The following is a 72,089-nucleotide window of genomic DNA, read 5'->3' on the forward strand; positions in this document are numbered from 1 at the left end:
GGGAGTTTTGTTTTCCTTGTGACTGAATTACTTAGGGCAGCCAGTGCAAGCGGGAGTCCCTTAACCCACCCTATCACAGGCCTGGAGAGAAGCAGCAGAGCTCCGCCACGCTGCACCAGAGGCAGAGCACACGAATGAGTTGGTATGAAATGGGTAGCCTCGTCACATGGGATTACAATTAGCATTGGAAGGAGATGCAAGAAGTTGTAAAAGTTTAAAGGGATGCCTGTCATGTAATATTCTCTTCAACTTAAATTATATCAAAAATCTGGAGCATATGCTTAATAAGTGAGAGCAGAATTAATCCCCTAGCTGTCAGCACAACCACTCTGAAATGGTGACTTACATCTAATTGCATTTCCTTTTAAAGCCCTGTTGCAATCAGTTAGTCTCTGCCCTGGCTCACACTGATAGGAACCAAGGCTGTGATGTCAGATTATTTATCCGGCACTATGGGGTATTTGCAACAACTGAATTAGCTACCCAAAGTGGGAGACTTGCCTCTTTATATCATCCGTGGAAAGACGTAAGCCTCCCCAGAGGGTAACTCGGGGTTTAATTTCAGCATGCTGGATAGCCGACTGAAGGAGTCTATCCTCAGCAGGGAGAAGGAGCTCCTCGTTGAGCCTCTTGTGTTAGGATTTTACAGCTGGATGGAGCCAGTACCTCCATCTGCTCCCACAGCAGTACCGAAGGACAACAACCAGCAGGCCCCAGCCCTTTGTGTCTGAGAAAGAGCATACAGAAATTCCTGCCTTTAACAAAATCCTATTCCCCACAGCACCATTCAGATACGTTTCCTGTTAATCCTCACTCATCATCTCAGTGATTTAAAGCAGTTCACACCACAAACCAGCCAGGCCATAGCACAGCAATAGAGCAGGGTATGAGACTTCACAGGCTTGATTTGGGGGGTTTCAGGGAACCCCTAATACTTCCTTATAGGTTATGCTAGGAGGAGCTACAAGAGAGTGTAAGCATACATTTTTGTAGGGTATTTTTAACAATATTGTGTTTTCTGAGACATTACATGACTGAGGCAATCTTACCATCAAAGACGAGGTTCTCTGATTCTTCTTACCTTTTTCTTCTGGATGAAAGGAATTTATTTCTCTGGCTTCTTGTGTATGTCTGTACTGAGGCCTGTGGGATATAAGTGCAGGAGCCTTATTAGCTGTTTCCTCAAATGCAGGTTAACAGCAAAAGACCATATTCCTTCACACGATTTGTTCAAGTTAATATTGCAGTAAAGTAAGAGAATTTTAACCCAGGAAGTACTTCCCACAACAAGACAGTATGACATTTCAGGGCTACAATTTGAGACTCGTTAGTACCAATCCTCAAACTGGAATTTGTGAAAAAAAAAAAAAAAAAAAAAAGTATTGTGTCAGGCCAAAAAGTGATAATTAGTCACAACCAATCTTTGCATTAATGCATATCCATGATATCCCGACCAACTCAGCTTTGCATTCATTCTACTCCTCAGGGCTTACTTGGCCAACTCTATTCTTGTGCACACTCAGAGTATCCCACTGAAATGCATTTATTTTTTTTCAGCGAGGTCTGCTAAGGCCCATGGTAACTTTTCCTCACGTATGATGTCTGAAGGCAGCCTCTCTCACACCAGACCACATCACGTACGATGCTTACATGGTGGAGCCACTCCAGTGATTGATATCGACAAATCTATCTCATGATTTTTGACAAATACCATTTTTATTACCCACTCCCCCACCCCTCTGACACAGCTGATTGGTGCTTTTAATAACATATTCAGGTTTTCTCCAATCAATCATCAACTAAATTACTCTTTTTATTACTATTATTAAAAGATAGCTCCACCGTGCAGCACTAATTAGGGAGGAGGATTGATTGAAAAGGCAGCATTTCATTGAACAATCAGGGTTCCTAGCTTTTGCCAGGTTAAGGCAGGCAGGCTTCTGCCATTATTTTTACATAACCTAGCCCTTAGAGATAGAAGCAACATCCTGCAGAGAACAGAAACGACTTGCTTAGGAATACATCTATAAACCTGACAGGAATCAGCACCCAGAGACTGCTCCAAATCCTGTCTGCAGTCTTTAAAGTTTTCAGCTGAACTATAGTGAAAATGAGTTTCTGCAGTGCTGGATCCTAACCAGAGAAAAGGAGGTACTGCAGGTTTTCAATCAAGAACCCTCAAAAAAAACAACAACAAAGAACTCCTTCACCTTTATTTGATAAAAGAACTTGTTTAAAGCCATCTGTGTGATAGGGGTAGGGACTGATTTCCTGTTGTTCCTGGTCCATGCGGGGATTGACAGCTGGGGAAGAGCTGTTCACTGCAGCTGACCCCACACCTAACCCAAATGAGTGCAAAAAGGATGAGCCAAGGGGTCTGGATTATATGTGGATACCCAGCACCTTCCCAATCCCTCAGAAAGTGAGACAGCTGAAGCTGAAATCTGGACATCCAGACAGAAATTGCACAGCAGCTGTAACAGGTTGAAGTAACCCTGGAAAAGAATGCTAAGTACCATTCTGTTTTTACAGACTTTTACAGAAAGGGGTTAAAAACAGGCCCAAGATACAAGATTTTGATCTGTTTGTCCTGTCCAGTGGGTCAGGACCTAGATGCACCATTAGAATGAGAAAACAAAATAAATCCTGCAGCTGATGGGAAGAATTGAGGCATGAAGGAGTGACTTCCCTATGAAATGGCTCCTGCTAAACACAAAGGTGGGCAGAGGAGCTGCACCAGCTACAGGAGCAACCAACAGACTCTTCTGAACAGGAGGTAAACTGAAGGAGTAAGAAAAAAAATATAGACCTTTTGGGGCAAATAAGGTGAGTTTATATGAACTTCTTGCATTACTCCATATGGACCAGGGAGCTGAAGGGGTAGACAGGTTAGACCCATAGCATCCATCAGCTGTACTCAGTCCTACAGCACTCTGAAAAAACATTCAAAGGTCTTCTCCCTTGAGTCGGGGGGTCTTCTCAAAGCAAGGGAAAACCCTGCATATTTCTAGTAGCTTTACTCCAGGGTTTAGCTCAGGCATGAACACTTGCTGTTTATACAACAGTACAGCAGGAAATTCTCTCTCTCAGACAGAAAGTGGGTAACTGGGATTGTGGAGAGAACCAGAGACATTCTAAATGCATGGAAAAAGGGTAAATATAAGGACCAAAAAGTTTTGGCTGAAACTTACAGAAGGTTGTTTAGAATCAAAAGGAGAAAGTACACTGTTCTGTGTGTGTCCACTGCTAAAAACAACAGAAGCTCCATTTCCAACAGGCCTTGCATAACAACACCACAAAACTTAACTATTAATAGAAGCAATTTGTATCTGGATTGATGGAAAAATACCCCACCACAGAGGATTTCACTGATCTTGTTAAATGGTGTGAAAATTAATTTCATCGGGGTCAAGGAAGAACATCTTTTTGAGCCTCTCCTCATTTCTTCACTTCCATTGGCCCTACCTCCTGTAGGAGCCTTCCTCCCACCTGAAAACAAACCACACCACACATGGCTGTCCCTGGTACAGGTCACCCAACCTCAACATCTCTCCCCAAGGCAGGTAGGGCTCCCCAGGGCTGCTCCGGTCTCCTTCCCAAGGAATCCCAGCACATCAGCTCCACCTCTCTTCAAGGCTCTTGAAGAAAGTTTTTTTCTGTGAAACGTTGGTCCTGATAACTGCAAATGAAAGACAAATTCACCAGATAAATGAGCTGGATATTATTTTATTGTAATTTAAACAATCATTTTTGAAGTGTGTAAGATTATATAGAACCTGTAATCAGAGCCAAGAGATGTCACTGAATAATACATGACACGCTATAAATTAAGGAAAGAATGATTATACGTAATAAAAAGAATAAGAAATTTCTTCTTGCAGGAAGGATAGGAACCACATTATTACTGAGCAGAGAGCGATAAAAATCACCACCTTATGAATAAAGCAATGGAAAAAGGAAACACCAGACAGAGTGGATACAAGCAGGGGAGGCTTGGCCAGGGCTTGGTAAGTAAAGCCTGGGGTTTATAACACTTCTTCAGGGAGCAGTGCAGTGGTGCTCCCAAATAATTTACTCACCAGCAATGTATAAACTATTGATGAACAAATTTTGTTTTTCAAAGGGTTTTGCTCCCTACACCTTCTTGGCTGATGAAAACGGGCATAATGCTGAGCTGAGTACTGCAAAGCTACCTCTATCAGCAGACTCAGAATGAGACAAAAGGGCATTTATGGAAATTCAGGCCTTCACTGTCTCCTAGATCAGGTGATCATACAATAAAATAAACTATGTTCAACCACTCAAGATACAGCAATCGATCGCTGAGCTATGACAATGCCAGATGCTGTAAGAAGGTGAGCACAACAGCTCGGTAGCAGGAAGCCTCAGAAGTTGCTAACTTTTAAGGAGAGTCACAACTCTTTATCAGCGCCTGTCTACAGAGCTTGCACCCCCCGAAGAAAGCAGGAGGGACTCTAACTCATACCCCCTAAGCCAGGTGTGCTGATGGTTGCCATGCTGAGTGAGGATGGAGCAGCAGCCCAGCTGTGACTCCTGTGTCTGAGCGTCCTTTCCCCTGCAGAATGAAAAACAAGGTGGTGCCAAACTCCAGCCAGAAATGCTGCTGCTAATGTGAATAGCAGGGTCTGATCTGGCAGCTGTCATGTCACTTCATCTGCTGGGCTTGAGAGCATTCACTTGAAACCAGGCAGAATTTAACTCACACCAAAGACAATCCATGGAGCTTCCAATAGATGTAAAAATAAAGGTGTGCTTTCAGCTTCAGAACAAGCAAACTGCAGAAATCACTCTCACATCGATTTAATTATCCTCTTATATCTCTGCACTCTTATGGCCCTCCCATCCCATAATATGTCAACTGTTCCCAAGTATTTCAGCATAGATACGACACTCTTTCAATTGCTTTCTTTCTTCACAGCCAGCAGGAGAAAAAGCCTGATTAGTTTGCAGCTTGGGATGGGAGTAGGAGGCAAAAGGGCTGCAGTGCTCACTGAAGAAAAGCTAAGTCAGCAGCCTGAGCCTGGCACCGAGCTGGGCTCCTGGCTATTCTCCCTGGGCAGAGAAATGAGTTCTCCAAATCCTAGAAAACACATTCAGCAATAAGCAGAATAAGGGAGGTTTTTATTTTTTTTTTTTTTCCAGTGCTGTGTCTTCAGAAGAGGGAAAAATGCCCTGTTAATCAGGAAAGAAATGATGTTACCACAGCTATTTAGCATGCAGGATTGATTTCTAAATGAAATGATACACAGGCTTAACATCGTATCTCAAGTCATTTTGTACAATGCATACATCTCCAAACCTTTCTTCATTATAAAATAGCAGTTCCTTCAAGCTCTACTGCAACCTTCCCTGGTGGCTGCATATTCATTTTTCCTTCCTTTTTATCTGTTCACAACGTAACATGTCCAACAGGCTATCCACAAAGTGCTCTGCTGTTCTCCTCCCCAGTGAAGCTGAAGTACTCTAGCTGTCAGCAGAATTGCCTTTTACACCAGCACCTTGCTTCATGCATTCATTGTGGCTCCAGTTTCTGCTGAGCTTCCCCTTGGCACCCAGATGGTTGACTTCAGTTTTTGGGATGCTCTCAGGGCCTCTGGTGTGAGTCTTGAAGCAGCCACTGCAAAACACTCCTGGCTTGCACAGGGGTTAGGGCAAGTAAAGGGTTGTCTCCAGTGCTTCACACAGAGTCTATGGGGTAGTCTACACAGGAATATTTTCTCACCAAAAATAACCATGTCCTTAGGAAATTTGAGTCAATGAAGACAATTTCCCATAACCAAGAAGGAATTTCTGTTTTTTTGTTGTTGTTGTTTTTTTGCCTACTTCACGGGTGGAATTACAACTTTAAACCTTGCAGTCACAGAAATGCAGGAGCTTGGAAAAGTACCTTGTAAATTGTGTTTCTCTCTGAGGTGAAAGAAACTTTCATTTAAAAGATAAGAACAAAACCTGGAAATTGTCTTTTCTGACCAGCCTTATTTACAGTTTTTTGGTTTTTTTAATCTTCCTGCTTTTTCAGGGTTGGCTTGCAAGCTAAAAATGTTGAGGATGCTTTGCTGAGTAACGCATACTAATGCAACTATTGATTTATTTAACCTTGTTTGAAAGACTCAGTGCCATTCATTGTGCCTAAGAGACCCACCCATTAGCCACTCCTTGAAATTTTTCTTCTTTTTAAATATCCATGATCTTGATAACCTTCTCCTAGTTTTCTCCAGTCTCTACTTGCTAAATGTTTTGGATCAAATTCTGTTGATAAAACCAAGAAAATTGAACTAGCTACAAACCAACTTTAACAGGTGAATTATCCTTCTAAATACCGTTCTGCACCTAGATGGTCTCTTTCAGCAGGCAGTTCAAAATACTTTATAAGAGTGTATTGAGTGATTGATAAATTAAGCCTAATAACACCCCTGGGAGGTAGTACAGTTAGATAAACAGAAACACAGAAAGGTTAATTGTCCAAGGTCACTTAGCAAGCGATTTGCAGAACCAGGGCAAGCACCTAAGGAGTCCTAACTACACTTCCTGCAATTTGCTCTCTGAAATATGTCAAGCCTGATTTGCAATTGTCTTCATCTTTGTGTAATTATTTACTGCAGTGCAAGACAAGTGTAAAATGGGAGTGAAATCAGTGCCAAATCAAAACAGCACAGGTATGAAAGGATGAACAAGGGAGAAGGCAATGCAGAATCCCTTTATTTCTTGTCCATCATGACCAGCTTGTCTCTGGTTCATTAACTCTCTTGTTTACCTAGCAACTTAAATGATAAATTTAATAGTGCTCTGTTGACAAAAAGGTTGGTTAGTTATCATTTTGCTGATGGATGACTGCAACAAATAAAATCATTAGACGTGTACCCTATGTGTACACTTTTTTCTTCTGCTTTCTCAGCAATGGCATGTAGGTAGAGTTAGAAATCCATTTTTTTAGTCACATCTGGTGGCTAAATTCTAGCTTTTAAATTTCATAGAATCACATGGGTTGGGAGGGATCTTAAAGCCCATCCAGTTCCAACCCCCCTGCCATGGGCAGGGACACCTCCCACCAGACCAGGCTGCCCAAAGCCCCATCCAGCCTGGCCTTGAGCAGCTCCAGGGATGGGGCATCCACAGCTGCTCCGGGCAACATGTGCCAGGGACTCACCACCCTCATAAATTTAACAGAATTCTCTTAAAAATAGAAATATATCACATATGTATGTGAATATGAGCTCTCATGTGTTGTCGTACATGCCTAACTGGGTAGTTGTATCATGCAGATTTGTGTTAAACCCAACTTAACTTGAACAAACTATAGAAAGAGTAAGGTAACATACATGTACTAAAATACTTCTCACTTACCAAAATGCTGTTCACAGCATTATCCTTCCCTTTTATCAGAGAGCTAACACTTTAGAACATGCTTCATTTCTGTAGCAAATAAAAAATACTCTAGGGTACAGGAGGAGTTAAGAGGCAATGATGACACCCACTATATTTTGGGTTAATACTTTGTGGAATTGGACCAGAAACTATACACTGGAAAGATCTTCCAGCAGATAATATCTACCATTTTATCATTTCCCTATCATAATTTATTTAAAAAAAAAATAAATGATAATTTAATGTTTTTTCTTGGCTGGACAAAAATTAAAGTTGGGGGGGGAAATAAAGAATTTTCATCAAACTCTAATTTTATGTGTCCCAAGCCTGAAATCAAAAAAAAAAAAAAAAAAAAAAAAGAAAAGGACAAACTATTCTTGGTAAGGCACCAAGCTAGGGTTTTTTTTACAAAGATATTTTGACTAAAGTGTTTTTCATAGCACTGTCCCTCCAAAGAGCTCGCAGCAATTTAGCAGCGCTGATGCACCAACTCCCATGACACTGATGCACACGCTGCTGTTTGTGAGCAGGTATGGAAGCTGAGTCACAGAAAATGAAGTCTCTCACAGAAGGCCTTACAGGAGGCCAAAGCTGTCCAGGTGTTGGCTGTGCAACTGGCCGAGCAGGCATCTCCTCCGTGTTTAGGATGCCCAATTCAAACTCCTCAACTGTGCCTTCAGTAACGTGGGTCCCATACATCTCCTTGTCATTTCTGTGACAAGGACTTTTTCTGCAGCCCCCACCAACAACTTAACAACCCTAATTTCTCTCAATAGGGGAAGCCTGGCTACACTTTTGAAAAGGTTCTTGACTGAGGATTAATGGTGCTTACTCAAAAGTCACCTTCAGCCACTGACCCACCTCAGGACATCTGCTTGTTTGTGTCCCTGCATCTGGTGCCTCTTCCCAAGCTCTCGTGTTCTGCTCCCAGAGCATCTCCCTTGCCTCACTCCAGTTCCCACACAAGCTGTCTGGAGAGGGGATGGCAAGGTAAAGACAGGGAGGAGGACAGCTGCAATTAAATGGACCCTGTGATACGTACATGCTACGGTGGGAAATGGTGTCATCCCAGCTTTCCCCACCTCCCTTTCTCTGCTCCCTCACATCTATTTGCCTGCTTATGATCTTTATTTCCCTCACAGAGATTAAACAACACTTTACCAGGGCCAGAAGAGGGACCCTACCTGGCAGGCGTGCATGGCACAGTGCCCTGCAGCCCTCAGAAGCTCCCTGCCGCTGTGCCCTTTGGCAGCCTCTTCCCAGCCCCAGGCAGTGTCTGCTCATTCCCTGATCTCCTGTGCAGGGGCTGCCCCTTTGCTCCTGTACATCAGGTGCCCTCTTTGCTTAGGAGCATGTGGGAAAATGCAAAATAAAGAGGAGGCGAGACCTTCAGCTTGGCCAAGACAGTATTGCTATGACAGAAGCTTACAAGCCTCAAATGTTATTTTAAATGTTTAACCTTTTAAACTGGCATCAGCACTGCACCACAATTAGGTTTTAATCTATCTCTGCATAAATCTGTGCATCTTTCTCCCAGGTGTTATATTTGCTATAGAAAATGTCTTATGATCCCCTGCTACTACAGCATTACACAGCTGAAACACACTCCAGGACGCAACTGCCTAACACCATAAAACAGCAGCTTGTCAAGCCATGTTCATCTTGCCATCAGCTGTGTGCGTACACAAGCTGAGGAGTGTGCACGCCTCTTCTGAGGTGACACCGGTTTGCATAAGTCGCCATTAGGCAACGATCACAGTGAATAATGAGCAGAGTTCGCAGCACAGCACATTAGTCTCAGGGGAGGTGAGAGTGACCAGGCAGAAGGGTCAAGAAACCTTGGCTGGTGCTGGCAGCAAAAAGCCACATGAGGAATATGATTAACTCAAAAAATTTGAGCAATAACACCATAGTTGGTTGTTGCAAGCAATGTACATACAGTGAGCCTCTGCTGGAAATGTGTTTGGAGCATGCAGGGGAAGGGGGAGATGGAGGGCCATGGCAGCGTGAAAGCTCCCAAGGCTTTCCAAAGGCAGCTAGAAGTGTTGAGAATGAGAACAGCAGAAATAAACATGGAGCAAAACAATGGTTCTTCCTTCCTTACTGAAAATATAATAAAATAAAATACATTTAAAGCAAAGAACAAGGCAGGAGTCATCCTCAAGGCTTCCTAGCAGGGTGGCGGGAGCTCCGCTTCTCCTGCTCAGTTCAGCGAAGCCGTGCGGGAAAGGGAGGTGATAATCCCCTGGCGACATTTCACTTAACACTTCTCTGGTAGGCAATAATTTCTGTGTGCCACAGGAACCAGCATAATGGAAGCAGGCTCCATCTCCAAGAAGTGTGTTAATGTATTTGCAGCACATGACGGCCATTATTATGAGCTTAACCCAAGTTTTGATGAAAGCATCATAAAGCTCTTACACAGTCTTTGCTACATTAGACGCTTTTACTTTGGAGCTGGTGTTGTTTGGCAAGCTAAACGCTGCAAGACTCCAAATAAGAGGAAGCCCAAGCCTGACCCAGGCACTAAATGTGCAGAAGGGCTTACACATGCTGCAGGTGACCACATCCTCCCTCACCTTCATGCCAGGTGGGAACGTCAGCTGTGTCTTTAGTAAATACACAAATGTAAGCACACAAACACAAACCCTGAAGTAATAAATGTTCACATTGGGGCCTCCCTAAATGAGGGAAGTTTAAAGGATTTCAGTTGTTAATTCACAACAGTGGGCTTGCAGCAGAAAAGTTGGGGAATAATGCCCCATCACCTCCTTCTTTGAGCGTGTTCTTCCCTCTCCGGTCATGAGCACATTTTATGTGCTCATTCACCTTATAGGCATAGGTTTGGTTGTGCTTCTCTATAGAGTTTACACTAAGTTTTCTTGCAAGCCGGTTTCTCTTCACAGTCAATAAAAGTAGTGTTTACTGCAGCCCAACATGCTAACATATTCTTACACGCATTTTTGAGGACTGCTGTGGACTAAGATGTGTGTCATACAAAGAGAGAAAAAAAAGAATGAGTGGGAAAATGGAGTTAACTGAAGTTAAAAAGAGAGTTAAAAACTGCAGCTAAAAGAGCTGCAATATCTATAAGAAACTGTATCTGTAAATGCTGGCCTTTGCTATTTTTAGCTATCATTACAGAAACAACAGCAATGATGGATACCACCTTTGTACCTCAACTCCTTCCTGGCAGCTGCATCCCTTGTCCTCGTGGCTTTACCACAACAGATTGACCCAGGCAGACTACCCAGTAAGGTGGCTGCAGAGCTGCGGCTCATTTGGCTACGTGTTGCTGTTCTGAAGCTAATTGGCCCCACTGAGACTCAGGCTTCATCTTGACACCAGCTTGGCCAGCACAGGGCCGCAGGTCCTGGCACCAGGCACCTGCACGTAGGGGTGCTGTGTGCCCTGGGTCTGCTCCTGATGCAGTGTGCCACCCCAGTTCCCCCAGTACAGTGGCCAGGTGGGGAAAGTGGGGGCATGATTTACTCTGCTACCCACTTCTTCCCCGCTGCTCCCTACCTGCAAGCACAGAAGGCAGCGACCAGCTCAGCGATGTTCTACCCTATAGCTGCTACTCACCATGTGACGAACCATATAAACCCCAACTACAGTAGCTGTGCTAGCTCAAGTTTGGGTCTAAGCAGAGGCTTACACACTGTCTGTCACTGCGTATGAGGATTTAAGATACTTCGTGATGGGCTATGCTTTGAGGCACCTTGCATGGAGCCTGTTTCTCCACACACAGCTGCTCACCACGGCTGCTCAAGCTTGCTTCAAGGCTCATAGGCCTTTTCTGAAGCAAACATGAAAGTGACTGCACGGTGCGTATGCACATGGAGATCAGCCAGGACGGTGGCCATAGGATCCTACTTGGCCTACAAAGGGGAAAAAGAAAGTAATACCAATAAGATGAGGAGAAGAAACTGAGGGAGACAATTTGGTCAGGACCACAAAGAAGCCATGGGTCAGATGGAGGAATTAAGGCTGTCCTGAGTCCTTGCTTAGCTCGTCCCTAAAAAGCCCTAGCTTCCTGCTATATACAGCACTTTGGTTATTACTAAAAATATGAAATCATGCTGTGCGTCATCTTTAATACAAATAGTTCTTTATGCTCTTAATAGTCTCTTAATAGGACATGGTTCAGATATAGTTCCCAGAGCATTGGAATGGATTTCCTAAGCTTTTCAGTTGCACTTCACGAGGTCGCTTTGCCTGCTGAGGATTCCTGAAGCCTGTTGCCCTTCTGTACTGAAACAACTATGCAGTTCAGGACTTTGCCACAAAATCCTCTCCCCAGCACCTGAAGCCTATGGGTCTGCTCGTGGTCTGCCTTCTCCAGCCATCCCTGGTTTCGAGTGAGCACATCTCTGCGGTTGTCTCTAATAGGCACACACTGTCTCTATGGCAATGAGAGACGGGAAGCGCCTGAGAAAGATGCTGCAGAAAACACTGTGTCTGGCACCAGGAGGAGACAGCAGAATGTGCAGAAGCCTGGAGGGAAATGTTCCCTGCAGGCTTAAGAAAGTGGTGTGGCCATAGGATGACATAAGTGACCCAGAGGAGAGTAAGCAATATGTTTCTGTTTTCTTCAAGTCAAGCTTTTCTTCCAACTAATGTTTTCATTACCTTTTATTCATAATGGATTAATTTTTAACTATGCAGTACTATAAAAAGTGTTTATTACATTATCACTCAGTTTTATCTTCATCAGTCTCCAGTAAAGTAGGAAATGCATCCTTTCAAGCTCTCTAGTGCAGAATTGCACAGTGTGTTATGTACTTTGTTGTAGTGCAGGAAGGGGTGTTATGAAATAACAAGTACTGCATAAGAGTACTTTCAGGTGCTCTCTGTATTTGTGTCAGGCTTTTCCCACTCTAGAAGAACTGCAATTAGAAGTCATAGCATTAGCATAAAAACATATTTACCTAAAAACATACCTAGTTTTCTGTTTTATGACAGATGATTCAGAACAGGAAAACAAAGAATATAAAACCTTCCAATTCACTCTTCATTGTTTGTTTCCATTTTAATACCTCATTCAGACAAGAACAATGAAATGGCCTTGTCAGGCGCAGCCTCTGTTTATGACTACCTGTCAGTTCTCAGGTACTAGTACAATCCTGCCTCATACACGGGAACAAGTATGTTTAAAAATGTACATTTTAATTTGGGGAGATTTATTGTCTCTCTAGAGAAAGTGCAATAAAAGTCTCCAAGCTTCTGCTTCTGCTATAGACTAAACTACTCATTGTGATCAAGACAATATGACAGGGATTATTAGACATATTCTTACAATTCATATTCACAAATTAATTTTAATCCTGGATGTACCTATCTGCTTTCAAAAAACTACCAAGAACACAAAGGCCACATTTATATTTAAATCCCTAAAAGGAAGCTATTTACAAAAGCCATTGTGGTTCACCTCTACAATTTCAGGGGGGCAAAGCAACAGTTCACATTCTTACCTGCACCACATAAAACAGGAAGTAATGCAGCATGTATTTGCAAGCTTATTCGCCTGTGCTGTATTCCCACTGTATGCTGTTTCACAGCCACCTATTCCCTACAAATGGGGAAGAGTAAGGGGGAAAGTGGAATGGATGAAATATTGTGAAGAGAAAGAAGTATATAATCGTGAAGTCAGTGGAGAAATCAATTTATAGGTAATATATTCAAGTTCCATATGTGTGTATAAACAAAAGATCAGGACTTAGATATAAATCTGCATATGGTACACGGAACTTTTTCTGGAACGACTCCCTGAGAACATATACTGCTGCCCTACTGCTGAGGTTTTCAAAACCCACATCTTTTTCCAAAAGGGAAAATGTCTGCACCTAACACATTTTAACTTTGTGTGGGTGTTTAACTGACTTGGTTACCAAAGAAACTAGTTCATTTTCTACACCAGTTAAAACTAATATTGCTATTAGAATAAATAATTTGAAGGAGAGGAGCTAAAAAAAAAAAAAAATTAAAAAAAAAAAAACCACCATGCCTGCACTGCAGATTTGTAACAACCAATTAATGGTCAGAGCGAGAAATGCCATAGCCTCTGTCACAAAATTTTCAGTCTCCCTACACCGACCAAACAAGCCTTTGCTCTTGATGCAAAAATCTCGAAACCAAGCCTCCACTGCTGCGTTCACGCACCACCGCACTGCCTACATGACGTGTTTTCTGCAGAAGTGAAGGAAAGTTGCAGACATCTTGTACTGTTGCCAAGACACTCTGACACTTGCTCAGAGACACTCGTCTGCTGCTGCTGCTGCTGTTCAGAAATGCTTCCACTTCCTACACTTCGGTGCTGCACCAGAGCCATCCCCATGCTGCTTCAGCCTTCTGCCCTGCTTTTCCGTGGCTCGGGATTTGCCTTCCTGCTCTGCAACTGCACCCGCCTCTACACCTGCGATGTGTGTGGGGGGGAAATACATAAATAAATAAACCCAGCCTGGCCATTTCTCTCGGGCAAAAACACTTCGATACGCTGGCTGGGTAACTCCTACGCGCTTGAGGCAGCCGAACTCAGCACCACCAGCCGCTTTTCCAACTCGGGAGCTGAAGCGGCCGACCCACACGGCTTTCCACCCCTGCTCCCACACGGACAACCGAGGCACCGTGCTGTCTGCCCCCCTCGGCGGCCACACGGGGGGACCCCGGGCTGGGACGGGCCCGGCCGGGGTCGCCACCCAGCCCCTCGGCCGCGAAATGGCGGCGCTGCCCCTCCGCGGGGCCCGGCCCCGGCCCCTCATGGCCCCGGCCCCGGAGCGCTGCACAACACCGCCGCCCCGTGGCCGCCTCTGCCCGGCCGCCCCCGAGGGCCCGGGAGTGCCCCCGGGCTCCTTTCCTTCCTTCCTTCCCCGAGACCTTTGTATTTTGTTTTATTCGGGGCTTGTCGCCTGTATCTCCCCGCCCTGCGTGGCTCTGGGTGGTGGTGTGAGCCACAGGGAGGGCTGCAGGGAGAGGGAGCAGAGGGAAACTGAGGCCGGAATAAAGGAGAAGGAGGAAGGGGAGGAAATGTGGGATTTGATAAGAGCTTTACGACAAAATCGGGATGCAGTAACGTTTTGTGTGTCGGTGTCGGACTTCGACGGCTGGCAAGAGCCATGTGTAAGTGGGGATGCCACTCAGGAGTGGTTGCAGTCATGGTTCCTGCGCCAGTGATTTTCTCTGCGGGTTTTTTTCCAGGAACTTCAGGTGAGGGAAATCCACAACATTGCCGGCAGTGTAAATGGCAGGCCCTGTTTTCTTTACAAGAATTAATCGACTTTTTTTTCCAGGTAATCCTCTGTGTTTACAGCCTTCGGCTGCTGATGCATTGACGGGCTGGTGGCATCCCCAATGACTGCTAAAAGCAGCAGAGCTTCAGCAGTGGTAAATGAGAAGAAATGATGAAGCTTTACCATGAGACAGTGAAGCTTAGCAATCTCTCTTGACCCCAGATTCCACCTTGCTGAAGGTTTCCCTTTCTAATTACCTTTTTCCTCACATCTGTAAGCTTGATTGTGCCAAACCCTGGCTACTCTTCACATCCTGCCCCCGTTCTTCCCCCCTCACGCTTCAGCTGGTTTCACCTTTGTCCAGGCCATTCTGAGCCTCCTGGACCTCTGACTACAGATCAGCGACCCAGGGATTAGCATTACTTATCTTCATTTTCTCTTTCACTTAGAGGCTCTCCCTGTCCTGACAAGATGACAGCTAACAAATTTCAAGAGCCAAGGCTGAGTTCACCCACTCTACTTCAGCTCTTCCCCAGTCAAGCACTTTCCTCCTGTATTTTCACCCAGACAAAACTGTGCTTCGCAGCTCTCAAGTGTCAGAGTCCCCAGGCAGTCAGACATCGCAGGAAAAGGCAAGGACAAAATCTAATTTGCGAGAGGATAGACAGCTACGTAACTCACGAATCCCTCCTCTTCTTTTCCTGATAGCTTCTGCTTTGCTCAGTCACAGCTTCCTTCCATCATCTACAGCAAATGACACAGGGTCTAGCCTCCAGGGAACAGACTCATTCCACATGCAGCTCTTTCTGTGACTTCCATTGATCCTGGACACCTGATATGGAAGGGGTCAATCCTAAAAAGAAGCAAATGTGTAACCATGCAAGTACAATGTGTGTGCACACTGAGGCCAAATTAAGGTCGTATTGACATCTCCAATTAGGTGTTTCTGAACGCTTCAGTGCTTGACTCTGCAACCTGAATGTTTTTAAACATACATCTGTATATAAATACTGGAAGGGAGTGGTGTTAAAGCAGATGACTTCCCATCCCCCATGTGAATTCCCATGTACAGTATTGTCTCAGAGGGACCATTGGCAGATCTGAACTCCTAATATATGGACTTTGCTAGCTAAGAGGGAAACTCCAAGGGAGGATGAAATACTCCCTTTGCTGTGATTGTTGCTACTCTTCTCTGGCAGCAGAGGAGACCCAGGAATACAAGACAGGGGGAGGGGTGGGTGGGGGGGGAGGCTTGTTGGTGGTTACAGACACATCTCTCTGTTCATTTTCCTGTTAGCAATGTGCTCCCCAAGCCTGGGATTCACTCTCTTACTGAAATATCCCACCTGCTGGTCCCAGTTCCCCTCTGCACCATTATTCCCCATCAGCTCCCTAAGATTTCTATATTTCCATGCACCCCTGTTCCTCTCCATTCCAGCCAGACTAATTCACCTTCCATGATATCATCAGAGGATGCATAAAAATATATGTGGGAAAACAATCTCCCTGAACTTAGCAGAATTGCCAGGGACCAGAGCAGCCCCTGGCTTCCAAAAAAAGCAACTGCAAAGCCCCAAACTGAGCATGCTAAATGCAGCATGGTTTTAGCAGCCATCTCCTAGGAACCATCTGCTAAGCATGTGCAAATAGTGACTTTTGAGATTATTATGATTTAGTGAATTTGGAAGAACTTTACAGGAACAGCCAGAGGAGGCTCTAAGTACTACGATGACACAAATATTACAGAATAATGAAATACTGTTTTTAGTATTAGGAATAACATTCATCTCCCATGAACCAAAATGCATGCTTGCAGCAGCCTTGAAAGAAATAATAATAATAATAATAATCTTAATAATTTCCTCAAAACTTACAGTAAATTTCATTGAAATATAAAGCAGTCTTTCCTCATATGATATTCCCATGCAGTCAAAATAAAGTGTGTGCTTTCAGGTGCAAAGCCAAACTCAATTAGTATTATACACAAACCAGAACATACCCTGAATTCTGATCAGAGGCAAGCTGATGATTCATACTGCCATGGTCTGCACGTTCGTATTTGCTAGGAAAGCCAGTGTACGGATTGATAAGGGTTTTTTGATCTAAAAATAGGCACATGGGCCATTTTAAACATATGCCTTAGAAAAAGACGTTTTGACACTGTGTTTTAATCATGTCATCTAATGCTGATGGGCACTTAACCGGGTAGACCACCAACTCCTTGATTAAAATGTGAAATAGCACGTTACATTCACAGTAATAATATAATTTCGTATTCATGGATGGAAAGTGCTGTTTGGAATGCAGCTTTCATAGAAAGCACAACCAAAACCCCAGTAAACATCAAATGTATGTCTTACAGTCGGAGAACTCCCTGCTTCTGTTTTTATCTCAGGAACATCAGGAACAATCAGAAAATCAAGCCACTCCTCTGAGATCATGTAAGAGAAATAGGAAGCTGTTTCCTTTACTTTGCATACCTGCCTGCTTAAATGTCTAGGGCTTCTGCACTGAAAATGTGCTCCATAACAGTAAGTGCTCTCTGTCAAATGCTCCATGCATTTCACCTGTTCATGAGATGTACACCTGTGACTTACTGCAATGGGTTTCTTTCAGTACTGTGCATTCCTTTTTTTGTCAAGGGAGCTCTTTATTGCTTAAAAAGAAAGCCAGACAGACTGTTGTCTTACCCTAATGCAGTGCCCAGAAATCTTCAGCTACTGCCCTGCATGCTGTCCACACGGCAACACGGAGTAAGCAAGTAATGACATTTTTAAGCACTGTTTAAGGGCTGTGATACATTTTTAGTGATCACATTTAATATAAGAGCTGCGTAAATGGCACTCCTCTGCTTTAAAACAATGAGGCTATTTTGTTTTGCTTGTTTGCTTTGCTCCTTAAAAACCCTAATTGCTTTTCCTCTATGTCCTCCTGGCTGTAGGCAGTCCCTGACTTCATTCACAAGCACTTAGAGCAGTGCAAGGGAACGACATCTTTGTGACAGACAGAAAGGACAGTAGCAGCTCAAGGCACATCAGAGAAACAGCATGGAGGCACATCCAAACTCTTATAACCATGTACCTGTTACAATTGCCTGGCGTATGTTGAGAAAGAAGAGCTGGGGCAGGGCTGTGACAGCGGTCATAAGGGACCCATATTTTCGTGGGAAGCTGGAAATGGACTGAGGACAGAGTAATTAAAACTCACTTCTTTATTTTCATTGTATTACTTGGCTCATTTTAGCACTTAATAACAATTGTTAAAGCATAACAAAGGGAACATTAAGAATGATTTTATGAATAAGGCTTCTCTGGTCTGAATGAATACAACTCAACATTGCTGTATCACGTTGTATTTCCTAGATGCTCTTAAATCACTGATTATGCTCACTCCACTTCCTGTGAGAGGCAGCTTTTCTCATCCCGATTTGAAAGAAACCAAGGCATGGGGAGATTGACAGTGAAAAGTGGTAGAACCTGATTCCTGGAGCTTTTAGTCCTTGGTCCATACTTCCACCAACAGTTGCTGCTGCTCCTGTAAATGATGCAAAAACTCTGTGATAGTCTAAAACCTAGTCAACCTGATACCAGTTCATACACACACTCTGAAAGGCTGGGGAAAAATATAAGAGATTTTTTTAAATGTCCTTTACCGAAGGTCTCTTACTTTAGAGCCAGCTACACTGTCAATATGACTCAATATGCAATCTAAATGCAGGTGGAAGAACGTGACAGAGCAGTATGAAGAAAATTCTGAGTCAGAGTGTGCTGTCCCAAAGCTGTACATCTGTAATTTATATTTAGATAATTCTCTTTACTAACAGCTTTAGAGACACAAAGCCTAGCCAAAGGCTATAAAGGGGATAGAAGTCAGAATGTGAAGCAGTAAGGAGGAGAAGAAATAGAGTGACCAGCCCTGCCTTTAAAGCTTGGCTGCTGTGCCAGGGACTACCAACAAGCCCATGTTTTCTGTTGCTGTAGGTGAGCTACAGAGCTGTCCTCCATCTTGGTAATAAGTGTTTCTGCATCCACAAATCACAGACTATTTTTCTTACATTATACTTCATCAAAGGTGTGTGAGACATCCAACCCACTCTTCAGCTATATCCCGGAGTCACAGAAAATAGTGCTGGCTGACAGACACATCACAAGCACACCTATTCCATTCTTCTACCCCAAGGTGGGATTAGCAATGCTTATGTTCCACCTTACAACTTTATCCAGCTTGCCTTTAAAATCCTGCAATGGAAAAGTCTACACCCTTCTTAGGTGACCCTAGTACTCTGCATTGCTATTAGAAAGACACTGCTGTTAAAAAGCTTGGCTAGCGTATGACTTAAATGTCCCTTGCTTTCACTTCAGCCAGTGTGTAAATATATATACATATGTATTTAAATATACATATATACAAGTAAACAAGCACCTACATATATGCCATATATATATGGTGTATATGCATGTTTGCATACATGTATATGTGTGTATACATGTGTGTATATGTATACATTTATTCCTGAATTTGAAATCAAATACTATCCTATTTCAATAGCTCCATGTGTTTTCTTTTGCTTTCACTTGCAACCTACTTGTTTTGCCCAGTTTTATGTGAAGACACATAAACAGAAAAGAAACATTCACACTACTCTAGGAGATACACTCTGCCAAAACTGCAGTGTCTCCAGACATATTTACTAAACTCCTAGCTAATGTTTTGTTTTACACTAAAACTTGTCTCTTAAAGCAGTGCTTTTACTGTTAAAGCAAAGAAGCCATAATTTTACACACTTAACTGTGATGATTAATTTTTAAATTCCTACTTTCCTGGAAATTGTATCCATAAATGATACTTCTTTTTTTTTTTTCTTTTTTTTTTTTTTTTTTTGTCAGTCCCTTGAATCCTGCATAATATAATTGGTTTTCTGATATCATCAGGGTTATTCTAATATGAACTTTGTATTTCATATGCAGGATAGTACATAAACATCTATGCTCTTTCATTGGTTCACAGACTTTTATCCTAACTAATATCTTGTTTAAGTCTGTCCTGTACTTCCTTGGACAAATTTATGCTCTTGACAAGATAGGTGCATTCCCTATTTTTAGGAAACTGCGTCATCCAGTTATCTGATACAACTGCGTTCAATTAACATCAACCAGGCTAGGACACTAGGCAGATTTATTGTGCTGTCTTGTCTGCTTCTTTTGTTTCTTAAAATGTAGTATGAAAGCTGTAAATTGACTCGTCTGCTTATATTAGCTGTTACATTGCAGTACATCAGGACCATTTAGACTGCATTTCAAAATAAGAACTTAATCCACCTTACTGCAACGAAGGACTTTTTTTCCAGGCCATTATTGTTTACAGAGAAGCAAAGACCCTTCCTTAAGGCCAAAGGCAATGCTGAAAGAGGCGTCAGCAGTCACTGTTTTAAAATAAACAGATGAGAGGCCACGATTAACAATCTGGTCATTCACAAAAATCAGAGAGCCTGGCTGAAAATATAGCCAGAGAATGACAATCCAAAGGCTTCAGCTTAAGAAGTGAGTCTAGATCTAACAGAATATGGGAGAATCCTAACAAAAGCAGAGCTGTGTTTTTGTGCAGCCTGTGCCAACATGCGAGGGAACAGAATCATCCTTCCCCTCTACTGAGTTTTCATACAAGCAAAGAAAAAGCACGGGCTCCCTGTGACATTCCCGTTTGTGCTTTTCAGTCCGTTCATGCTAATGGTACAACCGGGAATCTCCAATTTTTGCGTCATCGCTGCCAGCAGCAGGCTAATGGAGCATCTCAGAGACAGACCACAGAACTGCAGTTCCAGCCACACAGGGCACTTCCCTCTTTTATTGCTGTCTATAAAAGATAAGTCACACGCGCTTTCTCTTAGCAGTCTTCATGAATCAGCAAAGAGCTGCCGAAGAGTGACCATCAGGGCACTCGGGAAAGAATCAGGTGCCAGCTGTCAAAGTATTTCTTGGTGATTTACATTCTTTTTATATGTCTCCGTGTCTAGTAGGAGGAACAGGCCAGCAAAGAGCATTTACCTATTTGCATTCTACAGGACAGGCTGCAAAAAGGAGATGTTGTCATGCAGCACCAGGAGGGTGGATCTCTTTCCTTTTAGCTGATGCAAAAAGATCCCCTAGTTCCTGTGACTTCTCCCCCAGGATCTGCATTAGCAAGCCCAGTTAGCACAGGTACGCCCTGTCATGGGTGGCAGAACATCAGGGCACTGGGGAGTGCAATGCAAAGGGCATGTACAGCCATAGCTGTACTTCATCTTCACCTTTTTCCCTTCCATTTGGCGAACACTAGGGGCTCACGAACGCGAAAGGAAGAATTTCAGCAGGGCTGATTTTGGCAGTAGCCTGTTTCAGAAGGCAAGAGATCAGCCATCTTGAACCCTGGCAATGAAATCCACGGGTTCAGGGGGCACAATGCGTGGCCACCCCTTGGTTTTGTTGTTTGTACATTGGGTTAACAAGGCAGCCATTGTCTGGATAGCCCCCTTGAACTTGTTCTGAGGGGGAACACGCATGCCAAAAATTCTGATGTGATCATTTTGTCTTTCTCTGGTTGCAGGGTTTAAAAATCACCTTGGTGTTGAGGTTCTCAGACTGTGAAGTTCAGTAGCAGTTCAGGAATAGAGCACAGGTCTCTTGTCTCCCAGTCCAGGGCTCTCCCTTGCTGCCTGCTTGCAGCTGTAGGCAAGTCATGGTACAGGTTGATGTGATTAAATGTAAACTATTAATTGCACTAACACCAATTTATGCTTTCCCATGGCTGCTTCTGTAATGCCCTGTTTGGTATAAGCAAATCACTATCTTTGCGGTAGAAGTGCAGCATTTATCAGTGCAAAGATCGATTCTTTTGGATAATCCTTCTAATTGCAATGGGACCCAGCTTGGAAACGAGGAGAGCTTCTGCTCCGCTCTTCTGTTCACTGCAAACTCAAGCTACCAGTTCTGAGGTTCTCTCACCAATCAGCACCGGGAGATTAACTTTATCATTAACCTTGTCTGTGCCCTCACCAACTCAATTGGCATTGGCCCAGGTCCCAGGCCTAAGGCCAGGCAATACAGAGCCAAGCACGGTTGGGTGATGCAATGACAACTACTGCTTTCCCCAGCCACATGTTATGTTGATCCCTCGGCACAAAGCAGACCGGCTTTACACATCACGAGCCAGGCTTTCAGCAGGTACAAATGAACTTAACACAAAGAACTTCAGTAAAAATGTTTTCATTCCTTAAGAATCTGGCCATAATTATTAAATTCTCCTTGGAAGTCTTTTTATAGTTCCTTTCCAAAAACAAAAAAAGTCTTTGCTACCCATCTCCTCACTGTGGGTAACCTCATTCTCTCCAAACTCCAGCTGGAACCTGCATCACACGTTGCTCAGTGCTCTCTTGCAAAAATCATTCCCCGTTCACAGCACTAAATCCCATGCAGACGTTCCTAAAATATCTTCTCCGGTTCCTCATGCCTAACTAAACAACGCAAAATCCTGATTTTCTGCATACCTCCCACAGCCATCCCAGATGCTCCTGCCACCTTTCCTTTCCCCTAGGCCCTCTTCACTCATCTGAAGTCACTCACCAGAAACCCTCCCCCTCCCTCGCTTCTCAGCTTTTGCTTTTACAGGACCCCTTTTGGGGAGGTAGGAGGAAGGGGTTATTTTAAAGAAAGCCTTGCCAACTTCTTCCTCTTGTGTTCATTTTAAAAATTTGCTATTGTGACAAGATTGGAGCAGATGCTCGTTCCTGGCTGTTCAAAGCATCCTCCTGGTGCTTGCAAAGACCTAAAGCCCTGTGGCCTAGGCTGTAGGGAGCCTACCCAAGCCTTTCAGCCCCAGCAGTGAGATCTTGGCCTCATGCTAAGCCAACGGGACCCGTCTGGCCTTCTCCTTTCCTGACAGCTCCCAGGCATGGGTCGAGGCTGTCTCTACACAGGTCTGAGCGATAACAGTGCTTCACAGGGGACAGGTCTGCTCTTGAGAGCAGACGAACCCTGCACAGATGCCGTCTCTCTGAGTCATGTCTTCCCCATCTCCCTTTTACACTCTGTCCCCCAAAGTAGCTGCCCTGAGGCGTTCACTTTGAAAGGACATAATCATATTGTCCTCCCCCTCATTATCCCTCTTCCCAGTATCTGCACCTCATCGTACGGCCATCTCTTCCCATCATTCTCGCCTTAATTCACTTTGGAAACACTCTGGAGCAATGAGACATCATTATCTATTTTGCCAAGCACCATTCAAGGCTGTAGCAGAGTACCACACAAACATGATAGAAATCCTGCCCTCCCTTCCATTTCCTCCACGAGACACGCAGAGCTGGGTGTCGCTCAGCAGGCGAACGCGTGCTGCCCTGCAGGCTGCTGCTGGGAGCTCCAGTTGCTGGGGATTTCCCCTACAAGTGAGGGTGGCACTTTGCTCGGCCAGGCTTTGCTCGTCATGGAGTAGCACCTGAGGCCCAGCTGCTCCTCTCCTTGCAGCTCCCCCACCATAACGTGCTGAGAACTGGGCCTAACGTCAGGTCCTCATACCCGTTTCACTGAGGTACTCTGCAAGACTCGTGAATCAGCCACTGGCTGGTTGCTGAAATAATTAATAGCCCCCTTCATTTTTAATAATGATAAAATAAAAATCGCTTAATGGAAAAAAAAAATACCAGCACAAATGACACTGCCAGTAGCAATGACAAAAGCTCTTTGCTCGTGGCTGATGACAAAAGGCACCAGGCACATCCCGACGCTTCACCCTAACAGTAACACAAGCCAGCCTCTGCTCGATCTGCCTACAGCTCTGCAGGGAGACGAGAGACCTGGGCTCCGTGTCCTGATCTGCTGCTGAACTTTGCGGAGACTTGAGACAAATCGTCTCCGCTGTCAGTGTTTCGGCTGCCGTTTCCATCTCTGATGCTTCCTTCTGATTTTATTCAAATTAAATGTGTTCCTTAGGTTGATCTGGGCATGACAAACACCCGCATCCCCGGACTCGGCGGGGAAGAGGAAGCCAGGCTGGCACTGCGGGCAGCCTCCCGAGTGCGTGCCGGCCTTGGGCACGGCGAGCCAGCAGCATCGGGGGAAGCGGGGACACGGCTGGCCATAACTCGGCACTGCTCCACCGAGCGATCCGCGTTAGCGGCAGTGAAACACGGGCAGAGTTTAGCATTCAGCCCGCGTGACCCAGCTGCGAGCGAGGAGCCGGGAACGATGTCAAGGAGGCGAAGCAGCGCCCGTGCCCAAACATCAGCTGGGGCCAGACGCCCCCGAAGCGCAAGGGGCTGCCGGTCTGCGCAGCCCAGGCGGGGAGCCGCTGCCGCTCCGGGCAGCAACAGGTGAACGGGCTGCCGGGCTGAAAAACTTCCCGGCGCTTGTGAAACCCCCGCCTGGGCTCCGCACAAACCCGAGGACCGGCGGCAGCAGCCGTGCCCGACGCCGCCGGGGGTCCGCGGGATGGTGCAGCGGCACCCCCCGGCCTCTTTTATGGGCGTGTGCGGCGCCCCCCGCGGAGCCCTCCCGCACACCCCGAGCCCGGTTCCCCCCCGGGGCGATGTGCCGCTGCCGCTGCCGCTGCCGGTGGCGGTGGCGGTGCCGGTGCGGGCGGGGCGGGGCGGGGCGTCCGGAGCGCGGCCCCTCGGGCGGAGGGCTGCGGGCGCCCGGCCCGCCTGCAGCGGCGGCGGCGGCGGCGGCGGCGGCGGGGGGATTAGTCAGCAGTCTGCGGGCGGCCCCGCGCAACCTCCGCGGCGGGGGTGGGGAGCGGCGGAGCGGCGCCGGCCCCTTCGTCGCCGTCGCCTTCCCCCCGGAGGGCGGCGGCGGCGGCGGGGCGGGTGTCCCCGGCGGTCCGCGGGGCCGCGGGGCTCCGGCAGCGCCGTGCGGGGCGGGGCGGGGCGGGGCGGGGCAGGGCGGGGCGGGGCGGGGGCCCGCGCGCGCGCGCGCGCAGGAGGCAGGCGGGCGCGCCCCCGCGCCCCGCGCACGCCCCCGCGCCCCGCTCGCACGCACCCGCGGCGGCGGCGGCGGCGGCCCCCGGCCCCCCGCAGCCGCGGCCGGCGGGGAGGCGGCGCCCGGCGGGGCTGCCCCATGGTCTTGCGGGGGCCGTGGGGGAGCCGCGGGGGCCCCGGCGCGGCGCTCGCCCTCCTGCGCGCCCTCCGCACTAGGATGTTGCGGCAGGTCTTGCACAGGGGGCTGGGGACGTCCTTCTCCCGGCTCGGCCACTTCGTCGCCAGCCACCCGGTGTTCTTCGCCTCGGCGCCCGTGCTCATCTCCATCCTGCTGGGCGCCAGCTTCAGCCGCTACCAGGTGGAGGAGAGCGTGGAGCACCTCCTGGCCCCCACGCACAGCCTGGCCAAGATCGAGAGGAACCTGGTGGACAGCCTCTTCCCGGTGAACCGCTCCAAGCACCGGCTCTACTCCGACCTGCAGACGCCGGGGAGGTACGGCAGGGTGATCATCACCTCCTTCCGCAAGGCCAACATGCTGGACCAGCACCACACCGATCTCATCCTCAAGGTAACCGCGCCCCGGCCCCCGCCGTGCCCGCACCTCCCCGCCGCCCCCCGCAACAGTTGGGACGCCCGGCCCGGCTCCGAGCCCAGCGGAGCCCGGCGGAGCGGGGGCCGCCGCCTCTTGCCTGCTCCTGCCTCTCCTCGCCTCGCCCCGGCTGATGCTGCCCACCAGCACCGCTGCCCCGCTCCAACTTGCCGAGCACTTGGGCGCCGGGGATGCTCTGGGGGTGCTGCATGCGGGCAGACCCTTCCCTTCCCTTCCCTTCCTATCCCTCCCCGTTCCCTTCTCATCCCTTCCCAGCCCTTCCCATCCCTCCTCATCCCCTTCCCATCCCTCCCCATCACACCGTGCCCCGGAGCAAAGCGCCCACAGCAGACACCCCACTACCTCGCTCCCGACCCCCCGTGGCTCTGCGGGTGGCTCGGGGAGGTGAGGAGCACCGCAGCCCCCCCAGTTCCCCCAGCAGTGTCCCCCCGTGTCACTTGGAGGGCTCTGGGCGTGCGAGTACCTGGCAGGACGGCTCTGCGCACCGTGTGCCATAACATGTCGGCAACCTGCGTGTGCCCGAGCTGGCACGCCAGCTTGCGCCGGAGTAGTTTTGGAAGGGGTTGGGAAGGAGAAGCGAGGAGGACAGATGCTAAAACCGGGTGGTAAGAGGGTCGGGTGCACGGAGGGAAAGGGCACCGAACACGCACAGGGAGCCAGAGGTGTGGCTGGCTCAGCCCGGCACGTTTTCCCTGTTGCTTTACGGAAACCCCAGAGGCTCGGCATGGCTTTTTTTTTTTTTTTTTGCCCCCCCCTTTTTCCTTGAATGTCAGGCTGTCAGACCCTGCAAAAGCCAACGCTAATTCTTCTTAATAGCTTCAGGGAGTGCAGGGAGTGTCTCCTCTCAAATGACAAAAAAAAAAAAAAAAAAGGTGTATATACTGGTTGTGAGAGACTTTGGGGAGATGTCGCTCTTTACTAAACAAGGAAATAACTGTTAGAGTGGATTTATTTCTCTTCTATTTCCACCGTAGCCACATGCAGGACTGTAGCACAGAGCCACTCGCTGTTTTCCGCTTCTCTTTCCTTGCCGTTAACGTGTTACCCAGCAGTAATCAGCAGACAGATCTAACGAGCACAGGCTGGCTGAGCACAGGCACAGAAACAGTACCGGCGAACGAGAAAACTCCAGAGAGATAGACGGTTTTCATTCCTTCATTTTCCTGTACCGTGGACTGCATTCGCATCCAGTGTATGCACGTTTACTCAGTCACAGGACAATAATGATAATGGATTTTTTTCTCTGTACTGCTTTCTCCAGAGATCTGTAGTTTTATCGATAGCGCAGCCACACACAAATAAACATTGCCCTGAATCCCTCCACAAGCAAACTTCTGCATAAGATTTATCATATCGGCGGAAGAGCTATAACTTAGAAAGTTCTGTCAGTGTTTAACGCTGCCTCATTTTTAACAGACAGAATTTGCCAACAAGATGATTATTTTTCATTTAGTGAGATAATGAACAGCATTGCCATTTGACTGTTTACTCATACCGTTAATCTGACATTGTCAGGCGTATTTGATGCATTATTTCCAACTCTTTACTTATCTAATTAATTCCAGCTTGCCTTGTGCAGAACAGATTATGGCCTTTGTCCTGAATGTTTTTCTGTGTGCGGGCAGAGCCAGGCTGAGGCAGCTGCCCGTCCAACCTTGTGGATGGCCCAGCGGGGTCGAAACCCGGCGAAACAGGAGGGAGAGCCCCCAGCTCCCAGTATTGTTATGCTGGTGGTGATGCAGGGCTACATCATTCTTTGTCAGCAGGACTCACCGAGAGAAGGAGGAAGGGAAAAGGTGTCCATCAAGGTTTTCCTATGCTGCACGGAGGGCAGAGAGGAGCAAAGGCATCTGCAGCGTGCCCCCTACCCCCAGCCCAAAGCCAGCCAGTGCTGCTCCTCGGATGGACCAGGGGTAATCCCACCTGCACGCCTCTGAATGCTGCCGTGGGGGTGCAGTCAGGGCAGAGAACCCCCCTGGCAGCATTTACCTACCTTTCCCCTTCAGGGGAAGGATGACCTCCCCAGGGAAGAGCTTTTGCTGTAGAAGAGGCCTCGGCTCCTCCCGTAGGACTCTTGCTGCATCTCCACCTGCTCGCAGGTGGATGGGAGACCTAAGGTAGCCCCACGCGGGCACCGGCTGCTCTTGCAGCACCGTCTCTAGGTTCCCTTGCTGGCCATATCCTACATCACCAGCCACGGAGAGGGGAGAACGAGCCTTCACTGTTACTGCTACCCTGGTCGCATGGTAGGGAAAGAGAAGGAGATTTTCTCTGGCTACGGCAGAGGAAGAAGTGAGCTTCCATTATTGTCCCCCTGGAAAAGGGTTACGCAGTTTTGGGGTCTGAGCAGTTGGAGCTTAGTGGCACTGTCAGAAGTTAATCACTCTAGTATCCTAATTAATGAATTGGTTATTACAATAACTTCTGTGGTGGCTTCTCCAAAATACTCTGGTTGGCTCAGTGCAGTTCCTAATGGGCAGGCCATCAGCCTGAGAAGCTGTCAGCTGCCACAGCTGTGCAGCACCCTGCTGGCTGGCCAGGTAGAGATTTAGGGAAGGGCCCAGATCCCGGGCAGGACTCCCCAAGCAAGAGCAGCCATGGGGCACAGCATGCCTGTGCCAGCATGGCGTTGGCTGCCCACACAGTAGCAGCGCTTCTTGCTGGACACGCAAGCTGCTCCACGGAAGGTCTCTCCTGCTAATTAGCAGGGAGGCATGTGGCTGCCTGCTAGCACAGTTCTGGCTTGGAGGCGATGCCGCGTACCCGTTTTTGTTTGTATAAAAGTAAATCTCCATCCATAGTTCTCATAAGTCCCTGTAAATAGAAACTATAAGCATAGAAACACTATGCTTATAGTGTTTCTGTGCCTGCCATCCATTGCGTTTCCAACTGTCCTAGCCATCTGCAGAAGAGAGGAAGGGGAGAAACCTAAACATGTCCTGGAATGGATGGTCCAACAGAAGCCTCTAGAGAGTCTCGGATATGCAAGAGATGCATCCTGGGGCTGGGATGTGCTGGAGGGCAGTGGTGACTTTGTGCTTGCTGAGCCCAGGGCTGTCCAAGTGCAGGACCTCTTTCTTGCCCAAGATTTCACTCTGCCAAGAGAAAGAGAGAGAGGAAGTATGAACACTCAGCTGAAGAAAGTGTGCTCTTAGCCTTGTATTTCCAAGAAGTGCTTGGAGAAACAAAAATAATTTTGGATATTTGTTGTGGACCATTGCGCAAAAGTTCAAATGCTAGTGTAAATTCTGTACAGCTCATCTAAGCCTCGAATCCAGCCTAAAAATAGCGTAAGAGCAGCCCCCTGCCAGTTCATTGCGATATTTCCACTTGCAGCTAGAAACTTGGGAGGTTGAAGGCACACAGACTTGCTGGAAACATGGACCTAGCCAGATGTTTTGAAGCCCTGAAAACATATCCTGAGTTAGCCAGGATTTGAGACATTTTGAGCCTGTTAGTTCCTCTGTAATTAGAGCGATTTAACTGAATTGTACTACAATAGACTTTTTTTTTTTCTTAATGAAAGCTTTTTTTTTTTTTTGCAGGGTAGACTCTCTTATATTATTGTGTTTATAACATTAACACAGTGCTAATATTTTTTAGCAATAACTCTACTTATGATGCAGAGATGAAAAGGGAATGAAATGTGACATGCCTTACTAAAAGGGGTTTTATTCACAGTTTGCCTAGACAAAAATCTGTAGATGAAGGCTTATTTCTTTAAAAGAAACTGTCCTAACTACATGTTTTCAGACAGTGCTTATACATTGCCTCTCTCATATGAACTGGCTATCAATGTATCTAGTTCACTGATTAAATGCCTATTTGCACATGCAAGCAAATACTAAAATATTCATGTATAAACGTGCATTTGTTTAAGCAGTGCATAACTTCTGATTATTGCAAAGCAAGACAGTCAAACTTCAAATTTTTGCAGACCTCATACTTGTTTGGGTTTCTTTTCCTCTCTCTGCTCCCTAATTACTATGTCTGCCCATGTGTGTGCCTGCATGCTCTGTCCGCAGCCCTTCCAGATTTCCTCATTTATTTTCTACGTGTGAGGAAACTCGTGGAGGAACCAGCTATGTTTGTGTTCCTGTGTTTGTGGTCTTTCTAATTGCTTTGCTGTGGCAACATGGCACGCCGAAGCCATTGTTTTCGAAGCTGGTAGAAGTCAGTGCTGGCTGTAGCAGAGCTGAAGGCTGGGGCTGGTGCAGCTCTGACTGGCGTAAGGCACCCAGCCATGCATTTTAAAACTTCGGGTAGTTCAGAAGGCCTGGAGGCAGCCAGCCAGCTGTGGATCTAGCAATGTATGTAGTAGTCTTCACTTTCTCTGCATAGCTTCAGCACTAGCAGTGCTTCTAGAGAAATTGTCAGCAAAACAAATAGTGCATTTTGCTAAAAAAAAAAAAAAAAAAAAAAAAAAAAAAAAGATGAAGTCATGTCTTCAGAGCAAGGCTGTAAGACGAGGGGAAGAGTCCTAATACAAGGAAAACAAGGGTGTGAAAGCAGCAGAAGTGCAAGCCTGTTGTCATAGCAGCACAATGCTGCAGGGCTAAAACGTATCTTATGCGAAAACAGATGAGAATTAAGATACGCAGGTGAGAGCCGGGCACAGCCAGGGAAGAGGGATGGCCAGCGGCGTGCCGCGGGGAGGCGCGTGCGGCAGCCCCCAGACGCCTGGCTGTCGCTTCAGGCCCTGCCTCCCACAGCACAGCATGGGAGGGACAGGTTCCCTTGAGGGGTTGTCACCCCTCCAGAGGAGGGACCAGAGCTCAGGGGACACCATGCATCACGGCCACCAGGGTCCAGGCAGTGCTGCAGGGGTGCGGTCGGCTAGCACAACCACGCTGAGGCTTCCCAAAAGCTGTGAGTTGAAAAAAAGCCCTGAAGTTGGGGTGTATCGGAGAACCCCCTCATTCCTGCTGGGAGAGAAGACAAGGAGCTAAGTCACTGATGAACTTGATAGGCTGTGAACTTGTAGCTCTTGAGGTTTTCTGCAGTGAGGTAGGTGCCACCCATCGCACAGCTGCTGGAGGTGCCCTTCATATGAGCTCACACCACGTCCCCGGTCCCCCCTGAGAGGCGCTGTGAGGACCGAAGGGTCTTCATGGAGAAGAGTAGCTCTGTGGAGAAGGACACCGGTGGATCTAATGTGACATCAGCAGCAAGAGTGAAGTCTTCATCTCCATACCTATCATCAGAAATGGATCTCAGAGTCCTTGGCCGTGCTTCACGTACTGGACTTGTGCAGCCCACGCATCAAGTCTCCTCTAGGAGCAGTCAGCCTGAAAAGTCACACTCTGAACCAGTGTTCTCTCGGTGAAACAAATCCAGATAGATTTGCCAGGGTGCTGGTCAAAATTAAAACCACATTGGTTAGGAAAGGTTCTCCACATCAGATTAGAGAAGAAAAATCTTAGCTAGCAATTATCTGTAGCTACCAGTAAGGTAGATGGAAAAGTAAATGCACACATAGCTGCCAGCATATATGTTTGAGCAGTAGTTGTTGTCCCTCAGTTGATGACTTGTGTTTTAAACAATTTTTAGATTTTAATTACATGAAAATTGTTTAGAGAAAGTACTATTCATCATGTTTTGGACAGCTGAAAAAATAGTTGTAAAAATACAGAGCTTCCATAACTAGTATTTTAGCATCTTTTCGGGAAGTCTGGTTGTAGGACTGCTAGTAAAAGAGTCCAGCTATAATATTTTCCGAGCTGTTAGGATCTGCTGGCTTCCTGACTTGTTAGTGCACGCAGTTGCCATCCCTCAGCCAGAACTGCTTGGGCAGGAGGCAGCTTCCCACCAGCACTGTCCTGAACCCAGGTACCTAGGCTGGCCTCAGGGCCTGGTCCTGCTCAGAGGCTCCCTTCTTGTCCTTCTCCACACCTTTTGGTTAAAATAAATTTCTACTGGTTTAATTCTGCCCATGTCTGTTGAGCCCACAGTGTTTTCTTTTGTGAATTAGGCTGGGAGCTCTGTAAGTCTTTTTCTCTCCTATAACCCTTTTACTTTTTTCACTGAAGCAGCCTCTCAAAGTGAATAAAAAAGCACTCCGCAAAGATAGAACATGACAAACATTACTGAGATCACAGAAAAAGTGGAGAAATTTACAGCAATCCAATAAAGGATTTTTCTTCTCTTCATTTTCTTTGGCACAAATTACCTGTAAAAATTACCCAAAGAATAAACCAGCTTCACGTGAAAGTGAAGCCCGCATTCAAAATCATTGTCTTATAACTGAAAAACTAGAAAGCAATACAGAGCCTAAAGCAGTGTTGAGACTTGAAGCAGTGATACATAATGAGTTCACTCCTTGCTTTATTTTTGAGCCTTTTCGGGTTCTCCTCCATAACCGTGAGATCAGACTTTTCTTCATGTAATGAAAGCTGAGATTCTCAAAAAAAAATCACACTGCTTCAGGGCTCAGAGAAACACCAGACTTCGTGAAAATTACAATAAAAAAAAATAATAAGAGTGGCAACACTGACTAAAGGGAATCTCATCTTTAATTTGAACCATCAGACATCAACTGAATTGAGTCAAATATTAGCAAAGGCAATGTAGTATGGCGTGGTAAAGATCTTATTGCCATGAGTGAAACACGTCTCTATGTGCCAGCTCATTTGCGATAGGGGAAGACATACGTATGCCTAGCTAGTTTTATCTAGTTGGCCATTCATCGACTATATGTCAAGCAACAAAGTGTAGTTGGGTCCTTATGATGAGTAATGTCACCTATAAAACACCGCACATCACTGCTCCGCAGCAAAACCGAACACGTTTCCGCAGCCTGTATGATAAGCACAAGCTAGCTGTGCACACCCTAAATATCAAAACCCATGGCTGACCCAGCTCCTGGGAGGTCAAGCTGTCTGTCTTTTCACAAATGACGACGTGTCCACCTTCCCTGGCCAGGGGCTGTGTGGGACACCGCTGGCCACTGCCATTCCCTCAGTTGTTGTCCTGCCAGGAGAGGAGTGGGACCCTGGCAGGCTCTGATCAGGGCAGCAGGTTGCATAACGTGGCCTTAGAGGATTTCTGGGATTTGAGTGTTTTGCAAATGAATCAGCAGTTTCTGCCCTCTCCCTGCTGGGATGGGATCTGTTTGCCTCGCAGGAAGGCTACAGGCTTCCTCGTCACCTGATGGAGCTGACCAAACTCTGACAGCGGGTGCTCACATTGGTGTTAAAGGACGGACTTCTGAGCAAGGCGACGGAGCTAGAGGCATTCCTCTCCCCCTCCTGTGGCTCCCTGTATCCTCCTACACGGACTTAGGAGTAAAAGCAAGCTGTCTTTGTCAGACTGAGTGTCCATCTCCCTGTACAGCTCCTCGCCTCCAGGCTCAGCTCTGCTGTCCCTGCTGCGGGACGTGCCAGGCCCCATGCTGGGCCAAGCCATCCCAGGAGAGCAAAGCCGAGCCCAGCGGGCAGCTCTGTGCCTCGGCGCCTGCCTTCCTGCCCGTACAGCAGAGCCAGCAGGACCAGCAGCCAAAAACAGCTTGAGGAAACCTTTGTGGCCACAGCACGCTGAGGCCGCGAAGCAAATGGTTTCTCCCAGTGCAAATGGAAGGCCTTCACGCCGGGCTTCCCACACCCACAGGCAGCAGGAGGGGATTCGTCCCCCTGTTGAAGCCACCGTCACTGTCTGAAGTAAACAGATAAGCAAGCATGGGACTTAACGAGCAGGGCTAAGGTGTTAAAGAGTGCAAACAGCTGAAGAGAAAACACTGTTCCAGAAATCTCTGCCGTGCTGTGCGGCACACTGAAACACCATTTTTGGAAGGGAAATGGGAATCACAAGGGATGGGTGCTGTTGAAACAAAAGTGGAGAGGCAGAGGTATACGTTGTTGTTTCGTGACTGAGCCCTTTCAGCCAAAAACAGTGCCTGCCACTGTGAGCTTAGGCATGCCGTGCAGCTCTCATGCTGCAGTGCTCTGGCACTTGAGCCGTGAGCTGCCTCGTGGTTACTTGCACTGCTGGCTAACCCAAAAGGCTGCAAGCAAGGAGCAGGCAGTACATGTCTCCCTTTGAGAAAAACTATTCAGGCAGCTTTTGGTGTTCTTTTAGTTCCCCTTCTCTACTAATAGCATCAGTAAGGAGAAGAAAACCGTTGGGTGAATGAGAATCTGCTGGATTCATTTAGAATAGAGTCACCTGCTACTCAAAACCTACCATGCTGACATTTTCACCCTCAGACAGCAGGCTGTGCCACATCCTGCTAGCAAACCCAGGTTCCTGGGGCTTCCCAGGTTCCAGGCCAGGACACAGGAGAGCCAGGGGCCGTGGGGATGCAGTTTTGGCAGGGGGAAGGCAGCAGTGAGGCAATGGGGTGCAGGGACTGAGTGGGGAGAGAGAGGCACAGGCGTGCAGCAGGCTGTAGGGCCACCACGGCACCTCGGGACTCTGAGCTCGAAATTATCATTTCCAAGAAGTGATTAGTACTTTAGGGATGGCATTTAGCTTCTAGCCTTCTGCTGAAGATGAAGCAGCAGCTGTGACAGACAAGGTTATTTTGTAACCTAAATATTAACAGAAAGTGCTTCAGATGTAGAACGAAGCGAATGCAGTGGCGAGGCAGAGCAGGTAAATAGCAACACGCGCTGTTTGATGAAACTCATGCAACAGTTTCCCTTCTTCTGCTTTGTGTCACCCGGTGGATCCTTTCAGACGTTGTTGTATTGTTAATACAACACAGGCAGTAAATTCCTTCTATTGCTCCTAGTTGTCCTCAGCTGTACTTTATATGACATCTGGTTTTACAACCATTGTCACTGAAATACATACAGCAGCTGCCATTGTAAAATAAAATAAAATAAAAAAGCTTAAAATCAGATATCTGTCTTTGATTCAGTAAGCCAGGGCATTTTCCCCAACCTGTAGCAACATACCTTTGTATTCATACCACAAAACAGCTCTTGCAGAGCTTGGCAGGAACAAACTGGAAAGATGGGAAGAATTCCCCATACAGGCTCAGTTCTCTGGCATGTTCTTGCAAACCTTTTAATGTTCTGTTTAAGAAGAAAGTTGTGCAAGAGCCTCTAATCTGTTGCACAGGAAGTTATTTGTTCTCCCAGCAAGATGGAGAATTTCCTTCTCACCATGGCAAGGTATTGTGTTCTCCCAGTGCTGGGAAAAGGTTTATTAGTTCATTTAATTTCTCAAACCTTTCTACTGTTAATACTGAACTGTTCTTCTGTAGAAAATGAAAACTGCTCAAATGTGGAAAAACACACCTCCAAGCTGCTAGAAAAACATGTTGAGAATATAGGAGGAAGTTTGCATTTTTTTGCATATATGACATCATATCATCCTGAGGAGTGGAGGCGGCTTAATTAAATTTATACCCATCACAGATTAGGCAATGTAATCACAAAATAACCAGATTCATAGTATCATCTAAATGGTGGTTCTTTTTTTTTCTGCAGATAGGTCTGAAATAGCACACAAGCGTCACCACGACTGTTTAACTTCAACAGATGCAGGATCTGAGCCATGAGTATTAGACATGTCATCCGTTGTCACCAGACGAGTATATGAGCTGTGCTGCTGTGGTGTGCACCATCTCCTGCTTTATAACCAGTGTTTCTCTTCAGAAGGAGCTAATTCCAGTAAATGTCACCTAATCCCAGCCTCTCTACTTGGTACAACAACCTCCTGTCCTCCCTGGGAAACAGCACATGCAAATACAAAAAAGGGAATCATGTCCCTGTAGCCCATCTGCTTTGTCTTGCTCGAAATATGAAGGCAGAAAACTACTATTCCCCCTCTAAGGAAGAGCAGTCAGAGCTGTTCCTCCTGTGGTTCCTGCCGTCCAGGTGTGAGGATGGACTGGTCCTGTACCTCTGCTCCCAGTCCCCTCAGCCAGCCCAGGGGACACGTGGTGCTGAGTGTGGGCTGCCAGCCTCGCGCACCAGGCAGCAGAAGCAGTGGCATGCAGGGGCACACACGCTGGGGTTTTTGGGTGTTCCCATGCCTGCTAGAGGGGCATAGAGGAGGACATACAGCTGCTGAGGGTCAGACTTGTGGTGGGTGATGTGGTCTTGGCCTGCAGAGCACCTGTACAGGAGGTCGTGGTGCTCTTTGCACAGCGAGCGTGGCACAGCAGGAGTTAAACAGTGGCAGTGGTGGATGAGGACTGTATGTTTCACTAGGAGATACCCCAAAATTAGTTGGTACTTTGCTAAGACATTAGCAAATTCAGTACTCTACTTCTGAAAAATACTGTAACCCTGCCTGTTAGGGTTATTGCTTTACTGTCTTTTAGATGTCTTGTTTCTTCTGCATTAACTAAAATGGATTGAGAAGGGGTTGCAAGATTTTTCTGTACTTTTTTTGAAAAGAGAGTGTAATTTTTCTGCCCTTCTGATGCTCAGAAATAACTGAGTGTGCTGTGGGTCAGAGCTCATAGAAAATTTCATCAGGATACAAAGCAACTTAAAAAGGAGTCTGCACTAAAAGCTGCTACAGCAAACAATAAGCGGGGATACCCTGCAGGCCCTGAAAGGAGGGCCTCTGATCAACAGAGAGAGGAGAAAATTGGTGTCTCCTCCATGACTCCTCGCTCTCCAGTGGGTGGGGGTTTGATGGGGGAAGGAGGGAGGCAAAAAGCAAGCAAATTAAGCAACACTGGCACCTATGCTCCAGCTGTGCCAACGGTCCTGGTCATCAGAGCAAGAGAGGCAGCCTGGGGGGCACCAGCGCGACGGCGTCCCCTAACCTGGCCGGGCTGCCACCACCCCTGTCATCTCACCTACCTGCAAGGGACGTGGAAGAATGGCTGGGCTGCTATCTTAATGCATGCTTCCTTTTTTTTTTTTATTCGCGCTGAGCGTGCCATTAATACCACAGGCACCAGAACTTTCACTGCCATTGCCTAGATGGAATAGGAGAGGGACGGAGGCCGTGAGCCGCTGTTGTTCTGGCTGCTGCTGGGCGGGATGGACTGATGAATAACGTCTGTGATTTCTCTTTCCCTTGTAGTTGCACTCTGCTGTGACCAGGATCCAAGTGCAAAGACCTGGTTTCAATTACACGTTTGCCCATATATGTATCCTGAACAATGACAAGACATGCATAGTGGACGACATAGTGCATGTGCTGGAGGAATTAAAGGCTGCTCGTTCTTCTAATCGAACTAATTTTGCAATCACTTATCCGATTACTCACTTAAAGGATGGCAGGGAAGTGTATAATGGGCATCAGCTTGGTGGGGTTACTGTGCACAGCAAAGACCGGGTGAAGTCTGCAGAAGCCATTCAGCTCACCTACTACTTGCAGGCAATCAACTCCTTGAATGACATGGTGGCAGAAAAGTGGGAATCCATTTTTTGTGACACTGTTGAACTTTTCCAGAAATCCAACAGGAAAGTCAAAATGTACCCTTTCACTTCTTCTTCGCTGAAGGAGGATTTCCAGAAGACGAGCAGGGTGTCAGAACGCTACCTGATCACAAGCTTGGTCCTTGTGGTCACCTTGGCCATTCTCTGCTGCTCCATGCAGGATTGTGTCCGCAGCAAACCCTGGCTTGGCCTGCTGGGATTGCTGACCGTGACCCTTGCCACCCTGACTGCAGCTGGGATCATCAATCTCACTGGTGGGAAATACAATTCCACCTTCCTGGGGATCCCCTTCGTCATGTTAGGTAACTATCTCCTACTCTCTCTTTTGTGTGTTTGTGCCTCCCTGACGCCTTTCCCAGCTGGCGGAGAAGCATCACTGCATGACTCCCAGTGTCTGCTCCCTGTAACACTGCACTGTGCCAGCTCATTTCCTAAGCAGCTTGTACCGTGCCTGGACGTTACGATTATTTCTGGGTTCCTGGTGGTGCGCGGTGCCCTGCTGTGTGATACAATGCCCACGTGGTGCTGAGCACCAAGTACCCGCGGGTGCCACACGTAGTGCAAGGGAGGAGCCCTGCTGCTGCTGTTCCTTGATCCTTGGTTTGGTGGCCAGCATTAGAAGGAGATCTCTGCACAGGTCTCTTGCTGGACGGGTTGTATCAGCTGCCCTGGCAAGCAAAAGGGCCTTTGGAGAGCTGGCTCCTCTGCAGAGCAGGACGGTGCTTTGCTCCCTGCTTGGCCGGCGCCTGCCCACAGGATGCATGCGGCACTGGGTTCTGGGTTGTGTTGCTCATGAAAGTAGCTGAGTTGGGGCAGGGAGCACTTCCAGCCCCAGTGTGAGAGTCTCATGCTGTGGCCCGACTGTGCTGTGGGATGTTTGTCTTGAGGGCGGTGAGGAGGAGGAGAGGAGGGCAGGCACCGGTGGAGGTGGTTTGGGGCCTCTGCGGGGAACCCTGGTGTCATAGCCAGATAGGCAGGAGGGCGTCGCGGGAGGCAGAGGGAGCTCTGGGGAGCTCCCAGCCTCTCTGTTTGTGTTTGGTTCATAAACAGCTTGAAAAGCTCTGCGCACTGTAGGTGTTTAATGCGCCCTCGTTCTCAGCGTTATTCATTTGCGGAGAATAATGCATGCATTGATTCGATCACAGCTTTCCCAGCTGAAAATCAGTGCTCAGTAATACTTCAGATTTCAAGTGTAAGAGTGTCTCCACTGACTTAGTCACATTGTGTAGTGATACGACACGTTTTGGCACAGCTATTTTTATATCGAGTGCCAGGTTCCCATTCCGTGCCCGTACTATGTCTGTGGTATTGTTGCACTTTAATTAAAGACTATGCTTCAGTGCATCACACTACCAGCTAACGTGCAGAATATATTCAGTGACAAAGAGAGTTCAGCTACACTGCATCGGCTGCACCGTGTCACTCTTGTTTTCCGGTGACATCCATGAAAATTAAGCTGCCTCGTAATCCAGAGAAGAAACAGCACAAGAAGTCCGAGTCAGAGGAAGGCTAGCATTCTGACCCAACTCTTTGTTTTCTTTTGTGGGTTTTTATGCTTATGTCTGTGTTAAAAAAAATCTCTTCCTCAAACTAAGTAGTTTATATAAGCACGCGGGGGAGATTTCCAGATGTGTTACAGAAGAGTAGTCACAGTAGAAAAACAGTCTGAAGTCCAGCTGCAGACAGGATAGTACCTGGGGAAAGTGACTCAGAAATATGAAAGATTATCTCTTTTTAGGGATCAAAGCATCTGCTTCCTGGGACAACCTTCCAAATTGTGAATTCACTAGTAATGGCTATGCTGAGACTTGAAATCCTTAAAGACTTACGGATAACTATGAAGAATTTCACACTTCTATTTTAGTGTTCCTTTAACTACTGAACTGTATAGCTCACTCTGCATTTTTTTTTTTTTTTTTTCCTGTTGGTTTTGGTCATGCTTACTTGAAGTATTCCACTCTTAAATAAGCGATTTTCAGGTACGCAGCTCAGCTCTCACGGCAAGCAAGCCAGGACAGAGCAGCCATGTTCACGGGAGTCTCCCAGATATAAGGGAACATCCCCAGCTGCATTGTCTCCCAGGGGGTGGGGGCATCTAGAGGTGAACAGAAGGCACTAAAGATGTTCAGGAGTTTTTTTAGGAGAGCTACTTTAAACCAGCAAATGGCTGTAACGGCAGGGCTTTTCTTTTTTTATCCTGCAGTGCAACAGAAAGATTCATCATGCATTTCAAAATGTGTTTCATTCCTATACATCGCTTCGCTTGTAAAGGACAGTTTAGCTCAAGGTAGCTGAAGGCTGGAGACACAAACCACGTTCCCTTACAGCCAGCTGAAATGCTTCCACTTAATTTCAGTGACCATCAGATTAGATCATAGATTAACTGACCTTTAGAAAGCTAAAGGATTTCTGGCTAACAGGGTAGCCCAATAGCTATTACTCATAATCTCATGCCTAACAGCAAAAATTACACAGAAAAAAATGCTTACGCTGGACACATTTCAGGCAAGGCCCCTATGCTGGTATAAATCATTGATGAAGTTTCCCTGGTTTATAGCAGCTGAGGATTTTCAGCTCCTCGTCAGCACCACGGAGCAGGGGGGGGCTCTCCAGACATCGTCTGACCTCTGCCACAGGACAAAGATTACGTCTTCCCCAGCAGATCCTTCTCGCCCCGCACTTTGCCTCCTCCTTGGGCCGCTTCCCGCTGTGGTTCACTGTGCTACCACTACAGCATACATCACGTCTAACCCGAATTCCCCTTTTGCAGCTCAGCTGCCATTATTCATTCCCTGCATCTGGAAAGCAATTTATTTTCTTTGCGTATTTGGGACCACTTTCACTCGTGCAGTCCTCCTCCATTTCATCCCAGGTTTCCTGGCGGTGCTTGCTGGCCTTGCAGCAGTCTTCCTGCTCTCAGCTGCTCAGCATCCTCCGCGGAGCACAGTGCCTAAAACTGGGTGCGGGATTCGGGCTTAGGCTTCAAGCACTGAGTAGAGTAGGAGGATTATTTCACACATCTCGCATATGGCACTCCTGTTCATCTATCCCCATATGACATTCGTTTCTCTCGGCAGTATGAAATGGTTGACGACTGGTTTGTGGCATGTGGCAATTCACAGACCATTCATGTCACTTTCTACCCTGTTTGCACGACCGATTATTCCAACGCTTTGAAGTTTACCCTTGTCCTTGCTGAATCAAGAGCACTTTTATGTCACACCATTTCTCCTGTTCATTAAGTTCCTCCTGATACCATCACCGCCTTTCCAAAATACATTAACTGAAGCCGGTCAGCAATGTTTTGCAATTGCCTATTTTTTCGCATTTTCAGGAATTATTTTCTGAATAGCTGGTAGTTTATCCGGTCACAAGCCTGTACTAATAATTTAGGCAATATACTCAGTTCATATACTCAGTTAGGCAATATACTCTGCAAAATACTCAGTTCAGCATGCTCTGTACTACTCAATTTTATCCATCTTGTACAGCCCTTCAGCACCAGCCATTTCCAAAAATAAGCAATCCGTAGTGAAGGGTGCCAGCCTCCGTACGTGTGGCCTCCTTAGCTTTTGCACCACTGGGACAATTACAAGCAATTCAATTAGCACGGCTTACCAAGCTGTGCTCCCAAGCTCAGAGTAAGTGCAGACAGGAACATCTTTTGCCTACCCCACCTGTTAAATATGACATACTAGCTTAAACCTCTCGTGCTTTGGGTTTAATCACCTTCATGGCAAGTTTCTCCTAATTTCTTTTCCTCTTTAATTAAGGCGGGTTGCCGTAGCTCAGCCGATGAAAGGTAACTCATTAAGTCGCGGTGGCTCAGTCACTGGTGCCTGCCTGCATGTGCCCAGCAGGTGCCTCTGCAGGGGTGATGTTTGTGCTGCCGCAGGTTTCCTGCTCCACAGAGGCCAGCGGGCAGAGGGCACGCTGCCTGCCGCCTCCCTCTTCTCCGGGGAAATCTCCTGAAGTCCAGCAGGAAACCTCTCATCACAAGCCCTGGGTTTTTACAGGTGCTTCTAGTGTGAGAGCGAAGCCCGCAGCCTGTGAAACTTGGCAGGCTCCCGCCGTTCATGTGGGCATATTTAGCATTAGCATATGCCTTGGCGGTTCCTTAAAGCTACCAGCATCTGCATTTAGCAGCGTGTAAACGAGTCATTTCAGGGCAGAGGTACTCACACACCAAGTTAATGTCAAATTCTTTGCTGCAATAAGTCTATCCATTTTTGACCCTAAGAATTATATACCAAAAAATATATAAATTTTTCGTAATTCAGCTGAATTTAAAATAGCTGAGTTATCATGTCAGCTGAAAAGCAGAATCAAAAACCTGATTTCCTATTGCCTGCTCCGCTGAAATCTACAGATGTTTGGTCTGGCACAGATGCTAATGTATTCATCATAAGTTTCCCTTATGCATTAAATGCTGTTTAACTGCCAATCCTTTAAAAATATCTGTTTCCTCAAAAAAAAAACAAAAAAGTGTAACAAAATAAGCCACTGGACAACCAGCAGTGCTGCCCAAACAAGGTTTTGGGGTGAATGCAGGCGGGGCACAGCATTCGACATAGGTGTTGAGCAGCAAATCCCAGCGCTGCCCTCTGTGCTTAGGAGAGAGCTCACAATCTGTTCCCTGTCCCTTCAGACGCTCCTGCAGCTCGCTGGGGGAGATGCGGCTCTTGCCGGCTGCCAAGTCGGTGGCAGGGACGGGCTCTGTAGAGTGACGGTGGCTGCGAGGTGCTGCCAGATACAGGCAGAGACGCGGGGCCAGCTCCATACGCTTATATTTAGCCCGGGGTCCGAAAGCACACTGCTGGTTACGCTGGCACGGGAAGCGCAGTTAGCAGCTAGGGGAGCAGCTTGAGCTTGCAGCTTGCTGTAAACTGAAAGAAAAGTAGCAAGCCTGGTGCGAAACCCGACAAAATAGGAACGGATGCTTACCGCGGCCCTCGTCCCATGCTGCCGCATCGCGGCACCCACGGCAGCTCTTGCAGCATGGCAGCAGCACCCCGATATTCGGTGGGAGGGTGCCCAGGGGCAGGAGGAAGAGGCCAGCAGTGCCTGGTGCTTTGGGAGATACCCGATAGTTCCCCGTGCTTGAGGATAGGAGCAACACGGAGTGCTAGGAAGGTGCAAGGGCTGCAGGGTTAGAATCATGAAGGCAGCAAGCCGCTGAAGCAAGCAGCCGACAGCCAGCTTGGAGACCCCAGAGGGATGAGGGTGCTCAGGACAGCAGGGCTCAAGCCCCCTGTGCAACTTGTAAAGTGCCAGCCCCACTCCTTCAGATTTCGGGAAGAACGTGCTAGTAGGGAATTGAGATGTGTGCAAGATTGGAAGCCCTAAAAGCATTCATTATCTCCCCTATCAAGCACCCAAGTGTTTGCTATATTCAATAAAACCAAAGTGTCAACATCGGTTACATACAGAAGGTTACAAAGAGAAAGAAACAGCTCCTGCACAGGTCTCCCAGGTGCCCTTCAGTCCACACGTAAAGGTAACAGACACACAGATGTTTGACTTTATATAGCACTTTTCCACCCATTTTTCTGTTGTCAGCTAATAAAAATGTGAAGCTTACCGAGCCTCTCTTGTCTTTATTCCCCACGCTGAGCTCTCTCGCTCCTGCCTTTCCTGTCCCTGCCTGCCGAGAAGAGATGTGGTCCTCAGCTAGGGACATCACCCTGCACTGCCCCCCAAACCTTTCTCCTGCTCTGTGTCCCATTGCATTTTGGGGCAGCCCTCTGCAGTAAATCTCGCCCATCTTCCTGTTGCAGGCGTAGCATTTCCTCCCTCATCCCTGCACAGCTCTCAGGGTGTTTTGGTCCCTCCAAGCTTCATCTTTTTCTCCTCAGCCACAGCTGTGCCCTTTGCCCCGACCCTTTCCCTGATATTCTTCAATGGCATCCTTGGCTCTCAAACAGTTCCCCAGGAATGCCCTGGAAGTGTACTGTTGTGTTTTGTTTTTTTTTTGTCACTACATCTGCTCAGCTTTCCCAATTCAATCCTGCACAGCTCGATTTTACAACTAATCAATTTGTGTTTTCTTCCTTTTATTCCCCTTGTATAAATAAACCAACAAATTTACCTGGTTTTATCTACTCTGAGTAGATTCCCAGGCATGCAGTTTTCCTAGCTGTTCCTTTCTCCTCTCCTTTTGCTCTCCTCTCCTCGGTCCCCGCCTCACTTCTCTAAGCAGACACACATCTCCTGCAGACCCTCAGACACCACCTGCCGTTTCTGTCCCTGGAGGGGAAGAGCAGAAGTAGGCCATCAGGTCACCCCGCTCCTCAGCCTACCACAGTCCTCTCACCAAAGTCCCCAGTTTCCACCTGAGGCGAGCTGATCAACCACCTCCTCCACCTGCCGGTCTCCCTCGCTCCAGTTCTCCTCCTGACGAATCTGTCACCCCAAATCCACCAAGGAACCCAATCACAAAGAAGCCACTCAGGCATGGGAGGGAAATAGGTTTAAGATACACCTGGTGTTGGGGTGTCTAAAACACCGTCACACCAATACTTCCCCCTGCAGTGGAAGATCTGCACGTGAGGCCAGCCAAGTGTGAAGGTGGCACAGCCCCCTGCATCTATGTTCCCCCCTCACCACCTCAAACCTCAGTGACGTCCTCATATATGTACGTGCTCCTTGGCTTCAGGAGAGTATCAGTGACTCAGGAAAAGAGGCACTGTATTTAGAAGTCAGTCCAGAGAACAGTTTAATGCTGAAACCACGTTCTGTGCAAGCATGGAATGAGGTCGGGTGTTTCCTATGGACTGGTGGTGCTCCAACATGCATTTCTTTCATATGAGAAGTGTGTTACAGGGGATGCAGTGCATTTAATGAGCATTTATTTAGGCAGAAAGTAGCAGAAAGATGTTATACTTTTGCTGTCCGTATTCTTTTAACTAGAGAGAAGTCAGTGTTTGTTTAATGGAAGGGCCTGTTAGTCAGAGAGACTGTGAATTTGCCTGGCTTTGACATCCTGAGACCTTCACTGCTTCAAGTAGTGAAGTCCCTCAAGAGCACCTTCCTCATACATGAAAACATATTTGAAGCTCCCCAGTTAAAGAAAAAATAATAAACCTTTTACTATAAAAATTTGCAGTGTGTTTTTCATACCAGACTCGGCTGGTCCATGGAGACCTGGGGAAGGTCAGTAGAAGCTGATGTGATTTTTCATTGTAGGTCTTTGTTGTGAGAGAGGTGGTGCCCATTTAGTGTCTCTCATTAACAACGCTCCCAGGCAGGCGATAGCCAAGAGGCAGATGTGGCAGGGGGCTGCCATTTTTGGGTGGTGAGACCTCTGCGTGCTGGAGCAGGACACTGGTGGAAATGGATTAGGTTAAATTAAATTGGAGTAAGTTATATCTGGGTGCTTGGTGGAAGGCCCAGGCAGAGTTCTGAACTTGTAATTGTTTTTCTTTCTGCCCCCACCCTTTTTTTTTTCTTTTTATCAGTAAAAATAATACTTCATATGTGCTCTAAATGAAGTTTTGCAAGATTTTGAGCATTGCGTTTCACATGTGGTTGAACTGTGTCTTATGAGTAAGAGCAATGGCAAACATTGCCTAAAGAGGAGAATTTCAGACTATGCCTGAGGTTTCAGCTTTCTCACCAGGAAAGGGTAATTTGAATTGCAGTCAACTAATCCAAATTCCACTGGGCTAAGTTCCACTAGGAAAAATCTCCTAGAAGCAAATGATATTCTGGTTTGTGGGCTTAGAAATGTAAAACAGTTATAAAATCTGATTTTGCCCCACATATACTGACTGTATCTTACTCTGCCTTCTGTGGCTGCTAGGTATGGCGTGTCACTTGGCTATTCTGTAACGCAGTAAGTGTAAACCTTTCATATGTTGCAGGTAGCTTTCATTTACCTTTAAGTAATTGTTTTGTGCTTTTTTTTTTTTTTTTTTTTTTTTTTTAACACAGTGCATGTGAAATCTGTCAAAAACTCACTTCATGGGGAAAATCGGGTTGCAGTTTTGCCTGCTGATATGATGACTCTAAGCATGTCAGACGTGAGACAAGCCCAGTAACACGTAACACCTAACTCCACATCTGACAACCCCCTTGGCCAGCAAGGCTCAAGGTTTGTTCATCTTGGTTGAAGCCCATCTCACTGGCTACATCTGTCCTTACTTTGCTACCCCAGTGCCAGATTTCCCCCTTCCAAGTGGCCGCCCCAGTGCAGAGGGTGGTCCTGGCATCCCATGCATGCCCTGGGGCCCTGTGCCCTCCTCCCTGTGCCCTCCTCCCTGTGCCATACTCCACCCAGCCAAACAAAGCAATTCGTAGACGAGCATGCCTCACAGATGTAAATATTCCAACAACTAACATCAGATTTCACTGACACTCAGCTCCTTCCATTGCGCTGAGTGAAATATGACTTTTAACTTTTGCCATGTCTTTTACGAAAACGCAGGAAAGCAAGTCACACATCTAAACAGACTTGACAGCCTGTTATTTAAACGCCAAAACAAGCCTTTACCCTTTCTTAAGTGGAATTAAATATTCACTTTATATCTAAAAGTAGATTTTGAACCATAACTTGCTTTGCTTATCTTTCTCAAAATAAAAAAGCCACTCAAGTTTTCTCTCAAATGTATTTCTGTTTCTAAAAAGTGCTTATCTGACATTCTTGCTACAACTGTAAAAACAAAAACTCAAATATAACACTCTTTCAATGCTAAAAAAGGATGATCCAAGAAAAAAAAAAAATCACTTTCCAAAAGTCTGAATCAGTATTTTTAACTCTATTGAAACCAATGGTATGATTCAAGATTAACCATGTACTTTCTGAATTACCCACATAATCATTATACTAAGAGATCATTGATTGGAGCTGGATTTGGTGGGGTTTAAAAAAAAATAATTTGAAAATGCAATATTAAGTGAGAAGATTGCTTTTTATAATGAATAGCTTTAAAATGCACACACTCCAAAAATAAAAAGTGGCTAATGGTCTTACTGCCATTGCTGATTAGGGATCATGGCAAGAAGAGGACTATGAATACTGAGGCATAGTTCTAGTCATTAAAAATTCTTTTGCTCTTTGTTTATTTTCCCCTTAATAGGTAGAAAAATGATGGGAATAACTACATCTGTCTTGTGTGTATGTGTGTTTCTTCAGAGTTAAGGGCTTCTATCTAGAATGATTTTAGTTTCAATTGTATTATATAGAGCATGCTCTTAAAATTAGCGTGTGAATTGCACTGGTTTCTAAAACATGTGCCCAGCGTTGCTTGTTTGCTGCGATGAAAGATGATGGTGGGGAGTTTAGAAGTGGGACACGTCACGTACCCCAGGGATCACTGGTCCTGAGTATTTACAGCGAGACAGAGAGCATGAGGGTGCTTTCTTTCCGTCATGGGCGTCCTTTGTGCACACAGTGAGAAAGTGTGATTCAGAAAGGGCGAAGCCTGACCAAAACAGGCTGTTTCACAAAAGAGCAGAGAGCTAATCCTGTGCTGCATTTCCAAGAGTTATGTTTAGAAGCAGAGAGAAGGTGGGATATTATGTCAGGCATTCGCTGCCAGCAAGCAGGGATCAGAACGAAGGTGGGGCCGCAGATCTGTGTGGGTGTCACGAGCAAGCTAGCCCCTTTTACACTGTGCTGGGAGGCACTGCATGAGACCCGAACAAGGCAGAAACCTTGTGCTGGGCTGCAAGACGCACACTGCTCTGCTGCCTACGCATCGAGCAAGATGAGCGCAGGCTTAGCAGCCCAGAGAGTCTTTCTGCAGGATCTAAAACTAAAAATAACGCTGTGGTCTCCTAGCATAAAGTGCTGAGCACCAGCTGAAGATTTCATCTCTGCGTGCAGCAGCCCGTGCTGCGTGGTGTTCGGGGACATCTCTGCATTGCTGTGCTCCCGTGGGCGCAGCCACCCACGGCTGTGAAACACAGCAGTTACTTCCAGCTTAGTATTAAACATTTCTCTTTGTTCCCTGCCAAGCAGATACAGCACAAAGCAGAACGGATAGGCAATCTCTCAGGGGTCCGAGGCAGGTTTTTGTCTGCTGTGAATACACCAAGATGCTCACGTTTGTGGTCCCGGTAGTAAGCCAAGGACATGCTTGGGGCTTTCTGGTCGTGATGGCTGCTACTGCTGTAAGCGTGGCTGGGGAGATCAGCCCCAGAAATTGAGGGGGAATGGCTAATATGCAGATGTGAAGTGATCCCAGAAATCAGTCTGCTGGTATCACGCCTAAATGCCCAGCAGACTGATATATCTAATCTCAGAAAGTATGCTTCTCTTTTGAGGAAGACCCCAAATCAGATGTTAACATCTGCAGGTGTAGCACACCTTATTAATGTACATGTAAAAAGCAGTAGTCATTAAGAAAATAATTGCAGATACAAGTGTCCTGAGACACACACTGTGTGCTGCCAGGGGACATGGTTATCACAGGACTCCCATATAGCGCGTTAGTATCCTATAGGATATTAGCAGCCTATAGGATGTAACTCTACACTGAAGTGGGCCCCAAGAAACATGCAGGCAAGCGAAGGACAAGCAAGTGAGACATGCAGGGTGTTTTCTTTGCTCAGCAGGACTGCTAGGGACAGCCATGCCTGCGTGCTTCAGGATTCCCAGATGTGCAATGTGCCATTCAGGGGGCACTAAGTTAGGCCTTGGTTGGAATAACTCCTGTTTGTTGCAGCAGCATGCTGACAATTCAGCTGGTCAGCTCAACCCATGGCACCAAATTGTGATAAACTTGGTGAGACCTGCAGTGTGAACTAGTCTTGCTTCTGATTCTGTTTGCATGCTGAAGGGTCTGGATTTGGTGGTTATTTCAGTGGTATGAAGCCAGATGTTTGCTTCAGCTGGATGCAAATGCTCTTGGTCTGCCTGCAAATTCAGCGGCACTTGGAAGCTGCTGCGTGTTCCCAGGTAACGTTCTGCCTGCCAGGAGAGGCTGCATGAGGCAGGTCACCCATCTACTCAGCAACTGGTTGGTTACAGCTCCTGTGACACAGGGAGTCTGGATTAGCAGTTTCACCTGGCTTTTTGTAAAATGGGAGCTGGTGAGCTTGCTGGTCTAGCTGGAAAAAAATAAGTCAGCAGAGGGAAATTGTCTCAGCCTCTTTGTTGACATTACTGTGGAAAGCAATCACATAGCTGAGTGATATGCATTGTTATTTTTAATACTGTAGGCTAGGAAAATTCATTGCACCGTCATTATATCATATGTTATTACAGATATCATTTTGGAAAGGGCAATTCCTGCAGTATGATGCTGATCTCCTGTCTTACTAATTTTGCACAAGTGTAGTTTCTGAGAGCTTGGCTATGCCCTCAGTAAGCCAGGATATGAATTTATAGCATCCTAGCTATTCCATGTTAATTCACCCAGTGTTTGTCTCCGTGGGTGATATTTCACTCCACTTTGAATGTGAATCAAGTTGTCCTTCACAGGTTTTCTTGTGCTTTCTTTCCACAAAGAAAGCTGGTGTAAAATAGCTCGTGCTCTGTAAATTCACACACTTCCTCACTTCACACTAAATTCCTCTTGCAGACAAGTGCTTCCATTCACTGGGGTGATTTCAGACTTAAATCAACCTAAGTGTGACCTCATTCGTCCAGCTGAACCGATTGTGTTGCAAGGATGGAGCCATTACAATACGTGCAAAAACCTTAAATCAAAATCCAGACTTAACCCCAGCAACACCCCTGCTTCCATGTCAGGTTTTGCTGATCCAGATCACGAGGACACAGCCATGCATCCTACCATGACTCCTTCCCATTTTCAGCCTGCCTTTCATGCCATCAGTGTCAGGAAAACAGATTTAAAATTAAAAAAAAATAATAATAATAATTAAATTAATTAATTAATTAAAAAAAAAAAGTTGTGGATGTTTCTAATCCTGATCGTCCCTTTAGTAGGGACATTGCAGAAGCAGGAGACTTGATAGCAGTGACTTGGGGTGGTGAGGAGCAGCAGAGCCTAGGCAGGGGGAAGGAGCAGGCTGCAGCATCAGGAGGACAGTTTGCCTGCACCAGTGCTGTGTCAGTCTGAATTCGGCAGGTGGTGGGCACCATCCGTACTGGTGCAGCATTCAGCCCAAGCAAGGCAGAGATCGATCAGTATTCGTGCTTTGTGTGCAAGTGCCTTAAAATGAGATGAATGAAATTAATTGCCCATGAAACGCCACCTTCCAAAGGAAGCGTGGAAGAATGCAACTTCAGAGCCTTTAAGGGAAATTTTGATGGGAAGGTTTTGCTCAGGTATCAAACACGCACGCACACACAGGCACACAACCTTCCAAAGAGCAAGAACAACTGATGAGTCCCACATTCTGTTGCTTTGTGGATGCTTAAAACTGCAAGAAAATGAACCAAAACTTCATTCTCAGTCATTCTCCTTACTTTCTCTTACTGAAAAAGTCTATTTGAATACACAGCCTTCCTCTGCCTGTGATAAAATCAAAACCCCAAAACCTCACTTTTAGTGCAGAACTGAACATGTCCTTGAAACAGAAGGAAAGCTAGCAACAGCCTGGGTTTCAGGGAAGCAATTAAGGCAAGCGAACAGAGCTGGGCTGTGGCTGCAGTGGTGGGGAAGTGGCTTCACTGCTCTGCCACAGGCTCTGGGATGCTATAAATCCCATCTCCCCTCAGTGCTTTGGTATTGCCATTCAGCAGGCAGCAACCGAGCCAGCTTCAAACCCCAGCTGCTGATGCCACTTGCTTGAACAGCCACTTAGCAGGTGAAAGGATGCATCTCTTTTTTCGATATTTTAAAATGGTACTAAAAGGAATGGTCATAGTGCCTGCACATAAGTACTGTTTAAAATTAGATAACCAATGACAATACTAAGCAACAGAAATTTTTGCCTTAGCTTTCACAACTCTCTATAAGTTGTTGTTTTTTTTTCTCTTATGCATGCTCTCCATTGATTTTGTAGAGCGTGTGTAATTGCAAGACTTGATCCTGAAGGAGGCTAATGAAACTTTTTATAGCACTTTCAGGTTAGTCATAAAAGCACAGTATTTAAGCTAGGAATCATTTATTGTTTTTATTACTGTTATTGTTATTAGTTTCTAAAATTAAAGATAGCCTACCTCAGCATGTGCAATAATTAAGCTCCTCCAAAATAACAGATAGCAATAGCTGTGCTCTGTGTTTTCTTTGAAAAAGCCAGAATTTCTGTCCTCAGTCATTCAAGACATGTGGCGGGGGGAGGGAGGGGAAAGAATTTGGTCCCCCTCTTCTCCAGTACCCTTCTCATATAGCCCTAACATTTTCATTTGCCCACTAAGAACCTCTTTTAATTTAAAAATAAATATAAATAAAAATAAAAATAATAAAAATAATAAAAATAATAGAAATAATAAAAATAATAGATATAAAAGTCTTTCTTTGTACTCCTTGTTCTCAGTGCATAGTTGTACAGCCTGACTGTAGGGGACAACAAGTGAATCATAATAGCAAATGTCAACAACAAAAGATCTCCAATAGCCCATTAGCTGTTTGAGTTCATATTTGTTATTTACTGAGTGATGGTGAATAATGAACAAATTGCTGTAAATCATTACAGATTTGTGGCTTAAGTCGCTAGTAAAAAGGGAAAATCAGTTAAAGTAATTACATAATTTATTTGCAAGGAAAAAATTGCCTCGTTCTCGTTAACATTATATAGGTTAGACACAGCACTAGCAAGAGGAATAAAAGTAATTGGTGCAAATCAGTTGAGGACACACCAAAAAATAGAAAAGGAAATGACAGGAGAGTGAAAGAAATTCTTGCAAAATGCCTCAATAGACCTATCTGCCCTAATCTCTGGGACTGAGATCTGTACAAGCACCAGCAAGTTAGACAACGCTGGAGATGGGCACGCCAAGCTGTGCTTGTAATCAGTAGCTAGAGGAGTAAATTAAGTTAGTTAAATCCCCTTCTAGCTAAACAAGACTAATCTTTGGACTGCCGTATCTAATTCATGTACAAGTTCAAGTTTCTTTTTTTTCTCCTATCATACTGGATTGGGTCAGTAGTGCCGCTGATGCAAAAAGCATGCAAGTTTGCTTGTCATGCAGGTATGCCTTCCTAAAGGTAAATTACAGTTCTGTAGCTGTTATACACACGGGCAGGCAAGTCAGAGATTGTACAATCGAAGGAAAATACCAATTCCCAGCACACAGACCGCGTAGGGAGCAACAAAAGGGACCGATCCTAAAATAGAATGGTATCTCACTGTTTTTCCATTGGCTTTGTGGAGCACATGCGGGGACGCCTCTTTGTGCCTTTGCTTGAAACGTTCTCCAAATCAGATTCCATTTTAGGTTAGTCCCGAAGAAGATATAAGATGAAGTGGTGTCCCAGAGTGTTCTTTGTTTCGTCCTTAAAGAAAACATGTTGTATCAGGGGTCAGTCTTATCAGACATTATGCAAAATCTTATGACTTAAAAAGTCCTGCTCAGCATCTGATTTAATTAGCTCTAATATTTTTTTTCATTGCAAAGTCAAAGGCTTTCCAAATTAATTCAGCTATCTGAATATTTTTGGGCAGGAGCCTGTTAATGCTGAAATGTTGTTTTGCAAAAACATGTTATAACTAAAGCTCATGATGGAAGTAATTTGTAATATTCAATGACCTCATTTTATACTGTTTTGCTCACGAGAAGCTAATGCATATGATGCCATGTGAAACCCTCAGACAAGCCTGTCTGCAGGACTTATGGGAGCCATAAATGGATTAAATCTCTCACTCCCTGCTTTGGCAAGTGATCAGTTACATTTAAATAAAGGTCAGCCTGTCTTTACAAAGAACACACTGGAAGCAAGCTTAATAGCTTTCCCTTCTGAGCCTAGAACATAACTATTTGAAGTATAATTAACAACGGGGTGCCAGTCACTGATTATGCTTTTTGCTTCGTTTTATGTCTGGGGAGATCCAGTATTCCCCATTAGTTTTAAGAGGGGTCACAGTGCTAGTTATCAAATTGATAGTCTTGACCTGGCCCTGTAAAACATTGTTTGGGACAATTCAGATGAATGCCAAATGCCATACCAAGACCAGAACCATGACACTGCTACAAATTGGACACTCATGTTCGGTGCCATGACTCCAAATGACAGTGCAGGTATGACATCTGCCAGGCATGAGAGCACAGACTTGCTTATTCTAAATACTAGGTGACCGTGATAAGGAAGAACATCAGCTGTCCTATTATCCCATCTTATGAGCTCTATATTTTGGATTCCCTATAAAATACCCAATTCCTGTTCTTTTCAGCATTAACAGAGTTACCATGCCTGCCGTCTATTAAAATGTAGGTAGGATATTCCTTGCAAGAAGGGTAGAATGAATTGGAAACAAAAGGTACTGACCACAAGAGGGTTACTTTCTCAAGTGAATTAAACATCTAGCCCATGTGAGGAACTTAAGAGTAAACAAGGTATGTTCTTGAGAATACTTCATTTATTTGTGGGGTTCCTGACTGGTATTTGTAGCCCTTGTGGCAAAAGTGATAATCATCTATCGTGAAGAGAACATAGCTGATAGAACAATTTTGGTAGTCTGCAGACAGCCTGAAATCCTAATGGAGATCTGTGAATTACCTTGCCCTGGCTGACTGGAGCACCAACTTCAGCAGCCCAGTGACTGCACTTCAGTGTCATCGTCAAGTAATTCCGCTCTGATCATTTCATCTAATGTTATCAGGGAGTGGGTAAGAGCAAAACACCGTGGACTGGCTTTTGAGAATTTCTGAAGATAATGCAAGAGCAGACAGGAGAGGTAAGGAGGGGAGGACAGGAGAAACAGCAAAAGAATGAGGAGGAAGAGAAATTAGAAGGCAGAGAAGAGGATGGGATTAGATAGAAAGGATCTATTAAGTAAAGATGAACATGATGTGAAGTATCATGAGAAAAATATCAAAGCCTTACATTCTGGTTGTGATACAAAGACTGTATTTTTCCTTTCACCTCAGTGTAGAAGTTCAACCTACTTTCATCTCATCCACTCTCATCTGATATCTTGCCTGATGACTGTATTCCCAGATCAGGTCCACTAAGAGTGAGCAGAGGTCTGTATCCCCAGAATGTGTCTCTGTTAGTGATCATAAAATAGAAACCAGAAGAGGAGGATGGCAAACCAGAGATTAAAATCATGCACTTTTCCCAGTTTACCTGCACTTTTGGGTTACACACAGGATTTCAGGTCTGTTGGTCATTATTTCCTTTCATGAATGTTATGTTAATCTTAAGGGTTAATTAAATTACAAAATATAGGAACCGCCAGGAGAAATAGAGCTGCATTTGGTTTTACATACCCTTAGACATGCTAAAGTAAGAAAATCAATGCCTTAAGCAATTTCATACTATTCTGTGTCTCAGTTCTACCATTCTGTGTCTCTAAAATCTATTTGTGCTTTTGTGTTTGTTTCATTTCTAGGATTTCTTTTTCCTGAAAAAAAAAAAAAATGCATAGGAAGTGCAGAAGTCAGTGACTGATTTACTTGACAGTGTTCAGCTTACATGAAGGTTTCATTTTTTTGCAGTCTTTCTACAAAGCAGCCAACTAAAACTCTGCTTCCAATGTAGGCACTTCAAGGTCATATTTCTTTGTTTCCACCACAGGTCAGATCCCATCACCAGGAAAAACTAATTTCAAAGCATCTTCCATCACAGGCACTCCAAGATATTGAAATGAAACACCCAGCCAGAGAAAATACTTTTTCTTTAACCCATCAACCCTGCGTCAGTGAAGCAGAACTCTCCTCCAGCTCTGGCAATAAGGTTTGCTAGTCAGGTAGCAAATGCGCTTCGGTGGCTTAGACCTCCGTAATATTTTCTCTCTCCTGCAGGACGTTTACTTCAAGAACAGTTAAAAGACAGATACGTCTCCTTTGAGCCTTTTAGCATGTCCACGTTACGTTATTCCACATGTTGATTTGAGTACTTTAAACACTTGCTTTGTTCTCTATTGTAGGTCATGGGTTATATGGGACATTTGAAATGTTGTCCTCCTGGAGAAAAACTAGAGAAGACCAACATGTTAAAGAGAGGACTGCAGCCGTATTTGCAGACTCCATGCTCTCGTTTTCTCTCACCACTGCCATGTACCTGGTCACTTTTGGAATAGGTGCCAGTCCCTTCACTAACATTGAAGCAGCCAGGATTTTCTGCTGCAATTCCTGTATTGCAATTTTCTTCAACTACCTCTATGTACTCTCCTTTTATGGTTCCAGCCTGGTGTTTACTGGCTACATAGAAAACAACTACCAGCATAGTATCTTCTGTAGAAAGGTACCAAAGCCAGAGGTATTGCAAGAGAAGCCTGCATGGTATAGGTTTCTTCTGACAGCCAGATTCAGCGAGGACACGACAGATTCAGAGGAAACGAACACCTATGAGAGTCATCTTTTGGTGTGGTTCCTTAAACGTTATTATTGTGACTGGATAACAAACACTTATGTCAAGCCTTTTGTAGTTCTCTTTTACCTTGTTTATATTTCCTTTGCCTTAATGGGCTACCTGCAGGTCAGTGAAGGGTCAGACCTGAGCAACATCGTAGCGACCGCCACACGGACCATTGAGTATACTACTGCCCAGCAGAAGTATTTCAGTAACTACAGCCCAGTGATTGGGTTCTACATCTACGAGTCAATAGAGTACTGGAACACCAGTGTCCAGGAGGACGTGCTGGAGTATACCAAGGGCTTTGTGAGGATATCTTGGTTTGAGAGCTACTTAAATTACCTTAGGAAACTCAACATATCTACCGGATTGCCCAAGAAAAATTTCACTGATATGTTGAGGAACTCCTTCTTGAAGGCCCCTCAGTTTGCCCATTTTTCAGAGGATATCATCTTTTCCAAGAAATACAACAATGAAGTCGATGTTGTGGCCTCCAGGATGTTCTTGGTGGCCAAGACAATGGAAACCAAGAGGGAAGAACTTTATGACCTCCTGGAGACCCTGAGGAAGCTCTCTCTCACCTCCAAGGTGAAATTCATCGTTTTCAATCCATCATTTGTGTACATGGATCGTTATGCCTCTTCAGTGGGAGCCCCCTTACAAAACTCCTGCATTAGTGCTTTATTTCTGCTCTTCTTCTCTGCATTCCTGGTGGCAGACTCTCTGATCAATGTCTGGCTCACTCTAACTGTTGCCTCGGTTGAGTTTGGAGTTATAGGTTTTATGACCTTGTGGAAAGTGGAACTAGATTGTATTTCTGTGTTGTGCTTAATTTACGGAATTAATTACACAATTGACAACTGTGCTCCACTGTTATCAACCTTTGTCCTGGGCAAAGAATTCACAAGAACTAAATGGGTGAAAAATGCCCTGGAAGTGCATGGGGTAGCTATTTTGCAGAGCTACCTCTGCTATATTGTTGGTCTGATTCCTCTTGCAGCTGTGCCTTCAAATCTGACCCGTACACTGTTCAGGTGCTTGTTTTTAATAGCATTAGTCACCTTCTTTCACTGCTTTGCCATTTTACCTGTGATATTGACTTTCCTGCCACCGTCCAAGAAGAAGAGGAAAGAGAAGAAGAATCCTGAAAACCGTGAGGAAATAGAGTGTGTCGAAATGGTGGATATGGATAGCACCCGAGTGGTTGACCAAATTACAACAGTCTAACTTGTTTGTTTGTTGCTTTTTTACACTAGGTCTTACTTAGAAAAAAAAAAAAAAAAAAAAGAAAAAAAAAAAAAAAAGAAAGAAACCAGTGCTGACTCAGTATCTGGGGAGAGAAAGGGGTTTGGAGGTTTCTCCTCCCCTCTCTAAACTAAATCCAGGAATATCCGAAACAATGGGAGAAATTTAAAATAAATAAATAAATAAATAAAGAGCGGGGGGATTGTACCTTGATCAGCTCCTATAACAGGTATTACTAGAGAATTTGCATACCCATGCAATGAGGGATTGAGTTTTAGAACATGATGTAAGACCTAATGAGAGAGGTTGGGTTCCTAAGCAGTCTTCTGCATTGCCTGTACTGCAGATACTGCAATTATTGTTGCTAAACCCCATCAGATTGAAAGGTCAACTGTCAAGGCTGAAGTAGCACTAAGTGTTCGCTGGATGTAAAGGCTTTACAAACTTTCTGCACAGCAATAACTCAAGTCAGTGAGTCAGCTCTTATAGGTCTTAGCCATCACATTTAATTTTTCTTTCCTTCCCTAATCTAAACATTTATGCAAGACTGTATAACAGATAGCAAACTGTACTGGAAAAAAAAAGCAGTACACAGCAACCAAACAATTTCCAAACCCTTTTGTGTTATAAATCTTCTTTTTTTCCTAAAAATATCCTTATTTTAAAATGTAAATCATCCCATGTAACATTTTTAATCATGGTTTTATAGCTGTTTCTGTTTCTTATGAAGAAAAAAAAAAAAAAGAAAAAAAAAAAAAGAAAAAAAATCCCAGTGACTCTGTCACTCTAGAAAATATATAATTATATTTTATAAATGTCTCGCTACTAGGTAAACACGTAACCTGCTTTACCAACCGTAATTTTGTTAGCACTCTACTAACACGTGCGAGTGGATCTAGCAGCGGACAGAAGACGGTGTACTGAATATTTCAGCACCAAATTCCATGACACAGACCTCACGTATTAATATATCATCAAGAAAGTGAATGTTAGGGCTCTTTTAGTGAGAGCCTATTTCAGGCCATTCACTGGTAATGCATACTAAGAGGATTAGTGGGTAGTTTTACGTAATGTATAACTTAATCCTTCGATCTTCCTAGAGTACTGGTAAAGCAATAGACCTTACAGCTATGGGCTCTTCCAAGAGATGCATACCAAGAGAGTTGTACATAACAAACTGAAGGCTGGGACTACAGTTTAGCAGTAGCAAGTTTAATAATGTCCCCAAAGAGCCCGTAACAAAGGGGCCTATTGGAAACATCACATCTGAGGAAAGAAAGAAAGAAAGAAAGAAAGAAAGAAAGAAAGAAAGAAAGAAAGAAAGAAAGAAAGAAAGAAAGAAAGAAAGAAAGAAAGAAAGAAAGAAAGAAAGAAAGAAAGAAAGAAAGAAAGAAAGAAAGAAAGAAAGAAAGAAAGAAAGAAAGAAAGAAAGAAAGAAAGAAAGAAAGAAAGAAAGAATCTTATAAAGATTACATTACCAAGTCTTTTTGGAGCTGTGAGTTCTAAATCAATAATTCTGTCAGCATCTGTGATGTGGAGTAATGCAGATAAAGAAGCATCTCTTCCCTCCTCCACCCCTCCACCCTTCAGAACTACAAGTTTATTACTGTGAGGGTTTATTATGGGGTTGGACCCCCGTGGGGTTATGCAAGCCTGTTCTGTAGGTTTTGCTGGGAGTGCTCCAGCTATAAATGGACTGCAAATACCCGGCTGCAGGAATCTGGCCTGTATGTTGGGTGATCTCATGAATGTATGGACCCAAGAGTGCAGTAAAAGTTTTCAGCAGCTGGCACAGTGCTTGCTTGAGCCGTGGTATCTAGAGGTGGGATGGGTATTGCAGGGGCTTGGGCTGCTGAGAGCACTGTGTCTCAGAGGATGCCTGTGTTACACAGACCTATTATCTAATCTGTGGCCACAGCCCTGGGGTATGCTTCATTGTGTAAAAATTCTCTAAAGCATCAAGTCCCGGCGACCCCCAGCTGCTAATGCCGCCTTGTAAATATGAATTTTCAAGCAAAGAAATACTTCTAGAGCTTCCTTCCTGGAAGAAAAGATAACCAGATATTTTGCCTTCCCTGAGCAAAATGTTACTGACTAGCAAAAGAAGTTGGCAGAGCAGCTGGCAACGTTTGCTTTCCCCTGGATAACTCTCTTCTCTGACCAGAAGGGAAGGAAGCAGAGTTCAGGAATGCACAGGCTCTTTGCTTGAACAAACACCATTTGCTGTAGTAGCAACAGTAACAACAACTTCAGCCTTGGCAGAAGTCAGGCAGACACCTTGAAGACAGCCAAATGAATGTGAGGTGAGGGGAAAGACCTGTTTCCTCTCTTTTCTTTAGACTCAGGCATGGGGCTATGTTTTCCAGACAGAAATCATTCCTCCAATGTACTTTCAGTGTAGATTTTCTGTGATGGCCATTATGTCATTTAAATAACAATCTCCCCATATCCTGGCTGCTCAAGAGGCAGCTGCAGTGACTTTTAAAATTCAGAGGGCATTAACAAATCAATTGAGAGCTACAGAGAAATTGCAAACCATTTTTGACAGCAGCAATCTACTGGCTTGTGGGACACCTGGAAACAGATGTGTGAAAGAGGTGGTTTGTACATGGCAGAGAGGAATAAATACATAGCAAGCACTGATTTGACACCTCTGCTGTCCCTGATGCTATCACTTGCAAATGCAGGATGCAAGGATGGCTACCGTAAACCTCCCACATCTAATTGAAATGCATAGATAGGAGTGTCTTTAAAGAGATGTCCAAAGACAAGCTTCTAGTTTCATAGGTCTCTCATTAAGTCTCAGCATGTGAAGCCTTCAGAGGTCTTCAGGGAAGGTGAGAAAAACAGTGATAAAATCACTCTTCTGTCTCCAAAACCAATGCAAAAAGAACAAGGAGGCCCTGCTATGGCAAAGCACAAAAGTACAAGTTTAGGTATCCGCAGAAGATAGGGTGAGAAGTCATGAAGCCCACATCTTTGCCCCAACGAAGAGACAATGATATTTAAGTCATTTCTGAGGGCTATTTGTAACAGTCCGTTCTTAAAGGTCTTTTAAAGGCAGATTCTTCCCCTACCAGGTTCCTCCTGTGCTATCTTACCCCAAAAATAACTAATTCTGGCTTCCCACAACCAGAAGGGAGAAGAGGAGCCATGTCCCTTTTCACACAGAGAAGGCTAGGCCAGGCCAGACCTGGCAAGGGACAGCTTCTGAAGCCTCCCCACCCCTCAGAAACCCAAAGGAGAGCCAAAAACAACTTCCCTACATGTCTCACCGTGTTTCACCTCAAGTTGCCACTCTGTTCCTGACTTGCAGGCTTGGTGACGTAAAGCCATGAAAATGCTTAGGGTGTCCTCAGCCAAGGTCCAAGAGATTCCTGCCTGAATCCTGATGTGTCTGAGAGAGACACCACATGCTCTTTCTCTCCAGGTAGCTTGAATACCTCAGCATGAACCAGAAACGGCACCTTCTCAAGGCTTCTCAGACTATGCTAATCCACTTTGGCCTTCCTTCCCTTTGACTTTTTCCTCTGGAGCAATTGTCTTCACCAAAGTCAGTTGGTACTTGCTGCATCCGCTGATTAACAGGTGCAGATATTGTGCTCTGTTCTCAGCCCAAAGTACTCCAAAATGCCAACTCTGTATAAGATTTTACCCTCACCAGTGAACCTCTATTTTGGAAGACTACCTAGGCTTAAGCAGTTTTTGTCACACTCTTGTCTTTCTAGCCCAGGTTTCACTGTGGTTTTGTTTGCAATATAGACAACCCAACTTTTGTATAAATTTAGTGAGTAACAAACTATTATACACTGTCAGGCACTGACTAAAATTGAAGCAAAAATTTTAATTATGGATAACGAGAATATATAGGATGGTGGCTCACTGAGAGCATATATCTTCTACAAACATTGAAATTTCCATACAGTAAGGTATGGTGTATAGTATATTTTTACTACAGGGTAAGCATGGGAAAAAATAACCAATATGAGTGCATATGACCAGCCCATTTTTCTTACAACATAATTCCTAAATGTTGGCTTAGCACAAGTCCGTTTTCGATTTACAAGTGCTCTAATTGGAGGGGAAAAAAAATGAAGAGAGAAAAGTTGGTATAGTTGGAATAACTTAAGCATAAAAATTAATTGATGAAGCCAGAATTTTCTGCCCAAAGCTTTATGTGAAAATGTTCTACCTAGATTAAAATTATAGCTGTGAAGGCTTAGAAAAGCCTGTGTAGCAAAGAAGGGGAACTTCTTTTCCAAAGACAAGAAAACACATTTAGCATGGACAACTGCATGAACCTGAAGGGAAAACAACACCAAAGTGGCTTGAGGTTGCATTGAGCCATGTGAGGATTTGCATCTGGTCTCAGAAGCTTTCTGAGCCAGTGCTGAAGTCAGGTAACATGTGTACTGTAAATTGAAAGGTGTACTTTTAAAGGCTTTTCTCGCAGCTAACTGTCCTCTGGTGAGCCACCAAATCCCACCGCAGCCAACACCTCTCTTATTTTTATTAAAAGAGGAAACAAAACAGAGTAGCTGAACACCTGGGTAAAATTCAGAAGAGTCAGACGTGACTTCTCTTTTAAACAGGGAGAACATCAGAAAGAGCTCTTTAGCATGTGGTTTTTGTGGGAGAAATAATGGTTGTTGCAGAAGTTAGCAAATGGGTGCTTTTCCTATTTCTCAACTTTGGAAATAGAGCAGTCCTGGAGATTTGGGAAAAGGGAGCAGGGTGTAGGAGCTGGCCTTTGGTTTGCTCTGTGCCCTGAGCTACTGCAGTTACCCTTGCATGGATGGGAGCTGAAGGCAGGATGGGAGCACAGGAAGGAAACGGGATGCACGTTGGGCACACCACAGCCAGGGGCAAGGGAACCTCCCAGGGCACCATCTAGGGCACCAGGTCTGTGCCTCAGCCTGACCCCACAACTCATGCAGGATGCAAGCAGCCCCAAGCATGGACAAGGGCCTGTGCACACACAGCAAGCTTCTGGTGTGCCTAATGTTACAGCAGTGCCTCACTGCTTTCTGAATCAGAGCTCACAAGCCCATGGGAAGCCACTTTCTGGAAAAACCCTGAACAGAAACTGTTACCAAGAGCCCTTTCCTCCCTTCCATTTGCGGATATTAAAACCCCATATAAATATAATGAATATTTTATCCATATAAAACAAATTGTATGATTTGGGACACATACGTAGGGGCAAAGTGTTTCTTCCTGCAGCTCTGATGAGAAGGCAGCATAGGCAGGCAGCATCCTCCACCTGCAGCAGGGCACCACACCTCCGTCATAGGGATACCCCCAGGGACCCCAGGGCAGGCACAGGGGGAACCTTACTCCCCCTCTCCCCATCCCCAATCTCATTAGTGAAGGGGGAGATTTACCTCCAAATTTTGTCAGAAATGGGCACCCAGGGAGCCCTTGTGAAACCCATCCTCTGCCAGGATAGTGCAAGGGAAAACTCGTCTGTTTGTGTTTTTTTTGTTGTTGTTTTTATTTTGGAGAAAGGCATGGCAAAGGCATGGTCCCATGAGAGGATTTGAAGACGTATTCCTGCTCAATGTGCACAGGTTGGGGCGGAGGGATGTGGTCTCTGCAAAGGTGCCACCGCTCACCCCGTGGCAGTCAGGATCCAGCTCCTTGCCTGGAGGAGCGCACCTCAGCATCACCTGCGGCTGCCTGGGGCAGCTGCTTCTCCAGCATCGGTTGGTCTGGTGTAGCTGCTGTTCTGCAAGTCATCACCTTTCTCAGTCTGGGGGAAAAAAAAGTCAGTATAAATAATTCTAGGTTATTTAAGCTCCAAGTCTTAATCTGTGCATCACATAAATGGCTTGCAAGATGTCAGGGGTTTTTGTTTGGGCTTTTTTTAACCTATTTTTACTATTTTTGTATTAATTTAGGAAAAAAAAAAATTGTATAATGAATCTCAATGTATAGCATAAGCCTAAAATAAAACGGCTATCTCTCTCTTTGCTTCCTGTGCTCCCACACTGCTGCAGAAGTCCCGTGCCATCACCTGGCCAGCAAACAGATTTACCTGTCCTCACCCAAGCAACCAGGCAGTGTGTCCTCTCCAGCTGCCACCAGAGAGGGACAGTGGAGCAGTTTGTGGCACCTGCTCTCTGCTCACACAAGAAATAGACTTACCCAGAGCTGGTAGGTGGATGCGAAGCACTACTCTTGAGCAGATCTGTTACTATTAAAAATGCTCTCCCCAACACCTCAGCATCCACAAAGTTGGGAGATCCCATCACCACCACACCTCTCACACTGTGGTCGCAGCCCTGCGATCTCCCCATCCCTGCAGCCCATCAGCCTTCCCCCACTGGACAGACCACTCAGTTACACCTTTTCCCTGTGTTTTTGGGAAGGTGAGCAGCATCCCTATAGACCCACCCAGACAAAACTGCTGTGATGTTGGTGCAGACTGCTTCTCCAAGCGACAAGGGTGACAGGCACAGCTGCTCTGTTGCAGCTGTTTGGAGGTAAAAAGGAGGTAAAAATCAGTTTCCTCTCAAGAGCAAGGGAGCCAGATCCGAGAGTCACTGCAAACAGCAGCAGGACTGAGAGCAGGGGGTGGGGTTTGGCTGCAGCAGCATTGCCAGGGCTTTTGGCCACTTCAGTTTGATGGGGAGTTTGAGGCTGCTATTCAAGGGTGGCTTCTGTCACCTGCTCCTGACCTAGTCCCTGCCAGCCTCACGTCACCTTAAATTCATGATCCATAAGCACTGATGGCAGAAATTCTGGCTAAAAGAGAAAATCAAATTATATTCATTTTCCAATCGATAATCTAATGCAAGAGAGGCTATATGTAAATGCCACACAGGACCTCCAAGAGCAGCACTCCCAACCAAGGCTAGTGTGCCTTTTTTGTCTACGTTAGCAAGAGCTGTTCGTGTAATTCTCCATAGACATATCTTACAAAAATCAAACATGCAATGGGTACATTTTATTCTAAAAATTCACCTGTATGTATACCTTCAGGACACAAGCATGCAAAGTCTGATCTTTAGGTCATGAGGAATACAGCTAAGCCCAGCAAATGCTCACAAGTCTCTAAGTTACATGTGCAATTCTTACACTGCTACATGTCAATCAGAATACTGTAATTCCAAATTGGCACATTTCATTATTTGTACAACTACTTTACAGACACAAACCAGGCAGGGTTAGGGACTGAAAACACTAGAGTGTGCTCATATTTACATTCATCTTGTTATAGATATAGGAAATGTAAGAATCGTGTTAAAGGCCTTGACAGCTGGATAGCCAAAGCATGCAGAGTATTCTATTCTGATTCTTCTGCCACATTCAGTCCCCTGAAATCTACCCTGTGAGCAGGCATAGTTCTGAGCAAGACTGACGCTTGTGTTCCTAGAAATTACCAAGTTGCACAGGTGAAGTTTGCTGGAAACAAAAATGTATGCAAACAAACCGATGCCAGAAAACACAACGTGCAAAAAAAAATATGTCTTCACATACTGATTGTATCTCATAATTAACAATCTGTTCACTGATGCTACAAGTAAAAATGGTTTTATATTTGTCAGCTATATTTAGGAAACTATATGCCCCACTAAAATACATATAGTGCAGACAACCCCATACCAATTATGTTTTTTATATTATGTATTTTAATTATGTATTTTAATTATGTATTTTAATTATGTATATAATTATGTATTTTATATATGCCCAGTTAAAGATGGCTCCATTACAAAAAGAAGGAAAAACCAACCCAGAAATGTAGTTGAAAGCTGTCAGTAAAAATGTTTTAACTGTCCTGGAATTAGTAATGTAAGGGGGTGGAGCAACAGAGAAGCTACTGAAGAGTTTAGGAACAAAGCAGCTAGCTGCACAAATGCAGAAGTGTTGAGAAAGGAAAATCCTTGGGTGTTATTGTACCAGGTGGATGGGAGAGCTGGTATAAAAAAATCTGGGTTGCAAAAGGAAGGAAGGTCTAACAAGAATAAGGAGAGAGCAAAATGTGTGAGCATATATAGGATTTGCACTTCTAACATATGCTAAGGCTGCCTAACAAAAGACAGGGTCTGTCCACATGCAGAAAATGTAATTTCACAGCTGCCTAATTACATTAATTCAAATATAGATTCACTACCTCACTGCTTTGGAATAAAAGGTGGATAACATTCATAGTTGAGTCTGGAGCCCAGAGCTGGAGACTTAAGCATGATATATACAAAATATCATACAGAGAAAGAGATCAGTCAGATGCACTCTGGCTCATAACTTACTGCAAAATAACAAATGGCCTCTCCATCTCTTTGAACAAAATTCTTACAGAAAAGCAGCTGACTTTTAATGTTTCTGAAACAGGCATAACTTCCTGATAAAATACTCATCTGTTGGAGGGATTCTTTTTTCTTTTGAAGATGTGATCAATTTTCTCTCTGGACAAAAGGAGCCCTGAGGCACATTACCTGCAGTGGGAAGTGGGAAATAACAGCTCTCTTAAGGTGATTCCTGAGTCAAGAACATCTGCAATCGAATTTTTCTCTTTTCTTTCCTCTCAGCATGCAATTGCAAGCTGTTCCGGACTTGCCTATTCACAGTTGTATAAATCACTACACCACATCCCTGGCAGCAGGGGAGGTGGGCTTCTGCAGAGTCTCTCCCGGTGTTGGCTCCAGAGGCTGTGGTCACGGTATGATTTCAGGATATTCCTGTTTATTAGCCCCTCTGACGGGAGCCATTTCTGCCCATGGTTCAGATCTGACTGGAAGGGTCACTACAGCAACTATGGCAGGAAAGCCAAAAATGTTTTGCTGCACTGACATAGTTCTGATAAACAGGAGGGATGTGACATATATTATTAGGTCTAGAAAGGAGAAACATTCAAAGCCCAATGTCAGAACACGGTATTATATTTAATGTCCCCATCTGTGTGGATGTTATACAACAGATTTATAATATGGATGTTGCAGAAATGGGAAGAGTAAAGAGAGAGGCAGAGAGAGAAAATACCATTCAAACGACTCATTTGGCACTCTCCAAATCTCTCCATCAAAGGAATGGTTATTGCCTCAGAGTCAGAAGTGACACCAAGCCTGAAGAATCTAATTTACAAGGAAAGGTTAAAAGAATTGGACTTAGGAAGGGGAAATTTGGAGTTGAGGTACGTGACTTCAGAATTATGGAAAGGCTTGCTAACATCAGTGAGTTCTTTTTCTTTTCCCAGTGTGTGTTTCAAAAGGCAAGTTCTCAGAATACAAAATATCTGAAGTGAGAAGTGAGTAATAAATGTATGGAGAATGTTTCACAGGTAGAACTGACAACTACATATTAGAGATTGGATAGACAAGGGAGACAAAAAGTCGACTTAGATCAGAAATGCCTAAATTTACTGTAGAGAACTCTGTAAAAACCTACACAGAAAAACTCTCAGATGTACTCATAGGCCTGAAGAACTCTTCAGGTGGTCTGTTCCAGCATCAGGATAAAAACAAGGTAAGAGTTTTAAATTATTGACACTTACAACCAATAGAACTTTAAACTCTGAAGCCTGGGTAAGGGCGAAATGGAAAAAATGTTGGGAAAAAGACTTTAATAGCAAACTTTTGGTGTACAGCAGCATCTCTCTAAGGACTTCACAGGAGCTGTATCTAATAATACTTGGTTAAAGCATGGCCCATCATGCTTCAGATGACCTTTTTCCTCTTCCTCTAGCAGCCAAAGGCTGAGTTTCACTTTGTCTGTCCACTTTCCAAGGCAGACAGTCCCACTGACACTGCCTGAGTGCCCAAGGACCTGGGGCATAGAGCCAAGCCTGGACCAGCACAGCTTTAATAAGGAACAGCCCATGCCTGAACCACTGCCGGGCAAAGCCTTATTACTCCTTCAGCAGAGAGACCTGCATTCATATTTCTAATGTTCTTTAAAAGCTTATAAGACAAATTGGCCTCTGTGGTGCTCTGTAGATGCGCTAAGACGTAGACGTGCTATGGATGCCATCCAGGCATACTTATGCTTGCACTTCTCCTGTGCTTGGTAACCCTCAGCCTTTGGCGTTGTGCCATGCAGCCCATATGAGGTTCACATTGCAGGTTTTATAGAGATAACTGCTCGGTGAAAGAGATTTTGTTTAGATCAAACCCATCTTCATATATATGGGCTGTTTTATTTGCCCCTGAAGGTTTTTCGCACCTGCCATCTCTGTCCTCTGTTAGCATGTTTTTAAATGAAGGTGGAGACAGCAGGAAAAATAGGATTGTAGAGGAAGTAAAAGTCCAGTTGTTTTTGCTAAGTGGCAGCTGATTTTGTACAGCTCAATTGCCAGTGATTTTGTGAGGGTTGATTTCCACTACCAAATTTTCAAAAAGTACTTAATATTCTGCTCCTAAGCCAGGAAGACTCTGGATTTTCAGTATACTGATATGGCAGAGTACAACAGCTGGCTTCAAAACATGTCCAGTAGAAAAAAAAAATAAATAAATAAATCAGAAAGGGGAGGAGAGGAAGACAGAATTGCAGTTTCTGAGATTTTCAGCATAAAATATTGACATTTCTTTAATAAAAGGTTCACATTTTTGCTTTTGTTTTGATGGGAAAATCCTACTGGGTGACAAATTTGAAGTATATAAAGTCATTTACAAAAATTCTGTCTGAATTAGGCAATGTTTTTGATGAGCCTGCAGGAGTTGTAGTGAATGAGAGGCTGCTGTGCAGGAGGGGAGTGGTAGAAGGTGAGCTGAGAAAAGATCTGTCTTGTGTGACTTGCTCAGCTTTGTCATGGACCCAGCCAACAGCAGCGTGCCCAGCACCAGAGCAGGAGGGTGTCTGTGTTTTGATACAATCATTTATGGAACAGTGAAGTGGTAAATAGTTCCCTGGTAAGGAGGGCACCCACCAAGCTTATTTCAAAATGCTGCTGAAGGGAAGGAAGGTCTCGAGGTCCAACTCCACCAGCAGGGCAAAGTGGGGCAGATGAGCTGTAGGCAAGCAGTGCTGATCAGGAAGGCAATAGCAAATGCAAACAATAGCAAACAGAAAGCATGAGGAAACAGATTTGAATGCAGAATCTGCTAAATATTACCAAAAATTCTCTGATCCAGAAAAAAAAAAAAAAAAAAAAAAAAAAAAAAAGTCAGAGAATGATCACTGAAGCCCAAACCCTCTCTACAGATCTTAACTCATTGTTATGCCTTGCTCAGCAGTTCCCTGGTGCTCACACAACCATTCTATTTCATTTCTCTAGACTTAGTTCCCATACATTAAATCAGCCAACAAATAAATAAAAGCACACATTCAGAGATCTCAAGTAGTGAATTACGTGGTCATCCTTTACAGCTACACTTATTACTAAAACATATGGGAAATATATAGATTTCACAAAACAATGGGAAAATACGTACAAAATTCGAGTCTACCTGAAAACAGTTCACATCAAATTGGCCAAACAGAAGTTAAAAATTATTTCCAGATAAAACTTTTATAAGCTTTAAATGTGACAGTAAAGTATCTCCATTCAAGCCTTCTGAAGAGAATTAGGGAGAACAAATGTGGATTACAATTTAAAGAAGCAAGCAAGCAAATTGTGACCAGAGTATGCCTATAAAACCTTGGCAGTTGACCTTCACTGGGTGAGGATGGTAAGTGGTTTGGAGAACCAGCACTTCATCAAGTGGTTGAGTATATTTTTACCCCTATCAAAATACGAACCAGCTCTTCAGGTAATAGCTGATCAAGCAAGGTTTGTCCATTTGCCTGCTCTCAGTGAGCATGAAAAACATCATGTTCCTAAATTAACCCGTGATTTCTGCTGACTTTGATTACTTCGGATATATTTCTGTTAACCACTAAGGGAAAGAAAATCCAAAATAAAAATGCTCCAAAGCTTTAATACTTTTTCTTTTCTCAAGAACCTACCCCACCCCTCCCATTAGCTTCTTCTTTTGCTCTGTCAGACCTCTCTGATGATATTCCCCAGTTTCAGCCAACTGGCTCAAGCGCTCCCCTACCACACTCTTGCAATTGTAAGCACTCAGGGGTTCCACTAAAAGGGTGGCTGGATGCAGCTTCAGGACTAATTGTATCCTGTGCGTTATAGAATTATGCACCAACAGCTAAAAGGACACAATGACAAGGTGAACTATTGTGACACACACTGTGTAATGTCATACAATCAAATGCAATGTTTAGTAAACATGAACCTCTTTGTCATTTTGTATTTATTTCTACAGGTTTAAAATTAAAAAAAAATAAAAAAATAAAAAAAAATAAAGCACACATTTAAAAATATCCCTTTTTCCATTGCATCTCTGCAGCATTATGCAACTCCCTGAAGAGGCCGATGGGCAGGCAATGGCTGGGCCAATGCCTGAGGGATTGGGCAATGACCAGCCAGGAGTGTGCAGTGACTATTGGACCAAGTTATACCTGCAGTGACACAGCTGGGGGCTTCCAGAGGGAGTGGGAGGGAAAACAGGGGCTAGCTGGGAAGTGCCTAGCTGGGAAAACCAAATTTCTGCAGAGACAGGGACAGTAACTAGGTCGCTGCTCAGAAGCAGCGTGTTTACGGCCCATTGTGCCGGTAATGAAACACCGGAGAGTTTCTGATGCTTGGGCTCCCTCCTTGGCCACAAAGCTCACAGGGAAAGCAAGGGAAAAAGCCCAGCATCACTAATAGAGTGAAATGGAGAAGTCACACAAATGGCAGATGAGCCAGGGGTTTCTGGGAGCTGCCTGGCTTCCAGAACCAGACCCCATGTGGCATGGCCCCTTCCAGAGCTGTACCAGTGCTCCTCTCCTGGTCAAAAGCCCCTGTGCTAACTCTTCCACACACAGCTAGAGGACAGGCAATTCTCCAGCACGCCCAAAAAAGCAGGCAGGTGACCTGCCACTCTGCAGCAAGCCAAGCTCCTGACAGTTTGCCCAAGGATCCATGGCTTGAGCTACAAAGCCTCTGCGGGATGTGAAGGCACTGCCTCGCAGGCCTGGGGCAGGATTGTCCCGCTCTCCTCTGGGAGTAACGGCACACATTTCCAGAGAGTTCTGTGCTTCTTTAGAAGAAGGTTTTCCTGGCACTTTGCCCTCCTGCTCTGCCATCCTCCCTCCCTCTCCCCTTCTCATTTATGCTCGTTCTCATTTATCTCACATGCACATCAGATATTCCAAGGCAAAAAGGTGATCTCAGTCCATTCCCTTCTGACTTAAGCCAATGCAACTTCCATTGGCAAAGGAAAGTAATCCATGATTCTGGCAGAATGAACATCTTTCTTTCCTCACTAAGCCTCAGAAACAAAGAAAGGTGATCTAAAGACTGGTGTCCAAAATATTGCAGAGGGAGCAAGGGGCAAGCAAGCTATTAATTTTTACAAACAATGTGCTGTTAGTCTAGTAAAAGTACAACAAGTACTAGAAGTACATCGTTTGTAGAGAGGCCACATCATTTTTTTCAGTGGTTACTTTTTGTCTTTTTGTGGTAGAATTTTTGATCTGTGTTTTGAATACAAAACAATTACAGTGTCAAAAGGCACTATCTGGGGAAAAAAAAAAAAAAAAAAAAAAGCATAAAATTTAATTTTGTTCACATCCCAGAGTTATCATTGCACAGGAACAATTTATTGTGTGAAATTTGAACCTCGTCTCTGAACTTCCTTGCTGTGCATTTGCACTGTATGTGTGTGTACACATACATGTTGTGCACTCAATGGTATACTTAGCAGTCACATGAAAGGGAGATCCCACATGGGCAGTCCAAGCCCAACTACATTAAGTATTTTCACTGCTTCTAGCATGGATAGTGGAAGGGAGAGGGCTTGTCTGTGCTATGTTACTAAAGTGCTAAGTTAGGGAAGACTGCAGGATTTCAAAGGTTGAGCAAAGAAGTCAAAACGCACTTGATACATTGAAAAAAAAAAAAAAAAAGTTATGATATCAACAACAAGAAATTCAAAAAAGACAAATCCATAGGCACAGAGAAATGAGTGACACAAACTCAATATGTGGAAAAAATTGTCTAAACATCAGTTCTGCAGAAGAGGATCTGAGGCTGCATTCAAGTACTGCTTCACTGAGTAAAAACTAGGTACAAAACCGCCAAACCTAATCTTTACCGTATTTATTGAAAGAATAACACATGGAAGACAATTTTTGTTTCTGTTCTCCTTGGAGTCAGTGAGTCTTCAGATGCACACTGTGGGCACAACTCTTAGAAAGAGTACAGAGGTGAATGAGAATATGGAGTCAGGAAACTATACTTTCTGTGGAAAAATCTAGTTCGCCTTGCAGAGATGAATTTGAGGAGAACCACAGTAACAATCTGCTCTATGAATAGGATGTACAGGAAGGACAGGTATCAAATGTTTCCCATGTCCCCTGAAGGTGGAACAAGACAAAATCAGCTTAATTTGCAGCAAACTTAATTTAACTTCCATATCCTGATTCCAAGAATAGGCATGCACTGGGAATATGCTGCCTAGGCTGGCTGTGGAACCATCTTTAGCAGGGTTTCAAGAACAGGTTACACAAAAAAATGGATTGAGAATCCTGGATACTGATTCAGTCCCTTTTCTACAAGCGTAAATACATAATCCAGTATTTTCAAACCAGAGTGCGATAAAAACAATTTAGGTTGCCCCAGGCTCTGTCCCTTTAAATTGGCTCAGCTTGGGTATTCAGAAACAGAGGCACCTAGAAAGGCTTGTCATATTACTTAATGTAAAAGCTGGATTCTTGGCCTGTAGAGGCTGAGATGTGCTTAAAAAAATGGGAGATTTATGTATCTGTATCTAATACTTTTAAGTATGGCAATTTAAAAATGTGTAGCAATTCAGCCACGAGTAAGTGGAGAAAATGTGATGTCTTCTACTGTTTTCTGATGCACTTTAATATGTAGCTACGAAATCCAGGCTCTTTGGATCACAGAAAAACTCTGCTGTAAAACACTCTGTAAAATAGTCCCAGAAGTACAGAAAAACAGCAGAAGAAAGAGGCAAATTCATTAATGGGAAAGACAATTATTGGAAGTTAAGGAGAAGAGAAATACCATTCTAAAGACATTCCCCATTTCTTTCCTGCAAATCAATCTTTGGCTGTTTAATGAGTTCCTTTCGGCCTATGCAAATAATTCATAATGAATAATTTATCTGATTTTTTTTTCTTCTGTTTGTGGGACATCTAAAGGCAAATTGGTTTCTTCTCACATACCCATTACTCAAAATATGTTAGCACATCTTTTTGTGAGCGTGTTTCCACCGCAGTGACTTTGCTCTACTGTTGCGTGTTGATACCACCAGCCTGAGGCAAGTACCCCACCTTCTGTTTTCCACACAGAGATTCCTTCAGGCTGCATTAGGTCCTGCTTTCAATCAGCCTCTGCAGGATCTCTCTCTTTCTAACTTCCAAACCTGAACATCTGAACGGGATGCAGTGTCTGTATTAAGATGGACAGCGGGAATCGCTGCAGGCACCAACCTAGGGACCCTCCTGGGCTCCTGCTTTCTGAATTAGCTGGCTGAAGGGAAGCAATATTTACCAGGGAAACAGAAGCATCACTCTTCCAGGTGTTCTCTCTCTCCTATTTAGTCCCTCTGTATCTTCCATATTTTTGGCTGGCCTGATATAATTCACCATTATGTACATATATATGCTTACACTTTGCACCTGAGTGGTAGGGAAGGGATTATGACTTTAGTCTCAAGTCTCACCATAACAGTCCCTGCCTGAAGGAAACTATCGCCATACTGAGAGTCACCCTGATTTGGGGTCAGAGAGGGTGGTAGGGTACAGTACATGGACAAACAGAGGGAGCTCTCCTGCTACTAGGAACAAAGAATAAACGCTTGTGTGGATAACTTTCAGTTCAACTCTGTCATGAAATTTGGGGATGCCAGACTGATCAGCTACCACAGCAGGCATTGTTTGTGTCATGTAATGCACCAAGGATGCCAGAAAATGGCAGAGAATTAGAAAGGTCCCTCAGCAGGCAAAGTTTAGAATTGAAAGGAAAGCTTAAACAGGACTACACTTTTTTTCCAGATGTGCTTTTCCAAATCTTTTGATGATTGCATTACATGGAAGCAGTTCTATTACAGTGGCTTGCAGTGGAGAAAATTAACGGCTACATTAACTGCACGCTATGAAATATTTGACTTGATAGCAAGACATTTTGCTGTATTAGATATAATGTATCCCGCTCCATCAAATATCTTCTCTAACCACATCATCTTTAACTTTTTCAGTGGAGAAAGTCATATGCGTAGTGTGTCTTCGCAGAATCAACTTCCTTATAAGCACCCCTCAGACTTTCTCACCGCTTCAAACTCCTAGAAAAAGACATTCAAAGTTATCAAGAACAATTTTATTCACAAATGAAAAGGCTTGTCTTCTTTACTGCAAATGATAGGCCATCTAAAACTTCTGACTATTTGTTGCTGACCTGTTAGTATAAAAGTGGGAGAGCTTGCATGGTGGAGATAAAAAGGGGGGAGGAAAGAGAGGGAGGAGCAAAAAGAAAGAAGAGAAAGCATGCAAGAAGAGAAGTGAGATTAAAAGGACAGAGGAAAAAGAGAAGTAAATAAATAAATGGGTTGGGAGAAAAAAAAATGAAAAAAAAAAAATAAAAGGTCACAAAAGGAGGGAAAGATATACTTTTGTGACACCCTCAGTAGAAAAGAAAAAACAGTGAAGAAAGAAAAAAAAAATATTGGGAAAATGTAATGATGATACCACATCTTAAAATACCTCTGAGAAAATAGTGAGTGATGTCAAAACTCCAGTAATTGAATTTTTCACCTTGAAAAGCCAATGATGGTTTTGCTTCAACGTTTAGCCACACAAAATCAAACTCCAGGTCTCTGACTGAAAGTATTTCTTACTGAAGTCAACAAGAATCAATAGGAACAGCAGCATTAAAATCTATGTGTTTTTCATCACAGAAAATGTAAACACAATACTCTTTCCATATCTGTACTTCTGTCTCTTTGTAGCCTCTGACATTCT

The 72,089-nt window shown here is 45.0% G+C and overlaps 1 protein-coding gene across 1 annotated transcript; it reads left to right on the forward strand.

Moving 5' to 3' along the window:
- The first annotated feature begins 24,562 nt into the window (after positions 1-24,562).
- Positions 24,563-55,194, forward strand: PTCHD1 (patched domain containing 1). Its single transcript, XM_082779654.1, has 3 exons — positions 24,563-25,126; positions 36,155-36,815; positions 53,455-55,194. The coding sequence occupies exons 1-3, from the start codon at positions 24,698-24,700 to the stop codon at positions 55,107-55,109; spliced, it is 2,745 nt and encodes a 914-aa protein (XP_082635780.1). The 5' UTR covers positions 24,563-24,697; the 3' UTR covers positions 55,110-55,194.
- The last annotated feature ends 16,895 nt before the right edge of the window (positions 55,195-72,089 follow it).

The sequence above is a fragment of the Aythya marila genome (genome assembly GCF_965140915.1).
Source record: "Aythya marila genome assembly, chromosome: 1".
Taxonomy (NCBI): domain Eukaryota; kingdom Metazoa; phylum Chordata; class Aves; order Anseriformes; family Anatidae; genus Aythya; species Aythya marila.

Bases quoted from the DNA above. Each gene is read 5' to 3' on its own strand.
- PTCHD1 (XM_082779654.1), top strand. From the start codon at position 24,698: ATGGTCTTGCGGGGGCCGTGGGGGAGCCGCGGGGGCCCCGGCGCGGCG. The intron at 25,127-36,154 runs GTAACCGCGCCC...TTTCCCTTGTAG, and splicing joins ACACCGATCTCATCCTCAAG to TTGCACTCTGCTGTGACCAG. The intron at 36,816-53,454 runs GTAACTATCTCC...TCTCTATTGTAG, and splicing joins GATCCCCTTCGTCATGTTAG to GTCATGGGTTATATGGGACA.